We start from the raw sequence: 72,089 nt of genomic DNA, 5'->3' as shown, positions 1-72,089 counted from the left end.
TGCGTATGAAGTCTCAATTTAAGAGTATGCCTATCACCTCAGAATTGCATTAGAAGGTGTACAAGGATATAGTACTTGAATCACAAGACAAATCACTTGTTTTATTTGCCACCAAGATTGAGCTTCCTCTGCTTCAAATTGACTTGAACTGACATGCCACCTCCCCAATACATGATGAAAGGGTGGAGGTGTATGTCCCCAATTCTTCTAGTCAACCACCAAATGAAGCAGAGATGAATGATAGAGCCATGGTAATTCAAGAGTAAGAGGTTTGTGTTGATGTTGATGCTGCTAAAGTTGAGCTGATGATATTGCCCATGTTGATGCTTACGCGGAAGCTGAAGAGATTCATTATAATCCCATTGGCAACTTGGATGTCATTATGTACCAGCAAGACATGGATCGTACTAGCAAGACATTCACAGTATCCTGAATACTATGGCCCACATATCGTGCGAGATCCTCAACTCATGGTACCTACAAAAGGGAAGAACAAGAAATAAGAGGTTTAGGGGTGACATGGATGATGTAGCTGGATATACCGTAATGAAACAATTTGCCACTGGTCATTTCATGGAGCCTCCTCACACTAACAATTGTGGTCAATGTGACATCCTAGGACACAATAAGAGGACATGCAATACTAGGATGAGAACGATTGATGCCAACACTAGCACGAGACAGTCAGGTGGCCATAGAGGCGGTTCTGGTGGTCAACACGGAGGTAGGAGTAGTGATCGTGGAGGACGGACTAGTGTTAGAGGTGGTGCACGAGGAGGTCCTCCAAGTGTTAGAGTTGCCGGCGTTGGTGGTCTTTCTTCCAGTGGTAGTAAGAGATGAAGGATTGATAGAGGACGGCTCATTTATGTTTTGCTTAACCGAGATGGTTGATACAATATAAACAGTAAATTTGAGGCTTTATTTTCTAAAAACTTGCATTTGTTGTTATATCAACTTGTTGATATATTTCACTAACAATTTGTAATGTTTGTATGCATGGATTCATCCGGTACCATCCCGAGGCCGCCGTGCACTAACCGAGAGGACATACCGAACAAGTGGAAGGAGGCAACCTTGGACAAGACGAAGGAAAAAAGATTTGAAAACTCCACCATGTTGGTGTGGAGATGTTTGCATTTCCATCCCTTTGATGGAGCTGACCAAGAGAGCCATCTTCTCATCTATGGTTCTAAGTAATGGGGGTTGAGCCGGAGCATTCCTAGCAGCCTCTACAGCAGCTGCCTGTCCTGCCTATCTAGCAGAAGATGAGATGGGATGGGTGTCATCCATCAGAACTACATTATGCTCAAACTCTGGCGGGAGTGGAAAATGGGGGTGATCAAGCTGATATACATGGTTGCCAATCTTGGCATTGATGAGCATATGAATGTATGGAGCATATCGACATGATCTCTTCTGGTCTGCACCAGTTCTGCTGGCAGTCTCAACAATCAAATCCATCACTTTGAAGTGAGTGTGGGTGTCTAGATGACGCAACAAGTTGATGGAATAGCCTCTAATCATTTTTTCATCACCTGGTTTGGGTATTAGGGTGTGTATCAAGATATTGTTTATAGTGGTTGTTCCTGCTTGCAAGAAATAGACAAAGACAAGCTTGTGAGACGACAGAAAGTCATGGGGCACCCGCTTATACATGTTAGCCATGGAATTGTGATTCATCTTAGGATGTGAATACACATCCAAGTCTTCTTCTCATGATTTTTGAGCACCAATGATAGTAGCCCATTCTTCAACTGTGGCTTCATCTCTGTGACCATCAGTCATCCAAACAATTGTGCCATCTGCATAGAAGTGAACTGTTGAGTAGAATTGAATAATCATCTCATAATTCCATGCATAATCATCTCATAATTCCAATGTCAACAAGGTTGAAATTTTCTCTGACATGTGGAAAGAAATCTTCATTGGCTTTAATGTATTCCCAAACGACGTATCTCATGCCGGTGACCGCTGGACTCTTATCAAACAAAACAGTCTCATAAAAAGCTTGTTGTTCCCTTGTGTGAAAGCGGGGATCAACAACAGTTCTTGTCCTTACAGCATAAGGATCAATGTTTCTCCACTTCTTCAACCCTGCATCTATCCTCTTCTTCATGTCCTCAGCAACTGGATGAGTCTCATTGTGCAGTGGCAGATGAGTTCTTAGCTTCATAAGGATAGGTGTATCCTCTTCTTCTTCCTCTGCAACAAAGGCTCTAGAAGCAGTGCCTTTCTCTTTGACAGCTGCAGGTATGTCCTTTGTAGTCCCCTTGGGAGTTACATGATTCTTAGGAGCAGAAGGCTTCTATGGCATAGCATCAGCCATAAGCTTCTTCTTCTTTGGAGGAGGGACTTCAGCTAGTATTTCTTCCTCCTCACCATTAGCAGTATATGGATCCTCATACATGGAGGTTTGTCTACCAATGACATGAACAATCCTCTTCCTTGGTCTCTTCACGCCTAGCTTCTTAGTAAGCCTAGCCTCCCAAGGTTTGGCATACTCTTACCTTACTATCTTTGTGACAGCTGCCTTCTCCTTCTGCTTTTGGGGAGCAGATTCATCAGGAACAAAATCAACATCCTCTTCATCAGAATTAAGCTTCCTCCTGGACCTGGTAGCTGCCTTGGGCATGACATGGGAGCTGGGAGTACCTGGATCAGAATGGGTCCTCTCAGGACTAGTTCCTAAATAATATTAAGCATGGGGCTCAGTGAAGTTGTTCTAACTGTCATCTGAACCTGACATGTTGTAAGACCAACATACAAGCAAACTGTCATACTCGTAGATAAGCAAACCCTGTGAAAATATATAGAAGAGATTGAAACTATAATCATCACAAAATTGCAGAAGTTTTAACAAATTTAAACTCTAAAAAATTAGTTTTAACTTCCACCAAAATTGGATTTCGGTTCCACCGAGTCAGAAATTTCACATCCACCAAGACACATGTTCTGTTTTACAGAAACTTGGCACTCATTTTTGGTTTCACTGAAAAGGAGAACTCGGTTCCACCAAGAACATCCTCAGTAAACCTAAAACAAAAATTGGTACTATCGACTTTTGCAAGTCGGTGACACCGAGATTCAATCCGGCGGACTACTAAACCAGAACTCTTCATTGCTTGCTAATCAAAAGGAGTTTTTCTGTGGTATAGAATTTGTATAATGGTGGACATATATAGGCATGACCTCTTGTGCAAGAATCGGATGGGAGCGCAAAGGGGATTCGAATCCATACCCTAACTTGGCGTGGATGCGCTACGGCGGCGCCACCGGTGAAGATCCCGTCGGCGGCGAGGACTCCTAGCGAAGGTGCACTGGATAAAACGAGTTGATGTCCGGAGACTAGGGCGCGAAAGCAAAGGGGTATGACAAGGCGACGTTAGAAAAAATTTCCAAGCATCGGGTCCGCTAAAATATATATCCCTTCACTGTCGGTGACACCGAGATGGGATTTTCGGTGCCATCGAGTTTCATAACTATCAGCTGACACAGAAACTCGGTGAGGCCAAAAATCCAAACCCGGTTGCACCGAGATTAATAAAAATGATCAACCCTAGGCTTTGGTGGGACCGAGATTTTGAGATTGGTCACACTGAGATGCACTTTGGGAGGTTTTGAAATTCAGCACTTGTCGAGATGGATCTCCCAGTGCTCCTCACACAAAGTGTCGCTAAAGTGCTTGCTCAAATTTTGTGATGTAGCATGAATAGAATTTGAGACGAGAAAGCATAGATAGCTAGAGGAGGGTACTTAGGCATTCTTGTATATCCAATTTGCCAAAATAAATAGAAAGCGAAATAACAACAACTGGGTATCCTCGAATGAGAAAAATATGCATACCAACATGCTCACACAATAAGATGTCAAATAGAACATGGTGAACATGCACAAACATTATAGCATCTATCAAGCACTTTGGCGATTGCGAAGTCATCTATATATGAGTATATTGACTTAGGAGCCAAGTAAAAATACTTGATCATAGTTCATACTCATTAATTAAGCACAAGTGGGGTTACCACTTTTACATAATGCATTAATGTGTTCACATCATTTAGGAGACGCTTGGAGTAAAGCTCCCCCTAGATGTGAAATCCCCCCTAAGAGGGATAAACTAACATTGGCTTTTGTCGTAGAAGACTTCAAATAGGTGAAGTAGTGGTGGATGCTCATTGTTGATGAAGATCATCTTGAGTTGCGAGAAAACCTTGTTGTTTCTTACTCTTCTCACCTACATGGGTTAGTCTCAAAGCAAAAGGAACAAATGCAAGGATATCTATGGACATAGATTGAAATACATGGGAGATTATGTCCAAAGATGCATTAATTACCTTGTCCCTTGCTCACCTTTGAGGGAATGTGTGACTCCTTGAAGTAACGCATATGGTTGGAGTTGGTTGCATATAGTTCTTGCCAAAACGAATAAGAGTGAATTTCATTGGCGGAGTCACCCCTCAAGAACTTTGTACTTCTTCCTCTTGGGGACCAACATCACCTTGATGGGGATCCTTGGAGTTGTGGTAGCACTAGATGAGGTAGCACTAGAAGTTTCCTTGGGAACCCACTCAACCTTGGCATGGGGTTCTTCTTCAAATGAGTCAATCTCCTCTTGAAGCCTTCCCTTGCCCTTGTGGTCTTGTGGTAGAAGGTCATCTTGAGAGATTGTTCCCTTTGGAGGAGTAGGATCATACTTCTCCTCTTGAGGAACAAACTTGGGAATGGGATATGGACCTTCTTCCCAATCATCTCCATTGATGTTGAAGTAGCCAACACCTTGCTTCTTCCAATGTACTCCTTGCTAGCGCACAATTTCCTCGAAGTGCTTACTTCCAGAAAGACTCTTGAAGACACCTCTTTCTATAATCCCTTTCAATAAATCGTTTTCTTGCTCAAGTGTAACTTGGGCAAGAGAATCATTAGTGCAATCAAGAGAGTTACTAGCAACAACATCATTTGATCTAGCTTTAGAATTGTTGTTACTAGATGAAGAAACTTTCTTGCCTTTGTTACGAGTGTTCTTAGGTTTAACTTGTGGAACAAAACTAGACAAGAGTAATTGTTTGGCTAGATAAGAGGAACTCTTCTTTCAAAGATCATCAATGATTGCTTTTAGGAAATCATGCTCTTGTTCTAAATTTAGCTTCTCGAAGCATAGCTTCTCATGAGTTCTTGCAAGCTCTCGATGATCTTCTAGAGTAGTTTCATGAGCTAACTTAAGAGAGATTGACTCTTTAGTTAGTCGTTCAATCTCTTGTTTATCACCATCATTCGATTTCTCTTGACTAGCATGATTATTTTCAAGTTCATTTTGAATGTTAACACTAGTCTTATCAAAGAGCAAGTCATCTTCCCCTAACAAGTCATCCTCGTCGCTATCAAAGTCAAAGTATTGGGAGTGTGATACCTTGCGGCCTTTAGCCATGAATCAGTTTCCAAACCCTTCATTTGGTTAATCAAATAAGTTGTAGGAGTTGGAGGAATTGAGTGCAATGCCGACAACACCTTCATCTTGACTATAGTCATACTTGGAGTGGTAGCTTCTCTCGGATTGGTTGTCAGACTCGGAGCCGGAAACTCATTCACCAACATGAGCTTGATGTCTTCTTCTTGAACGTATCTTTGTGTACTTGTCCTTCTTCTCTGATTCTTTGCCTCTCCAGGAGTGTCTTCATTCATAATGATCTTATCTACTCCTTCTCTCTCTGCAAGGTGACTCATATCTTGAGCTTCATCTTCTAGGTGACTCTTCTCGTTGTTTGTGGGGAGCCCAACACTCATTGGAAAAGTGTCTAGGCTTTCCACAGTTGTAGCAGTTTTGGTCACGACTAGACGAACACTTCAAATCATATCTTGAGCTTGAGTTTCTCTCTTTTCCTCTACTCTTGTAGAACTTATTGAATTTTCTGACCATGAGGGTGATCTCTTCATTGGTAACAAGGTTTTCACTTGAAGTAGCGGGAGCATCGACTAAAGCTTTCTAAGCATTGCTTGACTTGTTGTGCAACTCATCTTTGTCTTTGAGAGAAATTTCATAAGGAAAAATTCTTCCAACGACTTCAATTGGCTTGAAATCTTTATAGTTTGGCATCATTTGGATTAATGTGCACACGGTGTCGGATCTTCCATCCAAGGCTCTAAGTATCTTTTTGATGATATATTTTCGGTCATCTATTCACTTCCTAAGTCGGCAATCTTATTTGTGATGGGAGCTAGCCTAGAATACATCTCAATGACACCTTCACCATCCTTCATCTTGAACTTGTCAAGCTGACTTTGAAGCACATCCAACTTAGATTTCCTCACGTAATCAGTTCCTTCGTGCATATCAATCAAAGTATACCAAATTTCCTTTGTATTCTCAAGGCGACTGATTTTGTTGAATTCTTTGGGACATAAGCAGTTGAAAAGGATATCGCAGGCTTGAGCATTGTATTGCAACATCTTCTCCTCATCCATTCAGGCATCTTGATGCGGTTCTTTTCATTCTCCGAAGAAATCACCTTGCACACTGATGTCAGCTGTGCTTCCCTGGCAATGGCTCCGGAAAAGGGTTGATCCTGCAATCTCTGGCGTTAGCTAGACCAATGCATATAACAACTAACCTTCTCCTGCAACGGCACCAGAAGAATGCTAATAGCACTCCCCGGCAAAGAAACTGGAAGAATGTTGTTGATGGCCCACCAACGCGTGGATTCGCAGCAGTTTTCGAGGGTAGAGTATTCGACCCAATTTGTTGGTTTGCACGACGGGAGGTGAGAGTATACTCTCAAGTATTAGCAGCTGAATTTGTCGGATTCAGTCACACCTGAAAGATTAGTATCTGCAAGCACAGTAGTAACAGCAAAGTAGTATGATAGCAACGGTGTTAGAAACGATCTGTTGACGACAGACTATTCCTAACAATTGTATCAATGGCGCTTCCGTTGCCGCGTTGACGAAAGTTGTCAATTCCCGTCAACGGTCAGGCGAATCAACAGTGTAGCAGGTAGTAGCAGTGTAACGAGCAATAGCAGTGGCAAGGAACAGTAGTAGTGACAGCAGTAGCAAGTAGCAACAGTAGCAAGCGACAGTAGTAGCAACAGTAGCAACACAGCAAAACAAGTAACAGCAGTAGCAACAGTAGTAGCAGCAGCAGCAGAGCAAGACAAGTAACAGCGGACAAACTCGTAGGCAATGGGTCGGTGATTTGTTTGGATGATATTCATCATGCAACAGCTATAACACGGAGAGATATGTGGCTAGCTCTCGTTCGTCAATGTGATGTAGGCATGCATTCCGTGTGTCGTCATACGTGCTTAGGGAAAAGAACTTGCATGACATCTATTGTCCATCCCTCCCATGGCAGCGGGGTCCAAAAGGAAACTACGGGATATTAAGGTTCTCATTTTAATAAAGAACCGGACCAACGCATTAGCACTTGGTGAACACATGAACTCCTCAAACTATGATCATCACCGGGAGTGGTTCCGGTTATTGTCACTCCGGGGTTGCCGGATCATAACACATAGTAGGTAACTACAACTTGCAAGATCGGATCTAAAACACACATATATTGGTGACAACATAATAATTTCAGATCTGAAATCATGGCACTCGGGCCCTAGTGACAAGCATTAAGCATGGCAAAGTAGTAGCAACATCAAATCTTAGAACATAGTGGATACTAGGGATCAATCCCCATCAAAACTAACTTGATTACATGATAGATCTCATCCTACCCATCACCGCCCAGCGAGCCTACGAATAGATTACTCACGAACGACGAAGAGCTTCATGGAATTGGAGAAGGAAGAAGGTTGATGATGACGATGGCGATGATTTCCCCTCTCCGGAGCCCAAGACGGACTCCAGATCTGCCCTCCAGATGAAGAACGGGAGGTGGCGGCGCCTCCGTATCGAAAACGCGACTAAAACTTCTCTTTTTTATTTTTTCTGGGACGAAAGGCAACTTATAGAGCTGGAGTTGGGGGAGGCAGGTGCCTGTGGGCCCCACAAGCCTACCCACCGCCACCAGGGGGTGGTGGCGGAGCAGGGGCTTGTGGCCCACTGGCCCACCCCCTGAGGTGGAACTTGGCGCAGATATTTTTGATATTTTCCAAAACTGCTCCCCGTAAATTTTCAGGACGATTGGAGAACTTTGATTTCTGCACAAAAATAACACCAAGGCAATTCTGCTGAAAACAGTGTCAGTCCAGGTTAGTTCCATTCAAATCATGCAAATTATAGTCCAAAACAAGGGCAAAAGAGTTTTGAAAAGTAGATACGTTGGAGACGTATCAACTCCCCCAAGCTTAAAACCTTGCTTGTCCTCAAGCAACTCAGTTGACAAACTGAGAGAGAAAGAAAAACTTTGACAAACTCTGTTTGATCTTGTTGTTGCAACTATGTCTAACTCATAACCAGAACTTCAGCAAGATCACAAGTTAACCACATAAGCATATGACACAAAGGTCTCACGATAAACTAATATAAATGGCATAATCAGCTAACGAGCAAATAATAATGAGTTTCAAATACCAACACTTCAATCAAAGCAAGCATGAAGCAATATGAATAGGTGTTATCTCGCTAGCTCTTTCTGAGACCGCAAAACATAAATGCAGAGCACTTTCAAAGATCAAGGGCTGACTAAACATTGTAATTCATAGCAACGAAGATCCAGTCATAGTCATACTCAATATCAATCAAAAGCAAAGCATAAAAATGACAGAGGTGCTCTCTAATTGGTGCTTATATAAGAGGAGGATGACTCAACAGGAAAATAAATAGACAGGCCCTTCGTAGAGGGAAGTATTGATTTGGAGAGGTGCCAGAGCTCAAGCTTTGAAAACAGAGATAATAATTTTGGGTGGCATGCTTTCATTGTCAACGCAATGACCAAGAGTTCTCAATATCTTCCATGCTACTCGTGCTGTAGGTGGTTCCCAAACAGAAAAGTAAAGTTTTAACTCCCCCACCATCAATCAATCACACTCCACGGCTAGCCGAATCCTCGGGTACCGTCCATACTAACATCAATCCGGGGGAAGTCTCGTTTTAGAGTTATGTTTTCAATTTAAGCATGGAACTGGGCATCCCAAATACCGGCCCCTTTCTCGTGAAGGACTGTGAATAAACACATGTCGAGGATAACACTCCTAGCATGGAAGATACTAGTAGCCCTCTGTCACCACATGAGCGGTTCGGGCATGCAAAATAGATTTATTTCTTGAAGGTTTAGAGAATGGCACTTGCAAATTTACTTGGAGCGGCAGGTAGATACGGCAAATAGGTAGGTATGGTGGACTCTCATGGAAAAACTTTTGGGTTTATGGAAGTGGATGCACAAGTAGTATTCCCGCTTAGTACAAGTGAAGGCTAGCAAAATACTGGGAAGCGACCAACTAGAGAGCGACAACAGTCATCAAGATGAAATGAGTTTGACTAACATTGAATGCAAGCATGAACAGGATATCAATCACCATGAACACGAACATCATAGAGGCTATGTTGATTTTGTTTCAACTACATGCATGAACATGCGCCAAGTCAAGCCACTTGAAACATTCAAAGGAGAATACCATCCTATCATACTACATCATAGTCATCTCAAAATCTATGTTGGCAATCAAGACAAACCATTATAAGCTCTTAGCTAAATAAGCATGGCATCAGAAACTATGATCTCTAAGGTGTCATTGCAAACATGGTTCTCTCACAACAAACCTAAATCTGGGTCAACAAGCTAGTCATATTTACTAAAACAAAATAGATAGAGTTCATACCAGCTTTTCAGTCTCAGTCACTTCATCATATATCATCATTGATGCCTTTCATTTGCACGATCGAACGATGAAAACAATAATAAGCGCATTGGACTAAGCTGAATCTGCAGGCAAACACAAAGTAGAAGACAAAATAATATGGCTCTTTGAAAGCTAAAGAGGTAAGCATGTAAGAACCACTAAGCATTGTAACCAATATCTTCTACCTTGACACAAAGAAAAAGAAAACTATTTACACGGGAAAGCTCCCAACAAGCAAAAGAAGAAAGAAAAATATTTTTTGGTTTTCTCAAAAGGACACAAAACAAGAAAACAAGAAAACGAAAAGAAACTAGCATGGATAATACAGTGGCAAAGTGTAAACACCGGCTAACAAAGTGAAAGAATAAGCATGAATGTAAAGTCGGTGAGAACACGTACTCCCCCAAGCTTAGGCTTTTGGCCTAGCTTGGTCTACTCCCAAGGTGGGAAATAACCAGCTCGAGGATACTCCGGAGCAGACTGTGGATGCCACTACTGTGTGAGCTCCTCTGGCTCCCACTGATAAATTGGCGTCTGGTACTCGACTGGCGGCTCGAGCACGGGCGCCTGTGGTTGGGCCAAGCCCCAATATGCGTAGATGTCTGCGGGCATAATAGTGTACCTGCCTGCATGAAGATGAAACAAAGAAGGAGCAGGCAAAGTAATAGTCTGTCGAGTACCCTGACGAAACACCAGATTATAAATCATCCGTCTACTAGCATCTCTATCCAGAAAATCATGGCGAACCATGCTGTCATAATCCAGATATCTCTCAGGGAGAAGCATTTATCCTTCCTCTCCGAGTCTAATGGGTATCTCAAAGTGTCTGGCAAGACGGGTAGCATAGATACCTCCATCGATGACACCTTTAGAACGGTTCAGGTTCAACCGTTCAGCTACTATAGCACCCAAGCTATAAGTCTTATCGTTATAAAGGCCTTCGCGCAAAACAGCAAGGTCTGGAGAACTAAGTGATCCAACCTCCCCACGGCCAATCAAACAGTTTCCCACAAATAGTGAGAAGTACTAAAGCACAGGAAAATGTATGCTAGCGATTCTAGCGCGAGACACTCCTCTCTCCTCTCCAACAGCAATAGAACCAATGAAATCTTCCAAGTCCCGTGGACGAGGGTCACGGATATCCCCAACATAAGGTAATTTGCATACATTGCAAAAGTCCTGCAGCGTCATGCACTGGGGGACATCGTATATCATGAACTCAACCATGGGAGGATTCTTCCTCGGATAAAAGTTGAAGCTTTGAACGAAAATATTGGTGAGGAGGAGATATTGTGGTCACTTATCTTCAACGAACGCAGTAGGACCTGCGTTCTCCACCAAGTAATAACAGTCTTCATAAAGTCCGGCGGCACGCAAAAATTCATCACTTGGCCACTCGCACAATCGGACCTCTCTGACTCGAGGGACTACGTACTTGGGGTGGTTCTTCTTGTCCTCCTTGTGGTTACGGCTTGAAGAACCTCTCAAGGACCTCCTCATGTTGCTCTGAAAAATTCTGAAATTTTTAGAGACTTCGAAAGAAAAGTGAACAAGGATTAACCCAACTTGTAGAAACTACTCCTACTAGTGCCTAGAGACCGTATCACGCGCTATAACTACTTGGGACCAGCTAAAATCAACATTTCAAGCTCAAGAACAGGGTCACCAAGGTAGCAAGAATTCTCGAAGGATAAAGCACTAGAGCAAAAACTAATTGAACCAATGGAGGAGTCACTTACCAAGGAGTAATTTCCCCAAAACGGTTCGGAGAATGGTGCTTTGAGCAAGCAGATCGAAAATCACAGCCAAATGAGCAAGAACATGGGTTTGAGATGCGAAACAATTTTTTTTGGAGGTGGAAGAAGAGGTTGGGAGCTAGAATGAGTGGAGAGGATGACTGTGGGCGCCACAAGCTTGCACCCCGCCACCAGGGGGTAGGTGGCGATGGGGGGGCTTGTGGCCCACTCGTCACGCCCCCAGGCCAGCTCTCAGGCCTAGAATTTTTCAAAAATTCCAGAAAAAATCATACTAAATTTTTAGGACCATCGGAGAACTTTTATTTTTGAGGTATTTTTCTCCGGGACGCTAGAACAGAAAACAGGAAAAGCTAAACTAATTCTATCATTTTTCTTCTAAGCAACAGAAATTGAAGACTCAAAATAGAGGTATGTGAGTCTCTGATTCATCCGTTTCATGGTCATCGGAAGAAATCCGTCAATGGGATTGATCAAGTCCTTATGACAAAACCTTCTCGAATTGCAAGAGAGAATGAAGAATTTTCTGATAGCCACTAAGTCACCTCAATGGGGATATGAATCTCCCCAACAAGCAAATCATACTTCATCTTGACACGAGGAATAGGGCATTCAAAGCTCCCAATGAGAATCAATGAAGTCTTTTCGATAGCATTGATGCAATGTACTGGATATCGTTTCATCGGAAAGTGCACTGTGTGCTCATTACCGTTGACATGGAAAGTGACATTGCCTTTGTTGCAATCTATAACAGCCCCTGCGGTGTTTAAAAAGGGTCTTCTGAGGATGATAGCCATGGCATCGTCCTCGGGAATATCCAAGATAACAAAGTCTGTTAAGATAGTGGTGTTAGCAACAACAACACGCACATCCTCGCAAATGCCGATAGGGAAAGCAGTTGATTTGTCGGCCATTTGCAGAGAAATTTTAGTGGGTGTCAACTTATCCAACTCAAGTCTATGATAAAGAGAGAGTGGCATAACACTAACACCGGCTCCAAGGTCACATAAGGCAGTTCTTACGTAGTTTCCTTTAATGGAGCAAGGTATAGTGGGCACTCCGGGATCACCAAGTTTCTTAGGAGTTCCACCTTTGAAAGTGTAATTGGCAAGCATGGTGGAGATCTCAAGATCTGGTATCTTCCGTTTATTAGTCACGATATCTTTCATGTACTTGGCATACGGAGACATCTTGAGCACATCAGTTAACCGCATCTGCAGAAAGACGGGTCTTATCATCTCAACGAAGCGCTCAAAATCCTCATCATCCTTTTTCTTGGATGGCTTAGGAGGAAAGGGCATAGGTCTTTGAACCCATGGCTGTCTTTCTTTACCATGCTTCCTAGCAGTAAAGTCATTCTTGTCGTATCTCTTAGGTTGTGGATTATCAGGATTAACCGTAGGTTCAATCTCCACATCCTCATCATGGCTAGGTTGAGCATTATTATGAACATCACTGTCCACATTGTCACCAGGTTCATGCTCATCACCTGATTGTGTTTCTGCATCATACGCAGAAATATTAGTAGGTTCTTCAGGTATGACAGTATTTGGTGAACTGGCGTGCAAGTTTCTATCATCCTTCTTCTTCTCCTTAGGATGACTGGGTGTATCAGCATTGATTCCTTGAGAATCTTGATCAATTCTCTTAGGATGACCTTCAGGATACAAAGGTTCCTGAGTCATTTTGCCTCCTCTAGTAATGACTCTGACAGAGTTGTCATTTAATTCATTGAGCAGGTCATTCTGAGCTTTAAGTACTTGTTCTACCTGAGTAGTAATCATAGAGGCATGTTTACTCAGAAGCTTCAGAGCATTGACATTTCTGTCTACACAAGCACTTAAATGGCTAAGCATACGAGTACTTTGTTCCAAATGTCTGCTAACAAAATCATTGAAACTCTGTTGTTTGGCAACAAAGTTGTCAAATTCATCAAAGCATAGGCTAGCATGTTTATCAAAAGGAATATCACTCTCGTCAAACCTACGCAGAGAATTCACTTCTACTACCTGTATCGGGTTATCGAGACCGTGGATCTCTTCGATAGGTGGTAGATTTTTGACATCTTCAGATCTAATGCCTTTCTCTTGCATAGATTTCTTGTCTTCTTGCATATCTTCGGGACTGAGGAATAGAATACCTCTTTTCTTAGGAGTTGGCTTAGGAGGTGGTTCGGAAATAGTCCAAGCATTATCGTTGATCAAGAGGTTATTCAGTAGAGTCTCAGCTTGTTCTACAGTTCGTTCCCTAAAAACACAACCGGCACAACTATCTAGGTGGTCTCTAGAGGCATCGATAAGTCCGTTATAGAGGATATCAAGTATCTTGTTCTTCTTGAGAGGGTGATCAGGCAAAGCATTCTGTAGCTGGACGAGCCTCCCCCAAGCTTGTGGAAGACTCTCTTCTTGGAGTTGAGCAAAGTTGTATATTTCCTGCAAGGCAGCTTGCTTCTTATGGGCAGGGAAATATTTCTCACAGAAGTAATAGACCATCTCCTGGGGACTACACACACATCCAGGAGCAAGAGAGGTGAACCAGGCTTTAGCATCATCCTTTAGAGAGAAAGGAAACAGCTTAAGGATATAGTAGTGGCGGATCTTCTCCTCATTAGTGAAAAGGTTGGCTATTTCGGATAGTTTGGCAAGATGGGCTATGACCGTCTCAGACTCATAACCGTGAAAAGGATCAGATTCGACTAGGGAGATTATCTCAGGGTCGACAGAGAATTCATAATCCTTATCGGTGACAAAGATAGGCGAAGTGGCAAACTTCGGGTCATTTTTCATCCTAACTTCCCGAGATTTTTCCTTCCACTTGAGAATTAATTTCTCAGCGTCATAGGCATCCTTACACGCAAGAAAATCCTCAGCTATCTCTCCCTCCATAACGTAACCCTCAGGTATATCGGGCAATTCATATCTAGGAGAGCTAGATCTAGCAGGAGAAAAATCACGTTCTATCTCAATAGCATTGGCAATTTCAGAAGCATCACGAGCATTGGCAGTAACTCTAGCAATATGAGCATCAAGGAACACTCCTAGTGGAACATTAGGCAAAGGAGTATCTATAGCAGTATCAAGCATAGCATCATCAGGCAAAATAGCATCTCTAGCATCATCAGGCAAAGCAGTATCAATCATAGCATCTCTAGCAGTATCAGGCATAGCATCTCTAGCAGTAGTATCAAGCATAGCATCTCTAGCAGTAGTATCAAGCATAGCATCTCTAGCAGTATCAGGCATAGTATCAAGCATAGCATCTCTAGCAGTAGTATCACAAGCATCATCAAGCACAGGCGACATATCAAGATTTCTAGCAGGAGGTGAAGTCGCAAACTTACTCATAACTGAAGGTGAGTCAAGTGCAGAGCTAGATGGCAATTCCTTACCTCCCCTCGTAGTTGAGAGCAAGACTTTGGTCTTCAGATCCTTTAGATTCTTCATAGAGATCAGCAGATATAAATCCCAAGTGACTCAGAGAATATAGCAATACCTCCCCGGCAACGGCGCCAGAAAAATGCTCACGTCAGCTATGCTTCCCTGGCAATGGCTCCAGAAAAGGGCTGATCCTGCAATCTCTCACGTTAGCTAGACGAATGCTTATAACCACTAACCTTCTCCTGCAACGGCACCAGAAGAATGCTGATAGCACTCCCCGGCAATGAAACAGGAAGAATGTTGTTGATGGCCCACCGGCGCGTGGGTTCGTAGCAGTTTTCGAGGGTAGAGTATTCGACCCAATTTGTTGGTTTGCACGATGGGAGGTGAGAGTATACTCTCAAGTATTAGCAGCTGAATTTGTCAGATTCAACCACACCTGAAAGATGAGTATACTCTCAAACTATCTGTTGACGATAGACTATTCCTAACGATTGTATCAATGGCGCTTCCGTTGCCGCGTTGACGAAATTTGTCAATTCCCTTCAACTGTCAGGCGAATCAACAGTGTAGCAGGTAGTAGAAGTGTAACGAGCAATAGCAGTGGCAAGGAACAGCAGTAGTGACAGCAGTAGCAAGTAGCAACAGTAGCAAGCGATAGTAGTAGCAACACTAGCAGCAGAGCAAAACAAGTAACAACAGTAGCAATAGTAGTAGCAGCAGCAGCAGAGCAAGACAAGTAACAGCAGTAGGACAAACTCGTAGGCAATGGGTCGGTGATTTGTTTGGATGATATTCATCATGCAACAGCTATAACACGGAGAGATATGTGGCTAGCTCCCTTTCGTCAATGTGATATAGGCATGCATTCCGTGTGTCGTCATACATGCTTGGGGAAAAGAACTTGCATGACATCTATTGTCCATCCCTCCCGTGGCAACGGGGTCCAAAAGGAAACTACGAGATATTAAGGTTCTCCTTTTAATAAAGAACCGGACCAACGCATTAGCACTTGGTGAACACATGAACTCCTCAAACTATGATCATCATCGGGAGTGGTTCTGGTTATTGTCACTCCGGGGTTGCCGGATCATAACATATAGTAGGTAACTACAACTTACAAGATCGGATCTAAAACACACATATATTGGTGACAACATAATAATTTCAGATCTGAAATCATGGCACTCGGGCCCTAGTGACAAGCATTAAGCATGGAAAAGTAGTAGCAACATCAAACCTTAGAACATAGTGGATACTAGGGATCAATCCCCATCAAAACTAACTCGATTACATGATAGATCTCATCCTACTCATCACCTCCCAGCGAGCCTACGAATAGATTACTCACGAACGACAAAGAGCTTCATGGAATTGGAGAGGGAAGAAGGTTGATGATGACGATGGCGATGATTTCCCCTCTCCGGAGCCCAAGACGGACTCCAGATCTGCCCTCCAGATGAAGAACAGGAGGTGGCGGCGCCTCCGTATCGAAAACGCGACGAAAACTTCTCTTTTTTATTTTTTCTGGGACGAAAGGCAACTTATTGAGATGGAGTTGGGGGCGGCAGGTGCCTATGGGCCCCACAAGCCTGCCCACCGCCACCAAGAGGGTGGTGGCGGAGCAGGGGCTTGTGACCCACTAGCCCACCCCCTGAGGTGGAACTTGGCGCAGATATTTTTGATATTTTCCAAAACTACTCCCCGTAAATTTTCACGACGTTTGGAGAACTTTGATTTCTGCACAAAAATAACACCAAGGCAATTCTGCTGAAAACAGCGTCAGTCCAGGTTAGTTCCATTCAAATCATGCAAATTATAGTCCGAAACAAGGGCAAAAGAGTTTGGAAAAGTAGATACGTTGGAGACGTATCACACACCAACACGAACAACACCCCAAATAGCAAGATTATGACCAAGAATATGCATTTTCATCTTATGCTTCCAACTAGCGAAGTTAGTGCCATCGAAATATGGACCTCTATGGTGAAAATTTCCCTCACTAGACGCCACACTCCCCTAGGTTGTGAAACGAATGCAATGGAGACCAAATCTCTGATACCACTTGTAGGATCGAAAGTATGTCTAGAGGGGGGTGATAAGACTACTTCACAAGATAAAAAACTTAGCCTTTTCCCAATTTTAAGTGTGGGCCATTTTTAGCAATTATGACTAGTCAAGTACACCCTACACATGCACATCTAAGAGTATAGAAGTGGAAAGTAAAACATGCAAGTGTAAAGTAGAGGGTAAGGTAGGGAGATCAAAGGAAAAGGTTGACACGGCAATTTTTGGTATGGATCCGATAGGTGGCGCTATCGTACGTCCATGTTAGTGGAGACTTCAACCCACGAAGGATAACGACTGCGAGAGTCCATGGAGGGCTCCACCCACAAGGAGTCCACAAAGAAACGGCCTTGTCTATTCCACCATGGCTTTCGTCCGCACACGACTAGCCTCACTCACGGCAGATCTTCACGAAGTAGGCAATATCCTTGCCCTTACAAACATCTTGGTTCAACTCCACAACACGAAGTAGGAAGCTCCCAAGCGACACCTAACCAATCTAGAAGGCACCACCCTCCAATAGGTAATAGATGTGGTAGAACGATGAACTCCTTGGTCTTGGGCTTCAAAATATAGTCTCCTCAACACTCAATCACTTTCTCACAAGTTTGGTAGGGGTAGGAGAGATTGATCTCGTGGAAAGCAACTCGGGGACGCTAGAAATCAAGGTTCAAATGGTTGGAATGAAATGTCTTGATCTCAACACATGAGTAGGTGGCTCTCTCTCAGAAAAATGGATCTGGCAAGTGTAAGTGTGTTCTGAGTGCTTCCTCTATGAATGAGAGGTAGGTCGAGGGGTATATATAGGCGTCTCCCAAAATCTAACCGTTACAACATTATTGCCCAACTCGGTGACACCAAAATGAATCTCGATGGTATCGAGTTGCACTAAATGTGGCAACTTTTGAATTCTCGATGAGACCGATATATGAATCTCGGTGGTACCAAGAATATGACCTATACTAGTTTCCAAATCTCGGTGAGACTGATTTCAAACTCGAAAATTCAAAAAACTTGAAATCTTCTCAACGGAAAGTTGGTCACACAATCTTGATGCCACCGATAGGAATGTTGGTTGTACCGAGATGGTGGGTTTGGCATAGAATTTGTCAAGTATAAAATTGGTAGGGCCGAGTTGGAAATGTTGGTGGCATCGATTTTTTCTTATGTGGCTTGGGACATATATATTTTGTAGGAGAATTGCTGAGTATTTTGGGTGGCTATCTCTAAGCACTTGAGCAACCAATTCATCATAGTACCTCATCCCCTTTTAATAGTATTTGCTTTCCTATGGAGTCAAAGTGATTTCTCACAAATATAAAATGTAGAGTCTTCTTGCTTGAAGCTTGATCCAATCATATTCCTTCCTTGCATCAAAGGGGCATCTCCTCACAATCCTATAGCCAAAGCATCTTCAAACTTTTCTAAAATATACTTGAATAAACTCATTAGTCCAATGATACATATGTTGTGATTAATTACCAAAACCACCTTAGGGAGCAATTGTGCTTTCACTTGGCAAGTTCCCACACATTGTTCAGCTTGAATTGATGAAGTTCTTGCATTGCTTGAATCCACTCAGGTTCCATGAAGGCTTCATCAACTTTTGAGCGTTCTGTGATAGACACAAACAAAGAGTGCCCACAAAAGTTAATTAAATGTGAAGCTTTTGTGCGAGTGAGGGGACCTGGCGCATTGATGTCATTGAGGATTTTGTCTATTTGCACTTCATTTGCAATCCTTGGATGCGCTGGTGGAAGACTTTGATCGGGTTGAGGAATTTGATCAGGAGCAATTTTCTCAGGTGCACCAACCCAAATTTCTTCGTTGTTTGGGATAACTTGTTCAACAGACAATGGTTCTTTAGTTGGAATGATATCTTGAGTAGCCTTGAACCTAATTGATTCCTCAGGAGGAATTTCATCTAGCACAGGAGGCAGGTGCTCTCTTTGCGAGCCGTTAGTTTCATCAAACCGTACATCTATAGTTTCAACAACTTTGTTGTGATAGTTATTGAAGACTTTGTAGGTATGCGAGTCCTTTCTGTAACCAAGCATAAATCCTCATGTCCTTTTGGTGCAAATTTTGATCTATGGTGAGGATCTCTAATCCAGCATCTTGCGCCAAAGACTTTGAAATAACTTACTTTGGGTTTCTTATTAGTGAGGAGTTCATATGAGGTCTTCTTTTGGAATTTGTGAAGATATACCGTGTTGATGATGTGGCAGATAGTGTTGATTGCCTCAGGCCAGAAACGACGAGGAGTTTGATATTCTTCAATCATAGTGCAAGCCATCTCAACAAGAGTCGTGTTCTTGCGCTCCACGACGCCATTCTATTGAGGAGTATAAGGGGCAGACAACTCATGAGTGATACCAAGTTCATCAAGATAGTCACCAAGACCAGTGTTCTTGAATTTTGTCCCATTATAACTCCTGATGTGCTTGATATTGACGTCGAAGTTTGTCGAGGCCATTGAGGAAAATCATTTGAAGACTTCCTGCACTTTAGTTTTGTAACAGATAATATGCACCCAAGTGTAACGTGAATAATCATCAACAATGACAAAGCCATATAAAGATGTTGCATTAATTAGAATAGCATAATGAGTAGGTCCAAAGAGGTCCATGTGAAGCAATTCAAAAGAACGAGTGGTGGTCATGATAGTCTTTGAGGGGTGCTTGGATCTGGTCACCTTTCGAGACTCACAAGCCCCACAGAGATGATCCTTGAGGAATTTGACATTTTCAATGCCAATGACGTGCTTCTTCTTTGCCAGTGTGTGCAAATTACTCATGCCTGCATGACCAAGTCGTCGATGCGATAGCCAACCCTCTCAGACTTTTGCTAGTAGACACGTGGCCGGCTGTGGACCTAGAAATCAACAATGTAGAAGTCTCCTCTCCTAAAGCCTTCGAAAACTTTGGATTTGTCAGATTCCATGATGACTACGCATCGATATTTGCCAAAGATGACAATCATATCAAGATCACAAAGCATTGAGACACACATGAGGTTAAACCCAAAGGATTCGACAAGCATGACTTTGTCCATGTGTGGGTCCTTGGATATAGCCCCCTTACCGAGGCCCAATACCTTTTTTTCCTTTGTCTGTGTAGGTGATATGCTTCAGTGGTGATGGAGTCAGTGGGATGTTCATCAATAGACTCTTGTCACGAGTCATGTGATTTGTACATCCACTTTCAATAGCCCACTCAGTGGCTTTAGGGTTGTCATACTGCAGATGAATTAGTACTTCTTACCATCTCATGTGCTTTAGAGTGAAGAATATGAAATCAAATTTATCAGACTTGAATTTCATCACATAGAATAGAGTTAACACAATATGAGGACGTGTGAAATGATAATCATTTCATCGTGTTTAGCTTGCGTCCTTTCAAGCTTTGTCTCTAGTCTTGAGCAAATTCTTCAGATGATCATGTTCATCTCGAGACCCGACCACCAGAAGTGATTAGTTCAATTTCTTCACCACCCACATCTGAAGGGGTGGCAAAGAGTTCATCATTCCGCGATCACCATAAGAGAATTTCGGCATTAAAGCTAATGCACTTCGTTTCACGGGAAGGGGGTTAGTGTACTAAAATGAATATGCAGAGAAATTCTTCAAGGACTTATGAACATAGTGATTAGAGGAATAGTGCACATATTCATGTCCCTTGCAGTTTCCCTGCATATCAGAAGCATTAGCACGAGTACGAGCAGATTTTTGACCATATGAGGAATTTGATCCTCGTGAAGACTTTGGTCTAGTTGAATAATTTTATGTGGGGTTCCTGTTCTTCATGGGTGGTGTCATTAGGACTTTCACATGAAGACTTTCCAAGCTGCTTTTGGGAACCTACATTTTCCTCAAGGGTGGTCCATTCCTGCTTTTAGTTTCAACATATCTAGAAAATACTTCACCATTCTGATTTTTGAACAGTTTATAATTGGAGTCAAATGACTCATCAGAGGAATATGAAGTTTTGCATGCAAAGCCTGATAATGTAGATGGATCAATAGGAGGTTCTTTTGCACCAACCCATGAGGTTTTGGGATACTGCTCAGGTTTCCAGTATGATCTATCAGCATTCAATTTCATCTCAAATGCAATGCCCTCTTTCCTACGGTTTCTCTTCAGAATCTGCTTTTTGAGCACATCGTAGAGGGTTTGATGCCCTTTGAGGCTTTTGTATATGCCTATCACATACAATTCCTTCAACCCAACATTTTCGTGAATGACATTTGTGGTTTCCTCAGGTGAGGAATTTGTAACTGTCGTGGGTATAAGTCTGACAGTAGAAGTATGGGGTACGAAAGTACAGAGCCTTAGCTACAGCGAGGATGTATGAGTTCAGGCCCCTCTGCGGTGGAGGTAAAAGCCCTACGTCTCAGTGCTCTTGGGAGCTTTGTGTCGAGTGTATTGTGGATTACAGCAAGTGCCAACCCGTGCACCAGTGGGGAAAGGCGGCTTATATAGAGTGTGCTGCCCTTCATAATGGCCCCGTGGTCAGGGATGGAATAGTAGCGAGTAAATGCTTACGTTACAAGTAACGTAAGCTTTAAATGCTAATAATGGTGTATGAAAACGTATGACCGTTGTCCTCCTGGGAGGTTACGATGTACAGAGTGGATTCCAGTCGGTACGTTAGATATGCTCCGAGTGGATCGTCGCCGACTGGATGATGGGGGCGCCCTCAGTTCAGTCGAAACTGTCTAAGGGCCTTGTCTTCTATGAAGGGTAGTCCTTGGGTAGGACCTATAGCGCAGACCTATGACCCTACCCTGGGACTATAACCCCATCATTAGTCCCCGAATGGATAGGGGTTGGAACGATGAAGTGATGTCTGGAGTTTGGAACCGATTGGTATTGAGGTGACTTTAGTGTTGTTTGCCTCGATCCATTTTATCCTTTCAGCTAGTGATCCGAGTGAATATGCGAGTGAAACGAACCGTGAGGGACCGAATGCTTCCGCGGAATCTTTCGACGTGACTGGTCATACTGACAGCGCCGGATTTTCCGGGATCCTCAAATTTCGGTTGCCGCGTGCTCAGCGGGGATGACGACATCGCCATCGATTAGGTTTCGCCTCCTCGATTACCGCGCCGTTATCTTCTCCACTAATCTTGCAGCAGCCGGTTGGGGGGATAAGATCCTGGGCCCACCTGTAGGTGACTCAGTCGGATGCCTATTGAAGCTTCGTCGGCGGACCTTCCTGTTGCGCTGCTCAGCCTTCTCCCGTTAATCTCGCCCTCTCCCGCAACTCCTTGCGCACCTCTAGCCACCTCCTTCCTCTCCTCCTCTGCGGATCCATCGCCCTCGCCATGACGAAGGGACAGACCAGCAAGCTCGAGGCGAAGAAGAAGAAGAAGGGGGCGGCCTCCACTCAACGGCGGCAGCGGGCGTTGCCGGCGGGCTGGATCCAGGGGGACTTCCTCCCCTCCTCGGTGACGGAGAATGACGTGCTGGAGCTGGTGGAGCATGGCATGGTCGTCAACAAGACCTGGAGGCTGTCGGAAGGCGAGACGGAGCCAGCGCCGAAGGAGGGGGAGCGCGTTGTGCTGCTCAGCCACGTGGCCAGAGGTTTCTGCTTGCCTCCCCATCCTTTCTTCTGAGGTATCATGAATTACTTCGTGGCGCAGCTCCATCACTTCCCTCCGAATGCGATAGCTCATCTTTCCGCATTCATCACCCTCTGTGAGTGCTTCATAGGATGTCCCCCCCACTGGGGGCTCTTCAAATACGTTTTCTCCGCTAGATCTCAGACTGTTAAGAAGCTTAGCCAGTCTGATGATAAGACGCACATCCTCCAGCTCTGCGGGGGTTTAGGATTTCAAAAGAAAACGAAGAGTAGCTACCCCTCCCTTCAGCTATCCGAGTCAGTTAGGAACTGGCAATCGTCCTGGTTCTATTGCCAGGACATTGCTTGCCTGAATGCTTCGAGCGGGTTGCCACCTTTCAGTTCAGACCGTCCGGGCCCTCCCAGGAAGCTAGCGCTCTCTAAGGGAGAAAGAACCCAGATCCAGCCTTTGGTCGACGTGCTGATAGACATCGTCCTGGAGGGGAGTCACCGGCATGGACCTGCTGGAGACTTTTCTGGGTCGGCGCATCCAGCCGCTGCAGGCCCGAGACCATGCTATGTGGCATTACATGGGGCCTTCGGATACCACTCGGTCTCATCTAGAGGACGTGAGCGGGGAGTCTGTGAGTTCGTGGGTCCCCAGCATCACAAGCACATGTGATAACCCCGTGGGAGCTCGGCGGGTGAAGGCCTTCTGCGCCGAAAATCCTCCTCCGAATGAGGTGAGTAAATGTTGTCGAGTGCCTTTAACCTTCTCAGTTTTATTGCTTTCCTTGTCTCGCTAACTGACGTTGCCGACTGTGTTTTGTGCAGGAGTGGACGAACTGGCATTCTGCAGTCTCGAATGGGAATCCAGTCGAGGAAGAGGAAGGCAGCATGGAGGGCAGCGCGGATAGCGCCGAGTACGTCTCTGACAGTGGGGAGACGGAGAAGGAGACGGAAGAGGAGGAGGAGGAGAGTGGAGAGCAGAGCTCCTCACCCTCACCACCAGAACACCGAACCAAGCGTCGTCATGACCCCGCTGCTCCGTCGGCTTCTCCCGTGGCCCCGAGTGCTCGGAGTGTGAAGAGAACCAGGGGCGCTTCTGCCGAGCCCGTGAATCAGCCGTCCAAGGTGGCTAAACTCAGCGGGTTTAAGCCTTGGAAAGCTTTCCCTCGGATGAGGATCGTTGTTCCGGTCGCCTCAGCGTAAGTGTCTTTGCTCTTCCATCTTCCTTCAGTATCCGATTGGACTCTTCTTTTTGGGAATTCATGTTTACCCGTTGAGTGGAATTCACTCAACAGAGCTGCTACCTCCGCCACCTCTCTGTCGCGTCAGGATGATGATCCCATGGACACTGATAACGCCGCCACGTCCGAGCAAGGTACGTTGTCACGACTCCGAGAGCTGTACTACCATTTCGCGAGTGCTATCTTTGATCTTGACCTTTTTCTGTATTTTTATTTTTGTTAAGTCGGGCTTCCTTCGGAGGTGATCCATCTGGACGATGACGACCAAAGGAGGTCGGAACCAGCTTTGGCGCCTGCTTCTGGGGTTATCCAACCTGCTGCCAATCCCGCCATGAGCGTTCCGCTGACTGAAACGGTGGCCTTCACGGCGGAACCGACTGGAGGAGAGCTCGGGATGCCCAGGGAGCCTTCTGCCACGCCGGGTCCGTCGGCTGTTCAATATGATGCCCGACGCCTCCCGGAGGATCAGGTAGGAGCCGCAAAGGACGCCATGGTGCAAGTGGAGCTGATGGTGGGCGACGCCAAGGGAGCATATGACTCCATCACGTCTCTGTACCAGAAGAGCTTGGAGCTTCGGGATGATATCCAAGTAAGTGCGCCAGTAAGTGTTTACATTCCTCTTGGTACCCACTGGGGGTTTCAGCGAGATACTCGGATACAGTAGGTTGATTTTTCAGTGGGTTCACTCCGAGTGAACCCAGTTGGTGTAGTCCCCGAGACTTCTGTCGAGTGCTTGCACCGGTAGTTGTCTTTATATGTATTTTCCATAATCTCTACAGATCAGAGTTGATCTGCCCGAATGGTACCAGTGGGGGCATGCCGAGTGCACCCGCTGGGTGTAGTCTCCGAGAGTAGTGTTACTCATAGTGTTGTTGGTTTGCTATGGAGCTCAATGGGACCGACCTGTTCGAGCTTCATACTAGTGGGGTCACTCTCAGTGAACCCACTGGGTGGTCCCTGAGACCGCTGTCAATTGCTTGCATCGGCAGGGGTCTGAAGAATTTTGAGTTTTGATTGTTTTGTCATATCTGTCGAGACTTTTTCCTTGTTGAATGTGGCTAATCCTCCCTTTGTGTCTCTTTGGCAGAAGACTTGTGAAATGGGATCGGCCTATAATGCTCTGAAGGCCGAGAAGACTCAACTTGCTGCGGACTTGGAGGTGGTTGTGAATGATCTGACTGGCATGAAGAAGGCTCTCGCTGAACGAGAGAAATCTTTGGAGGAATCTCGGGAGGCTAACAAGGCATTGGTGGCCGAGGTAGAAAAAATGAAGAAGGAGAGATCTGACTGGATGGCCCAGCTAAAGTTAATGAACACTCGGCGCAGAGCGCAGGAGAACTACGTAGGCGACTGGGCGAAGAAGATGGTCGCACTGCTTGGTGGTAAGTTGCTTGCCGAGTGCTCTTTGACTTTGCAGTTCACTCCGCGCTTATTTTCTCCCTGTCTTTTCTTTGTAGATTTCTATCGGGACGTTGAAGCTGAAACTGCCGAAATTGAACGGTCGCTTGGGCAACCAAATGTTCCACTCGGTGATGAAGCTAACCGGGACATGTTCCGAGTGAATTCCCGCCTTAACAAGGTGGGTCCTTTCATTGGTCGCCTGAGAGGAGTTGTCGGCCGAATTGACAAGGAGTTGTGGCCTGAAGATGACTCCCGGAACGAGATAGAGGGGTTGATGACCCGACTAGAGGATGTCCTAAGCAGAGTGCAAGCATGGAAGAAGTCTGCCGCTCGGTGTGGCGCGGACGCGGCGCTGTCTCTGGTCTGAGTGCACTGCAAGGAAGCCCGTGAAGACAAGCTGAAGACGTTGCAGGTCGCCAACACCAAGAAGCTTCGATTTGAAGATTTCATGGAGACCTTCCTCGACACGGCCACTCGGATTGCAGATGGAATCGACCTCGACACCTTTGTGGAGCCTGCCAGCCCTGGCGACGCTTGATAAACTTTATGCTGAACGCGTATTTACCTCGGTATGCCGAGTGTAGTCTGTATTAAACTTTGGCCACTCCTGTTGGCTGGCACATTCGTGGCTCGGTGTGGATAAACTTGATTCACACCGAGCAGACTGATCGTCGAACCAATTCGAATTCGAACTGGATCTTTTGCTCTTCTTTCGCTGAGTTTTTTTTGACACAATTTTGACTCGTGGTTTTTGTTTGGGCGTCTCCTGGTGAAGCCAATGGCAAACATGCGGAGCATGTAGTTGTCAGTTGTCTTCACATCCACATGAGCCTCAATGAGGGTCTGCTAAGCCTCCGAGTGTATCTCGAGTGCCCACTCGGAGGAAGCTTTTTACTTAGGCGACTCTAGTTCACAGCTAAGTCTCCGATTGTGACTTGAAATGCACACTCGGAGCGAGTCGTTTACTTAGGCGACTCTGAGTCGCAGCTAAGTCTCCGAGTGTGGCTTTTCATGCACACTCGGAGCGATTTTTTACTTAGGCGACTCTGGGTCGCAGCTAAGTCTCCGTGCGTGACTTTTAGTGCACACTCGGAGCGAGTTGTTACTTAGGCGACTCTGGGTCGCGGCTAAGTCTCCGAGTGTGACTTTTCGTGCACCCTCGGAGCGAGTTGTTACTTAGGCGACTCTGGGTCACAGCTAAGTCCCCGAGTGTGACTTTTTAGTGCACACTCGGAGCGAGTTTTTACTTAGGCGACTCTGGGTCGCAGCTAAGTCTCCGAGTGTGACTTTTAGTGCACACTCGGAGCGAGTTTTTACTTAGGCGACTCTGGGTCGCAGCTAAGTCTCGGAGTGTGACTTTTCGTGCACCCTCAGAGCGAGTTGTTACTTAGGCGACTCTGGGTCGCAGCTAAGTCCCCGAGTGTGACTTTTTAGTGCACACTCGGAGCGAGTTTTTACTTAGGCGACTCTGGGTCGCAGCTAAGTCTCCGAGTGTGACTTTTAGTGCACACTCGGAGCAAGTTTTTACTTAGACGACTCTGGGTCGCAGCTAAGTCCCCGAGTGTGACTTTTCGTGCACATTCGGAGCGAGTTGTCACTTAGGTGACTCTGGGTCGCAGCTAAGTCCCCGAGTGTGACTTTTTAGTGCACACTCGGAGCGAGTTTTTACTTAGGCGACTCTGGTCGCAGCTAAGTCTCCGAGTGTGACTTTTAGTGCACACTCAAGGCGAGTTTTTACTTAGGCGACTCTGGGTCGCAGCTAAGTCCCCAAGTGTGACTTTTGGCACACACTCGGAGTTAGTTTTTTAGACCGGAGTCTGCGAACGCGGAAGAATTTTGAACCGGCAAGAAATTAATCTGCTTTGTATTACTTCGATGATACTTGTTCTTTACATTGTCCCTGTCGGTGGTTATGTGTAGAAGCGCTTTAGTAGATCTCCATTCCATGCTCGCGGCTCGTCCGTTTCCCTGTCGAGGTTGTAGAGTCGATATGCTCCATTGTTTAGCACCTTAGAAATGATGAACGGTCCTTCCCAGGCGGGAGCCAACTTGTGTGGTCTTTGTTGATCCACTCGGAGCACAAGGTCGCCTGCTTGGAATGTGCAACTCCTGACGTGCCGCGCATGAAATCGCCGCAGATCATGTTGATAAATTGTTGAACGGATCAGTGCCATCTCGTGCTCCTCTTCTAAAAGGTCCACTCCGTCTTGCCTGGCTTGCTCTGCTTCGGCTTCAGAGAAGAGTTCGACTCGTGGAGAGTTGTGAAGCAAGTCACTCGGAAGGACTGCCTCTGCTCCATAAACGAGGAAAAAGGGGGATCGCCCTGTCGATCTGTTCGGAGTTCTTCGGAGGCCCCACAGCACCGAAGGCAGCTCGGTGACCCATGTGCCGGCTGCATGTCCAACTTCGCGCATGAGTCGAGGTTTCAACCCTTGTAGAATGAGTCCATTCGCCCGCTTCGCTTGTCCATTTGTTTGGGGGTGCGCGACGAATGCAAAATCCACTCGGATACCTTAGCCCGCGCAAAAACCTTTGAACCTGTCCGAGTCAAAGTTTGTGCCATTGTCGGTGATTATGTTGTGCGGAACCCCGTATCTTGCGATGATGTCTCTGATAAATTTGATGGTCGTAAGGGCATCAAGCTTCTTGATAGGCTTGGCTTCAATCCACTTGGTAAAGTTGTCGACTGCTACCAGCAGATGGGTGAATCCTCCTTGGCCTGTTCTGAATGGTCCGACTGTATCTAATCCCCACACGGCGAATGACCAAGCAAGAGGAATTGTCTTCAGCGCAGACGTTGGCTTGTGGGACTTGTTTGAATAGAACTGACAACCTTCGCAACGGTCGACTATATCTTTTGCCATTTCATTCGCCTGCAACCAGAAGAAACCAGCTCGGAATGCTTTGGTGACGATTGCCCTTTAGGAGGCATGATGGCCGCAAGTTCCCAAGTGAATTTCTTCCAAGATTAACTGCCCCTCTTCAAGAGAGATACACCGCTGAAGGACGCCTGAAACACTTTCCCTGTATAACTGGTCATCAATGACGGTGAAGGACTTCGACCTCCGAACGATCTGCCTAGCTTGGACTTCGTCCTCTGGTAACTCTTGCCTCATGATGTACGCAATGAACGACACAGTCCATTCGGGAATGACAGCTAGAATCTCCATGATCAAATCAACCACAGTGGGAACCTCGACTTCAGTCTGATCAGTTGAGCTCTTCGGTTGTACAGGTTCCTCTGTAAAAGGATCTTCTTTTACCGAGGGGAGGTGTAGGTGCTCGAGGCAGACATCACTCGGGACCGGTCTCCGTGTGGATCCAAGTTTTGCCAATTCATCTGCTGCTTGGTTTTTCAGTCGGGGAACATGGTGAAGTTCCAGACCTTCGAACTTCTTCTCGAGATTCCTTATTGTGTTGCAATATGAAGTCATGGTGGGGTTCCTTACATCCCGTTCCTTCATTACTTGATTAACCACTAGATCTGAGTCGCCATAGACCATCAGGCGACGGACGCCGAGTGTGATGGCCATGCGCAACCCGTAAAGGAGAGCTTCGTACTCTGCTTCGTTGTTGGAAGAATCAAAATGGATCTGCAACACATACTTGAGTTTATCACCTTTTGGGGATATGAGCACTACGCCGGCGCCGGAGCCATTCAACATCTTGGACCCATCGAAGAACATGGTCCAATGAGCCGAGTAGATGTGAGTCGGTTGCTGTTGTTCTACCCATTCTGCTATGAAGTCAGCAAGAGCTTGAGACTTTATAGCTTTCTTGGCTTCGAACTTGATGTCGCAGTATAGCATCTCCATTGCCCACTTTGCCACTCGGTCTGATGCGTCCCGATTGTGGAGAATTTCCGACAACGGAGCATCATATATGACAGATACCGAGTGGTCTTGGAAATAATGAGCCACCTTCTTTGCAGTCATGTAGATCCCATAAATAAGCTTCTGATAATGGGGATACCTCTGCTTGGAAGGAGTCGGGACTTCGGAAATATAATATACTGGCCGCTGAACCTTGTACGATTTTCCTTCTTCTTCGCGTTCGATTGTCAGAACGGTGCTGACGACTTGATTTGTAGCCGCGATGTACGGAAGAAGGGGTTCTTTACTGAGTGGGGCAGTAAGAACCGGCTGGGTGGAAAGCAGGGCTTTGAGGTCGTCGAATGCGATTTGGCCTTCGTATGTCCACTCGAAGGTATCTTACTTCTTCATGAGTCGGTACAGAGGTAACGCCTTCTCGCCGAGTCGAGCGATAAACCTGCTCAAAGCCGCTAGGCAACCTGTGAGCTTTTGAACATCATGTACTCTTACCGGCCGCTGCATTCGAACAATGGTCCCGATCTTTTCGGGGTTGACATCGATCCCTCGTTCGGAAACAAAGAAACCGAGTAACTTCCCGTTGGGCACGCCGAATGAACACTTGGCTGGGTTGAGCTTGATATCGTACCTACGTAGGTTGGCGAATGTTTATGCCAAGTCAGTCAGCAGGTCGGAACCTTTGCGTGACTTGACTACGATATCGTCCATATATGCCTCCACATTTCGACCGATCTGGTCTAGGAGACATTTTTGGATCATTCGCATAAAAGTTGCTCCTGCATTCTTCAAACCGAATGGCATAGTGATGTAACAGAAACACCCGAATGGGGTGATGAAGGCTGTTTTTAATTCATCTGGACCATACAGACGGATCTGATGATAGCCCGAATAGGCATCAAGGAAGGATAAGCGCTCGCAACCCGCATTCGAATCAACGATTTGATCAATGCGGGGGAGCGGGAAGTGGTCTTTCGGACAAACCTTATTAAGATGCTTGAAATTGATGCACATACGGAGAGACTTGTCCTTCTTGGGCACCATGACAACATTAGCGAGCCACTCGGAGTGGTGTACCTCGCGAATGAAGTTGGCTGCCAAAAGTTTAGCCACCTCCTCTCCGATTGCTTTCCTCTTGTGCGCGGTGGACCGACGCAGGCGTTCTCGGACGGGCCGAGCGGCAGGATCCACATGCAGTCGGTGCTCAGCCAACTCCCTGGGTACACCTGGCATGTCAGCAGGCTTCCATGCAAAAATGTCCCAGTTCTCACGGAGGAATTGGATGAGCTCGGCTTCCTATTTTGGATCAAGGGTGGTGGAGATGTTTGTCGGGGCGGCGGTGTCGTCCGTCGGGTGGATGCTGACTTTCTTCGTGTCTCCCGCCGACTGGAATGCGGACTCAGAAGCTGGCTTCTTTGAACGCATCAGGCCAGCGGGGTCGGCGGTCTTCTTGTACTCATCCAACTCGAGTATAGCCATCTGATGATCAGCAATTCTCGACCCCTGCTGCAGACACTCCTCGGCCCGCTGCCGATTGCCTGTGACAGTAGTCACACCTTTGGGACCGGGCATCTTCAGCTTCAAATAGATGTAACATGGACGGGCCATGAAACACGCATATGCCGGACGGCCCAGAATCGCATGGTATGCACTCTGGAAGTCTACCACCTCAAATGTTAACTTCTCTTTGCGGAAGTTCTTGTGAGAGCCGAAAACAACATCCAACGCAATCTGGCCGAGTGATTTGGCCTTTCTTCCGAGGACGACTCCGTGGAACTGCATACTGCTCTCGCTAAGTCTGGACATCGGAATGCCCATTCCCTTGAGAGTATCGGCGTACATGATATTCAAGCCGCTGCCGCCGTCCATGAGGACTTTGCGCAGCCTAACTCCTTCCACCACCGGGTCGACGACCAGAGCTTGCCTCCCTGGGGTAGGTACGTGTGCTGGGTGGTCTGACTGATCAAAGGTGATTGCAGCCTGTGACCACTTGAGGAACGTGGGAGTGGATGGGGTTGCCATGTTTACCTCCCTGTTGACCAGCTTCAGTCGACTTTTGCTTTCCACATCAGCAAAAATCATCAAAGTTGCATGGACTTGGGGGAACGGATCCTCCTTGTCCTCATCATCTTGCTTGGTATCCTTCTCACTCGGTTCTCCTTCACCGAATCCTTGGATCAGGAGGCGACACTGCCGAGTGGTATGCTTCGGCAATATGACATTGCCTTCTTCATCCGTCTTCGTGTGGATTGGACACGGTTGATCTAGGATGGAATTTCCTGACTGCCTCTTCTTGGGGGTGTACTGTGCTTTCCCCTTGCCTTTGAACTTAGCATTTCTAACGACTGTTGCCTCTGCCTGCGGAGTGGATTGAGCTTTCTGTTTCTGCTTCCTATTGCTGTTCCCATCTCCATCGGCAACTGACTTATGCTTGCCGCTACGTATGCGGTCCTCCTCTTCGCCATTTGCATAGCACGTGGCTATCTCCATCATCTTGCTCATGGAGATGTCGCCGGTCCGACCAAACTTCAGGTACAGATCTCTGTACCGAACGCCTGCCTTTTAGGCGCAGACTGCTTGGTGCTCTGTGACGTTCTCTACCGTTTGGTAGAGGGTCGTCCAGCGCTGGATGAAATCGCGCAAGGGCTCGTTTTGCTTCTGGACACAGTGCTGAAGCTCTACGAGACCAGCAGGGCATTTGCACGTACCCTCGAAGGTCCTGATGAAGACTCGGGACAGATCTACCCAGCTGTAAATGCTTGAATGGGCTAACTGGTTTAGCCAAGCTCGAGCCGAACCGTCGAGCATCAGTGAGCGATGTTTCATGGCGACATGGTCATCTCCGCCACCGATCTGGACCGCCACTCTGTAGTCGTCCAACCAAGTTTCTGGTTTGGACTCTCGTGTGAATTTGCTGATTCCCGTCGCCAATCGGAAGTTGGGAGGGATGTCAGCCGAGCAGATGGCCCGACTGAAGCACTCGGGACCAGAAACAACGGTCCTGCTTCCACTCGGACGGTCTCTATCGTGACCATCACGGCGGGCTCGACTTTTGTCGACCTTCTTCTGGGCGATGTACCCTCTTGCATCAGGCCTCGGATCATGCGCGCCACCGCCCGAACGACGATCATCGTAATGCCGGGGCCCGTGAGGCCCACTCCGCGGAGGAGTACGCGAACGGCGACGATCTTCGGGATGAGGCCGAATGGGAAGCGAATTCCGACTCGGATCCCTGGAACGGCTGCCCCCTCTGCGTCGCGGGTGAAAGTCGGGACTGAAAACCGACCGATGCGTGTTCGCTTGAACAGAACTGTTGTGGATCCTGTTGTGCGACTGGAAGACCGCCGAATTTTGCTGCTGCGCCGTATGCAATAAGGCGTGGATCTGCTCGATTCCTCTACCAGCCTCTGAGTCAGTCGGCTGGAGAGAATCGGCTATCGTGGCGGCTGTAGCCAAGTTAAGGATGGGTGTGCGGAACACCTCGACGTTGCTCTGGCGAGTGCGCCGACTGGAAGAACGATGGTGCTGACGACGAGCGTCGGATGATTCTCCGAATCACGCTCGTTCCGACCAGTCCCGAGGGGACTTTCGTGGGAATCCTCCATGAGTACTTCGGCTGCAGGCCCGTGACCCGGATACTCGGAAGGTAGTTCAGTCGGAACTGACTCCAAGCACTGGGATGACGGCGGGACCACCACCGATTCGAGCACCGCCACTTGAGAGGACGCGTTTTGTCGCGCTAGGGCGTGTCGCACCCAACGCTGGAGCCGCGGACGACGGGATCGCTTGTTGCGGCGCGTGACGGGGGCGAAGATCGACACCTGGATCGATGGCTGGAGAAAAAGAACGCCGCAGGAACTGGCACGGAAGTGCGTATCCCCGCGACTCGGAAGCGCCTCGACGTCGAGGGGCGCATCCCGAAGCCATGCCGAATCGTCGGCGATGAAGGAGGGCGCACCGAAGAGGATCTCATGAGCCATGCACAGATCTCCGCGGGCGACATGACGAAAAGATGAAATCGCAAACTCGCCGGAAGTCGCTTAGACGCCAGCCCCACAGTGGGCGCCAACTATCGTGGGTATAAGTCTGACAGTAGAAGTATGGGGTATGAAAGTATATGGGCAGAGCCTTAGCTACGGCGAGGATGTATGAGTTCAGGCCCCTCTGCGGTGGAGGTAAAAGCCCTCCGTCTCAGTGCTCTTGGGAGCTTTGTGTCTAGTGTATTGTGGATTACAGCAAGTGCCAACCCGTGCACCAGTGGGGAAAGGCGGCTTATATAGAGTGCGCTGCCCTTCATAATGGCCCGGTGGACAGGGGTGGAATAGTGGCGAGTAAATGCTTACGTTACAAGTAACGTAAGCTTTAAATGCTAATAATGGTGTATGAAAACGTATGACCATTGTCCTCCTGAGAGGTTACGATGTACAGAGTGGATTCCAGTCGGTACGTTAGATATGCTCCAAGTGGATTGTCGCCGACTGGATGATGGGGGCGCCCTCAGTTCAGTCGGAACTGTCTAAGGACCTTGTCTTCAATGAAGGGTAGTCCTTGGGTAGGACCTATAGGGAAGACCTATGACCCTACCCTGGGACTATAACGCCATCATTAACCATAGATACAATTGAAGAATTTGTAGTAATAGAAGAATTTGAGCTTTAAGGTGAAGAATTAGCAGATTCACGTTCGATGCATTTCTAGCATGGTGGAATGAATTATTCCTGAGCGGTATTGATCTTTTGAGCAAGCAAAGAATCATTTTCACTTTGAAGATCATCATGAGACGCCCTTAGTTTCTCAAGATCTTTCTTTCTTTGAAGGAATTCAAAAGAAAGCTTCTCATGATCAGACAAGAGAGTGCCATGATGTTCCTAAATGCTATCAAACTTAGTCTGAAGACTTTGAACATCATCAGTCGGGGTTTGAGTCCGGTCCATTTCCTCATTCAACAACTCATCGCTTTTGTCTAGCAGTTTCTGAAGCTTTTCAAGAGCATTTTGTTGCTTAGTGGCAATATTAGCAAGCGTGTAGTAGCTGGGTTTTTGGTAGTCATCAGGTTCACAGTCACTTGAGTCAGAAGAGGAAGTGTGTTTTGGTACCTTGAAAACTTTTTCCATGAAGCAATAGGTGGGAGCAAAGTCATCATCGCACTCATCAGTGTTGTTGACATTGTCATTTTCTTCGAGGTCGAAGATGGATTTGCTGACGAATGTGGTAGCAAGGTCTAGGCTTGCCACACCTTACTTTGACTCCTCCTAAGATCCTTCCTCTTCATCACATTCTTCACATTCTTCCTCGGAATCCATTTCTTTGCAAATAAAAGCCCGAGCCTGTCTGAAACTGTACTTCTTGTGCGATGAGGACTTTGATGATGAGGATTTTGAAGATTTTTTATTCTTCTTCAAGTCATCAGAACTATCATCCTTGTATTTCTTCTTCTTTGATTCCTCACCCAGCAAGGACAATTAGCAATGTAGTGACCGGACTTCTTGCATTTATGGCATGTTCTTTTCTTGTAGTCCTTAGATGAAGATTCTAATTTCCTCATATCTCTTCTTGAAGATTTTCCGAACATGCCTCGTTTGGAGAACTTCTAGAATTTTCTCACGAGCATAGCAAGTTCCTCACCAAGTTCTTCAGGATCACCAAGACTGCAATCAGATTCTTCTTCTTCAGATGAGAAAATAGCCTTTGCCTTCAGCGCACGAGGTCTTCCATAGTTTAGTCCATATAGGTATCTCTTCTGAGCTTGTTCGAATTCGTGAGTATTGAGTCTCTCAATAATATCAGCAGGATCTAGTAACTTGCAGTCTCTTCGTTCTTGAATCATCAGAACGAGTGTATCGAATGAAGAATCAAGAGATCTCAGCAGTTTCTTCACCACCTCATGGTCGGTGATGTCTCTGGCTCCAAGACCTTTTAGCTCAATGGAGATATCAGTGAGGCGATCGAAGGTTTGATGATAGCTCTTATTATCGAGTCTCTTGAAGCAGTTGACGAGATTGCAAAGAACATCAACTCGAGAGTCACATTGAGTAGACACTCCTTCGTTGACCTTGGACAGTCTGTCCCAGATGAACTTTGCAGATCCCAAAGCACTCACTCTGATATACTGACCTTTGCTCAGATGGCCACAGATGTTATTCTTCGCTTGAGAGTCGAGTTTCTTGAATCTCTTCACATCAGCAGTGTTGATAATTGGGGTGTCAGAGGCAACACCATTTTCCAAAACGTACTAGAGATCGTTGTCAATTGCTTCAAGGTGCATGCGCATCTTGTTCTTCAAGTAGGGGTAGTCCGTCCCTTCAAAGGTAGGACAACCTGCAGTGACCTTGATTATATCTGCGGTCGACATAACTAAAACTCCAGGTGATCAAACCAAAATCACACAAAACAAGGGATTACCTTGCACTGATATTAATTAAAAGTGCGTTATATCGACTAGAGGGGATGAATAGGCGATTTTTATGAATTCATCACTAAGTAATTTCCTTGTGAGGAAATTGCTCGGTCATGAATATCGTGCAACGGATTAAAGACTTAGGAAAACGTGTAACATAGCAACAACATAGACTCCATGATGAAATGGAACATACAATTCGCACAAGCAGCGTGTTCAGGATATGTAGGTGAAGAACAAGTGAAGTGAAGAATTTGTGGCGAGGAAATAGTGAAAGTCTTCACTCAAATTCTTTAAACAGTAACGATTAATTTCATCAACATATGAATGAGGAAATGAAAAGGTTGAGGAAATAGAACCAGATACTTGGTGAAGAAAATGATTTGATGACCCAGTTTCAACTGTTGTGACAGTTGTACGTCTGGTTTAGAACGATTTGGTATTTAAACCAAATGACACACATTCCTTACCGTATTCTCCTTCACCTAAGGACACACAGTCCTCGCCTAACATTCGTGGTAAGTCTTGAAGCAGACTTCCAAGCCTTTACGAACTCACAGAAAAGAAAATTTAAAACCCACCGAAATCCTTTTGTAACTCCTCTATGAACATTTAAATCTGGATTGATTCAAAGTTTTAAGAGAAAGAAAAGGAGAGCGGTTGGTGTGTGTATTTCCACTTTGAACAGTAGAGATGGATCATGACTGATTGGCGGATCATTCCACAGCACTGCCTCGATAAGCACAAAAAAAAAATCGTTGTGCTCGATGCACTCGATCAGTCTAAACAGAAGACACGATCAACGGAGCCGAGTCGACGTAACACGAGGGAGGGTCAGGCATCACCTCCGCCTCACCCACCGCGCTCTCCAGCATGTGCACCACATGGTGCATCGTCGGCCGGAGCGACGGGTTGGGCTCGATGCACCAGAAGGCCACGCGCGCGAACCTCTCCACTCTCTCCAGGTCCGCCGCCGCATCGTCGTCGTCAGGCAGTATGAGCTCAGTCCTCTGGCTGCTGACCAGCTGGATCGCCCACCCGAACAGCGTGACCGTCTCGTCCCCGCCCTGGTCGACCAGCGGGTCATGGCACTTCCGGCAGCAGATCATCTCCAGCAGCACGACGCCGAAGCTGTACACGTCCACCTTGGTGTCCACCCGCGCGTCGCTGCGGAACCACTCCGGGGCGATGTACCCCCTGGTGCCCCTCACGTTGGTCACCGTGGTGTGCACCTGCTGGTTCCCCAGCAGCCTGGAGATCCCAAAGTCGGTGATCTTGGGGGCGCGCGCGCCGTCGAGGAGGATGTTGTCCGGCTTGATGTCGCAGTGCATGATCGGGGAGGCGCACCCGTCGTGGAGGTACTCGATCCCCCTGGCGATGCCCAGCGCCGCCTGGGCGCGCCAGCTCCATGGCGGCCGCTCCGGCTTGAAGAGGTACCCCCGGAGCGACCCTCCCGGCATGAACTCCAGCACCAGCATCCGGTGCTTGCCTTCCTTGCAGTACCCGATCATGCGGACCAGGTTCCGGTGGTGGATCTGCCCGATGGACTGCACCTCGTTGCTGAACTCCCTCTCGCTGTACTCGTTCGAGTTGACGAGCCTCTTCACCGCGATGAGGCGCCGCCGGGGGGACTTGAGCTCGCCTTCGTACACCTCGCCGAAGCTCCCTTTCCCCAGGAGCTTCTCGAAGCCGTTGGTGGCCCTGTGGAGCTCCTTCCAGCTGAAAGCTCTCACGCTCAGCAACCCCTCGCTCTCTCTCTTCTTCTTGGTCAGGCAGTGCCTTGCCAGGAAGCCGCCGGGGATGGCCAGCAGCACCAAGGCCACGCAGGCTGTCACGGCTGCTATGGTTCTTGTCCTCGCCGGCATCCTCGCCGGAGGATTATTGCTTCGCCGAACTTTGATCAGTGCCTTCGTGGTGACGTCGCTCGCCTGACGCCCGTTTGTCAGCGCCGCCATCTCGGCGCAGTCGGTCCCGCCGATCATCAGCGCGGCGGTGCAGTAGCAGTCGTTGAGGCAGTAGTCCCGGCACTGGTCCTCCGTCACTGACGTGAACTTCTTGTAGTAGATGGATGTCTCCCAGGTGGTGTTGGGCAGGTCGACGAGCGTGTACTCCTCGGCGTTGTTCTCCCCGTCGCAGCTCTGCAGCGCGAACTCCGGCGTGCAGCCGCTGTCCGTGTGCTGCGCGTCTGTGTACGTGTACCCGGTCGGGCACACGCAGCGGAGCCGGTCCTTCTGCTCCGTGCAGTACGACCCCGGGCCGCACACGCCCTGCAGTCCGGACGTCCTCTTGTTGCAGGCGTCGCTGGGGAAGGCTCCCGAGACACTCCACGACGTGTTGCCACCGCCGCCCAGGACGTTCTTGGCGCGCGCGTAGGCACGGACGACGCCGTCGGGGTCCATCCTGGCGAACCTGTAGAACTTGCCGGTCGCCACCGGCGGTGGCGATATGAGGTTCTGGACGACGCCGTTGTGGAGAGTGGAGCTGAGGCCGCCCTGGTCGTCGAAGGTCACCGTCGTGTTGCCGCTGGAGCTGTCGGTGTGGGCCTGCCAGTAGGCGTTGTCGGGGCTGTTGCCGGTGAGCAGGTCCACGTAGAGCACGACGTTGCCGTCCGTCTGGACGCCCATGGTGAACCGGCCGGTGGTGAACTCCGCGTCCGCGCGCCTGGAGATGAGCTTCCCCTGGGACCGGGCGTCCATGGTCAAGGACTGGCCCGGCAGCAGCGTGTCCGTCGGGTACCAGAAGCTCGCCCACAGCACGTTCTCCGGGCTGCTGCCGTCGCCGAGGAACTGGAGGTTGCCAGAGTCGAGGAGCGCGAGCACGGACCCGCGCTTGAGGCCGGGGATCGGCGCCCTCCAAAGAACCCGGTTGCCGCCGTCGGCGGTGTCCGCGAGCGCCAGCTGGCCGTCGGCCGTGACGCTGAGAGCGGACTGCGCCGTGGCGAGGGCGGCCGACGAGTAGGTCGACGACTGCCTGGCGAACCACACCACGGACTGCAGCTGGGAGGAGCTGCCGTCGTCGCCGGAGCCGGAGCGGAACCATGTGGCGAGGAGGAACTTGCCCGGGCTGGAGTCGTCGAGGGAGCGGAAGCCGAAGGCGAAGACGCCGGACGGGCTGGTGATGTAGTTGGGCGGCGTCATGGGGACCCCGGCCGTGAGGTTGGTCCGTGCAGCGGCTACGTGGCCACTTATTAGCACTGCAAGGAGCGCGGCAACGCCGGCGAGGAACAGAGCGGGGGAAGGCGGTGCCATTGTACGTTGGACGTGGGAGCGAGCGGAAGGAGCTCGATGTAATAAATGCTACTGACTCTCCCCTCAAAAAAAAAAAATGCTACTGACTCGGGCCCCATTCGGTGACTCCGATTCCTCGTCAAGATGTGCGTGTGGAACCGCCACCGTGTGATGCATCAGTTTATATCTGATTTTTCGAGGAAATGACGTGCGGCTCCACACGTACGCCCCCAAGTCGTGTCGCGTCTTGGCCTTGCGTAGCAGGCTAACCTCAGCCGCGGAAAGTTCACAGCCGGCTGAAAGAAAGCGAACTTGATTTAGTGCACGGGCATGGCGGTCACAAGATCACACGTGATTCTTAACCTATGCTGTCTTGGACGAGGTCGTCTCGATGATGCACGGGCACGTACAAAGATCACATCTAAGTTTCTTAGAGCATTTTTAACGGCCGTATAAAACTTCCGCTCGCAATAAAAGTTTTAGCATTGTTATTGTAGCATATTATTATATACTCCCTCCGTTCCTAAATATAAGTCTTTTTAGAGATTTCACTAAATTACTACATACGAAATGAAATGAATGAATGTACATTCTAAAATATGTCTATGTACATCCGTATGTAGACTTATAGTGAAACCTCTTCAAAGACTTATATTTAGGAACGGAGGGAGTAAGAACTAACATTGTTTTTTTCAAATGTCAAAAACGCATGTTTAAAGGAACACGCACTGCAAATTGTGAAACGAGCATGATAACGTTTTTCTCAGATGTCAAAAACGCGCGTTTAAAAGAACACGCACTGCAAATTGTGAAACGAGCATGATAACGTTTTTTAATGTGTGTTTAAAACATTTTAGCCTATGCAGTATTTTAAGCCTTTGTTGAAGTTATTCGATGTCAAAAAATAGATTTTAAACACGCAAAACTGTTTTCGAACGCCTATTAAAGGCGTTCTTAACGGTCCGGAGTTGTCATGATTTTTATTTTAACACATTATAATCATAGATGCTCACAGACATGTGCAAGCATTCATATCTCTAAACACACACACGCACACACACGTTATATCTTTATAAAGCTGCTGGAATTTCATCTATTTTAGGTCAGCTCAATAATAATTTTAAAAATTCATAATAAATTCTAGAGGCCCACACAGCCGATTCGTGTAAGGAAAGCGGTGAAAAAGTTTAGTCCCATATTGCTAGTTTAGTGGAAGTTAGACCTCCTTATAAGGGAGGATGTTTTCACACATGTATGAGTTTGAGAATAAGAGAGACATACACGCTCGCTCCTCCTCCGTCGCCCGCCTCACCTCGTCACGATGCGCCGCACCCTCGTTCTCTTCGGCTCCCGTCACTCGCCTCTCGCCTCCTTCTCTTGCGTCTATAAAAGGGAGGCCGCTCCCGGCTTGCGTCGTGCACCGTAGGTCGGGACAGTAGGCCTCCGAAACTCCATTTCTTTGAGTCCTGTACGGGAGAAGGGTGATAAGGTTTTTGGGGAGCGCTCAGCGCGACTACTGGCTTTCATCACGGACACCAACGACCACTTCCCGGACGACGACTTCTTCCCCGACGTCGACCACCTCTTCGGTAACATGGCCAACGACAACGCCAACACCAACCCTACTGCTGCTGCAACTCAGTACGTGCCCGTGCTCTTTTTCTTTGAGTTCCCGCCGCAACTTCTTGCTCTAGTTTCACTTCTAGATATGTTCTGTTTCTGCTCATCCTTTCATATCATGCCTTGTGTTTATAGAACGGCTCTATATGTGTTATCTTCTAGATCATATTTGCACATGTCTTTTGCCGTCTTATCTCTATATTGCCTGCCTTGTTTCATCTCTATTATGATAGTCATGCTTTTTCTACCTTTTTTTAAATAAAATTCTATGATAAATTGCTCATATTTCCAACAATCCAAAAACCTTATTATAGGCAATTTACCCCAAGTGGTTTTGTTGCTTCCATGAGACCTCCTACGTTTGAGGGTATCCACTATAAGAGGTGGCGCGTGAGAACCGTTCTATGGTTTCAAACCATGAGCTGCTATGACGCCACTCTTGGCAAACCTGAAGGAGATTATGATGCTCAACAGGAACAAGCTTTTCAAAAAATGGATACTCTGTTTAAAGCTGTTCTCTTGAATGTTCTTGGTGAGAACATAGTTGATGCTTATGCGTCAATTGATAATGGAAAAGATATATGGGATGCACTTGAGGCCAAGTTTGGGGTCTGAGATGTTGGCACTGAGCTGTAATTCTATGACTACAGGATGACTGAAGAGCGCTCCGTGGTTGAGCAAGCTCATGAGATATAGTCATTTGCTAGAGAACTTGAGCACTTCAATTGTATGCTACCGGAAAAGTTTGTTGCCGGAGGCATCATCACTAAGCTTCCTCTGTCGTGGAGGAACTTTGCTACCTTACTGAAGCATAAGAGGCAGGAGTTTTCCATTCCGGATCTCATTGGTACTCTTGATGTGGAAGAAAAGGCGAGAGCAAAAGACACACGTGCTCGAGGTATTGAGGGAGGATCTAGTGCCAATCTGGTAGAGAAGAAAAACTTCCAGCCCCACAATTTCAAGAACAAGGGCAAGTTTGATGGTAAGGGAAAGTTTGACGGGAAGAATAAGGCTTCGTAGCACACCAACTTCAAGAAGAAGACTGACAAGAAGAAAGGTGTTTGTCATGTCTGCTGAGATCCTGATCACTGGGCACCCAGCTGCCCTAACTGTTATGACAAGCGCCAACATGGGAAAGGCGGCAAGACCGCTAATGTTGTCATTGGTGACACTGACATGAAGGATGTTGGGTATGGTATATTTCCCACTCTCCTTTCAGTATGTCATTTCCCCGATTGGTTGATTGATACGTGTGCTAATGTGCATGTATGCGGTGATATTTCCATGTTTTCGTCTTATCAGACCGCGGGGACTTCCACCGTGCTGATGGGCAACGGTTCAAGTGCTTCTATTCGTGGTGTTGGCACGGTCGATCTGAAGTATACTCCGGGGAAGATCATGCGGCTGAAGAACGTGCATTATGTCCCCTCCATCAATAAAAATCTTGTTAGTGGATCTCTTCTGCATAGAGATGGCTACAAGCTTGCCTTTGAGTCGAATAAATTTGTAATATCCAACTATGGAACTTTTGTAGGTAAAGGCTATGAGTCAGGAGGCCTGTTCCATTTATCCTTGGCAGATGTTTGCAATAAAGTTGTCAATCATGTTTGCAACAATAGTAAATCAAATGTGTGGCATTCACGTCTCTGTCATGTTAGTTTTGGTTGCATGTCGCGACTAGCCAAATTGAACTTAATCCCTAGTTTCACCACCATCAAGGGATCTAAGTGTCAAGTTTGTGTGCAAGCCAAGTAGCCTCGTAAGTCTCACACGACCGCCGAAACGAGTAACCTTGCACCACTAGAGCTCATACATTCAGATCTATGTGAAATGAATGGCATTTTCACAAAGGGTGGAAAGAAATATTCCATGACGTTGATTGATGACTCCATTAGATACTGCCAAGTGTATCTTCTCAAGTCTAAGGATGAGGCTTTGAACTATTTCAAGATCTATAAAGCTGAAGCTGAAAACCAACTTGATCGACATCAAGAGGCTTAGGTCCGATCATGGTGGAGAGTATTTCTCAAATGAATTTGATTCTTTCTGTGCAAAACATGGTATAATCCATGAGAGGACGCCTCTCTATTCACCTCAGTCAAATGGGGTAGCCGAAAGAAAGAACCGTACTCTAACTGATTTGGTTCACGCCATGTTAGACACACCGGGTCTCTCCAAGGCATGGTGGGGGAGGTGATATTGACTGCATGTCATTTCCTAAACAGAGTTCCCACAAAGAACAATGAGATAACTCCATTCGAGGAAATTTGGGTTGTTTGGCGAAAGTCAATGTGTCAATTCCGAAGAAGCGCAAGCTAGGACCAAAAACTGTGGATTGTGTTTTCCTGGGATATGCTTTTCATAGCATTGGATATAGATTCTTGGTTGTAAAATCTGAGGTATCTGACATGCATGTCGGTACAGTCATGGAGTCGAATGATGTGACTTTCTTCGAAAATAACTTTCCCATGAAGGAAATGGCTACCTCATCTAATCAGGAGATGCCTAATTCATTAAATCATGAATTAGTTACAATTAGTGAACCTACCATTTTAATGGAACACTTTGAAAATTCCATGGAGGTGAACAATGAAGTTCCTACCAGGAGCAAGAGACAGAGGACTGCAAAGTTCTTTGGTGATGATTTTCTTGTGTATCTCGTAGATGACACTCCGAGTTCTATTTCAGAGGCATATGCATCTAAAGATGCTGACTACTGGAAGGAAGCGGTCCGTAGTGAGATGGATTCCATCTTGGCAAATGAAACTTGGGAGATCACTGATCGTCCTTGCAAACCTATAGGATACAAATGGGTATTCAAGAAGAAGCTTAGGCCTGATGGTACTATCGAGAAGTACAAGGCACAGCTCGTAGCCAAGGGTTATACCCAAAAGGAAGGTGATGACTTCTTTAATACTTACTCACTTGTGGCTCGACTAACCACTATTTGAGTACTACTTTCACTAGCCGCCTCACATGGTCTTCTCGTTCATCAAATGGATGTTAAGACTACTTTCCTAAATGGAGAGTTGGATGAGGAAATTTACGTGGAACAACCAGATGGGTTCGTAGTAGATGATCACGAAGGAAAAGTGTGGAAGTTGCTAAAGTATTTATATGGACTTAAGCAAGCACCCAAGTAGTGGCATGAGAAGTTTGAAAGAACTTTAACAGCTATAGGCTTTATTGTAAACAAAGCTGATAAATGTGTGTACTATCGCCATGGTGGGGGCGAGGGAGTTATCCTTTGCTTGTATGTTGATGACATACTGATTTTCAGAACAAATCTAAATGTTATTCAGGAGATCAAGGATTACCTATCTCGCTGTTTTGAGATGAAGGATTTTGGAGTGGCTGATGTCATTCTGAACATCAAGTTGTTGAGAGACTATGATGGTGGGATTACATTGCTTCAATCTCACTATCTGGAAAAGATCTTGGGTCGCTTTGGATATAGTGATTGCAAGCCGTGTCCAACACCATATGATGCCAGCATGCTGCTTCGAAAGAATCGAAGAATTGCTAGAGATCAATTGAAATATTCTCAGATTATTGGCTCGCTTATGTACTTAGCCAGTGCTACAAGACCTCACATTTCTTTTGTTGTTAGCAAACTGAGTCGGTTTGTCTCAAAACCAGGAGATTTGCATTGGAAAGCTCTAGAGAGAGTTTTGCGTTATTTGAAAGGCACTGCAAATTATGGAATTCACTATACTGGACACCCAAAGGTGCTTGAAGGGTATAGTGATTCAAACTGGATCTCCGATGGTGATGAGATAAAGGCTACGGGCGGATATGTATTCACTCATGAAGGTGGAGCTGTTTCTCAGAAGTCTTGCAAGAAAAAAATCTCAACAAGGTCAACAATGGAAGCAGAACTCACAACACTAGATACAACTACGGTCGAAGCAGATCGGCTTCGCCGACTCTTGAATGACTTGTCGGTTGTTGAGAAACTTGTACCGGGTATCATTATGAACTGGGACAATCAAACTGTGATCTCAAAAGTGAGCAGCTCAAAGGATAACATGAAGTCATCAAGACACATTCAGAGAAGGTTAAAATCTGTCACGAAAATGAGAAACTCCGGAGTTATTGCATTGGATTATATCCAAACATCTAAAAATCTGGAAAATCCTTTTACTAAGGGTCCATCACATAATGTTATAGATAATGCATCGAAGGAGATGGGTATGAGACCCACAATATGACTTGTTCACAATGGTAACCTATTCTTTGTGATCGGAGATCCCGTGAATTAGATGTGGAAGACAAGTTGTTGGTCAACTGAGAGGAAAGTATCCTTATCATTAATAATACCACTCCATGAAGATGCAATACTTTCCTAAACTACATGGTAGGTTGATATACATCTTAATATGTTCTAAGTGGCTTATTGAAGCAGAGATGTTGTCCTCCAAAACATCTTTTGAAGAACACGTCTATATGAGTCTGATTGTTAACGTCGCAACCTATGAGAGTAGGGTGCTCTCTAGTAAACTCATGAAAGGTCTCGGAGTATGACGCATAAGCTCCACCCGCGGTAAAGTCCCACGATAGCCTAGTATCGGTCAAGGCTCTGTGGGAAGCTAGATTCGCAGAAAACTTGCAGTTCAAGGCCTAGTCTACCGTTCAAATTGCTTACTAGTGTAGCATAGAGTTTTAGATGGAAGTTCAACTAAACAGTCTCCACTGCAGTATCGGTATATAAAACAGTGTTTTGGAACCAAATGCAAATTTTTGTGTGCCTCTCGGATCTGGTGGGGGGTTGCTGAAATTTTATCTATTTTGGGCCAGCCGAATAATAATTTCAGAAATTCATAATAAATCCTAGAGGCCCACACAGCCCATTCGTGCAAGGCAAGAGGTGGAAAAGTTTAGTCCCACATTGCTAGTTTAGTGGGAGTTGGACCTACTTATAAGGGAGGATGTTTCCACACATGTATGAGCTTGAGAACAAGAGAGACATACACACGCGCTCCTCCTCCTCTGCCGTCCGCCTCGTCGCGGGTTGCAGAATGAGCAAACTAAAATTTTGCCACGAACGACTGGTATACGAAAGGTCACTCGGAAGCCGAACGTTTTTGCTGTAGTGGAAATTGAACACGAACGCTGCCACCTTTCAACTGCTGTCTTTTCATTTCCTCTCCCTCGTTCTCTTCGGCTCCCGTCACTGGCCTCTCACCTACTTCTCTTGTGCCCATAAAAGGGAGGTCGCTCCTCTCGAGAGATACGCATCAGAACTTCCTCTCGCCACCGGTTCCATTCTCTGTGATGCTGCTACGTTCTTCCCCATCCCGGCTTGCGACATGCATCATAGGTCGGGACAGTAGGCCTCCGAAACTCCATTTCTTTGAGTCCTGTACGGGAGAAGGGTGATAAGGTTTTTGGGGAGCGCTCAACACGACTACTGGCTTTCATCACGGACACCGACGACCACTTCCCGAACGACGACTTCTTCCCCGACATCGACCACCTCTTCGGTAACATGGCCAATGACAACGCCAACACCAACCCTACTGTTGCTGCAACTTAGTATGTGTTCGTGTTGTTTTTCTTTGAGTTTCTGCCGCAACTTCTTGCTCTAGTTTCACTTCTAGATATGTTCCTTTTCTGCTCATCCTTTCATATCATGCCTTATGTTTATAGAATGGCTCTATATATGTTATCTTTTAGATCATATTTGCACATGCCTTTTGTCGTCTCATCTCTATATTTCCTGCCTTGTTTCATCTCTATTATGATAGTCATGTTTTTCCTACATTTTCTGTTAATGAAATCCTATGGTAAATTGCTCATATTTCCAACAAAAGCAACTTCGAAATACTGAGCCAGGCCATAGTTTAACATTGACGAAGCCATGAACGTACATCTCAAAAACATTGAAATAAACCTAGAAAATGCACGTAACAATTCCAAGTCTAGTACTTATACTCTCATAAACTGACCTCATCACACAGAACTTAACCATCTGAGCTACGACTTGGTCCGTCGTGGTCACAATAGTTGAGTTCAGGATTCCACTAATGATCTCCGTTCACATGTGATGGGTTTTCTTTCCTTCTTAACCCATGAGTCAGTCAACAAGCTACAGGAGATGAAAAACACGGCCAACAATGCATGTATATGTTGACATCTAATTTTGGCACGGTGCAAAATACAATTAAGATGGTATCAAATGGATAGTTGTTTAAAAAGAAGAAGATTTACAATGTCAAATGAAACAATTTTGATGTCTAGGACATCATTGTCCAATCTCACCTTAAGGGCCGAAATTGCATTCGAAATGCTGAAATTTTACTTCCTGGGTAATGTTCGGCCGATTAAGCCCCCCAAGACGACCTCATATGAGAAAACGTTCTACACGGATTCTCTTCGCCTTGTTGAAATGATCGATTTTGATATAAAAATCATTCCACTTCGAAATCGTATGCAAAACTTAGAGCCATCAAAATGTGACCCTACCACGAGGCAAAAAAGTGGCGTGAGGGATCACACAACCACCTAGATGATGTCTCATGGGTCGCACGAGCTATTCGGCCTTCAATACAGCCTCGAATTGAAAAACTTACAACACAAAAAAGTTTTGTCTTGTCGAGTCGATCAGTTTTGGTATCAATCCGAGCTCTTATGCAAACTGGATAGGCAAAACTAGATCAGGCTGAAGTTTCAGTCGGGAATCTGAGTGAAAAAGTTGCCGGCCTAGTGAAAAGATGTCGGGCGAATAAAAAGTTTTTTGTCCAGGTAAAAGACTATTATCATAATGAATAAATATGATCGTGCAATCCGAGTGAACGATCCTAATATCCAATTGAAGAGGTTCGAATTCGAGTAACATTGGCCAATCCAACTAGAAGCTGAAGATGGGCCCAAAAGGTTATCTAAATTTCTTCAAACGGAAAAGTGTTCAACAAAAAAGTTGTGTGTATCATCAAAGAGGTTAACTTTGCTTTTGGAGTCATCATCATCTATACAGAAACAATACAGGATTCGGACATTCCAGTCAGCCGTGTGGCCGAATCCGACTCAGAGTTCAAGATGACCTCGTAAAGTATTCAAGATTACCTTATTTGAAAAATTGATCAACAGAAGAATTATTCATCTCGCTGAGCCGGTCGATTTTTCTATAAATCCTGTCTCAAACGGAGCTCATATACAAATTCTGCGGCCCGCACAAAGAGCAAGACAGGAGTTTGGGCTAGATTCGGGCTGAAGCTGAGTTGTACTTTAATTAGGACTCTAGGACGTGATTTGGTGTAATTTTTTTGTAAGGAAAGCCTAGATGAATCCTTTGCTTGTATGAGAAGTCCAGCCACCACTTATATATATTAGATGTGATGGCCTATTGAAACAACACACAATTGACAAACCAATCTATACTACTTTTCATCTACGTTTTATCTCTCCATCATTTTTAACTCTCATTCTTTGATGTTCCTCGAGTTTGAGAGATGCGAATACCTAGGATCTAGGGGAGAGCGAATCGACCTAGAGCAGCCATAGCTGCCACACTCCCTGACGGGGTCCCTCCCGGGCATGTGGGGTTTTCGGGTCTACAAAAGCATCTGTCGACTGTCTTGCGTATCACGATGTTGGTCGGATCTCCTTCGATGTGAGATGTCGTGCATCACCCCCGAAGTTTAGGGTACACATGACGTGTTCTTGTGTCAACACACTTTTTGGTGACTCCGCGGGGGAATAAAGATCAATCATCATCATCAACCATCATGTCTAATCTTCCCAACCCATCTGAGATAGACACCGATAACATCATTAAGCCTAAGCTTGATGAACTATCGGTCGATCATTCACAAGCTTACGAGGAGTACAAGGAGGAACGTGAAGAGAAGGAGTTGCAGGAGTTCCTTGGAAACTTCAAGAAGGATCGCCAAGGCAATATCACTCTGATTGGAGAAATCAAGGCCCTTCCTCTTCAAGCCGAGCAGGTTAAATCCCATGTGAGTACTACCTTTTCTCGTGAGCAATGGGTTGAGACTGAGAGTTGTATTGCTGATGGTAACAATTTGGTCTATCAATCTTTTTTAGAAAATACTAATGCTCGCAAAAATATGCCTCAATCATCTACTTGTAATATTGGTGTGTCGACTCGTGTAGAAACATTAATCCATATTTAGCTATTTTATCGGCATCTCCCATGCCGATGAACTATTGTTCTTCTCAAACAAATCAGATTGTGCCTGCACCCATTAGTCATATCATGAGCATACCAAGTTCGGTGGCAACGTCTAACCAGGCATTACCTATAGGTGCAAACGCTGCTAGACCATTGTCGAATTAGGATTCGGCACATATGCCAGAGTTCCTACCTACAACTAGTAATCTTACTCATGTTATGCCACTGCAGCAAACTTCATTGTCCACTACGGACGATGCTCTAGCTAATTTCAGAGAGGAGATTGCTAAGATGCTTCGGGAAAACTTTGGTGTTGAATTACCTAGGAATCAGATTTATCAAAAACCGTATCTCGAGTACTTTGATGCAATCCAGTGCCCTCGAGGATATAAATTCCAGATTTTGTTAACTTTAATGGAGAGGGCACAAAAACACACGGGAGCATGTTAATCAATACTTAGCTTAGTTAAGTGAAGCAGGTTCACTAAATGAATTGAAAGTTTCTTTATTTCCTTTGTCCTTAACTCGTATTGCAATTTCATGGTTTTCTTCTTTACCACATGGTTCTTTCTGTGTGTGGTTGCAGCCAAACCATAAATTTCATGATCACTTTTATAGCGGCGAAAATGAGCTTAAGTAATCACATCTTACATCTGTTAAGTAGAAGCATGATGAATCGGTCTCCGATTACGTCAAGAGATTTAGAGATACAAAAAAACATTGTTATAGTTTGGTGATAACAGAGAGAGACTTGGCAGATCTCATGCTTAATGGTTGGAGAACTCACATAAGAGAAAAGCTAGAAGGCTATGAGTTTTGAAGTATCAACCAAGTCTTGCAAAGGGCTTTTGGCTCAGGAAAGCCAAAGCAAAGATCTTAAAGAAGTGCATAGGTATAAAACTGATCGCCCAAAGACGAATATGGTTGAATATGATAGTGATCACTCGAACAATGAGGGTGATATTTATGCTAATTTGTTTGGCCCTCAAAGGCCAAACCTTTTGGAAATATGCCCTAGAGGCAATAACAAAATGGTTATTATCATATTTCCTTGTTCATGATAATCGTCTATTGTTCATGCTATAATTGTATTAACAGGAAACGGTAATACATGTGTGAATAAATAAATCACAATGTGTCCCTAACAAGCCTCTAGTTGGCTAGCTCGTTGATCAATAGATGATCATGGTTTCCTGATCATGGACATTAGATGTCATTGATAACGGGATCACATCACTGGAAGAATGATGTGATGGACAAGACCCAATCCTAAGTATAGCACTAGATCGTGTTGTTCGTATGCTAAAGCTTTTCTAATGTCAAGTGTATTTTCCTTTGACCGTGAGATTGTGCAACTCCCGGATACCGTAGGAGTGCTTTGGGTGTATCAAACGTCACAACATAACTGGGTGACTATAAAGGTGCACTACGGGTATCTCTGAAAGTGTCTGTTGGGTTGGTATGAATCGAGATCGGGATTTGTCACTCCGTGTGACGGAGAGGTATCTCTGGGCCCACTCGGTAGAACATCATCATGAGCTCAATGTGACTAAGGAGTTAGTCACAGGATGACGTGCTATGGAACGAGTAAAGATACTTACCGGTAACGAGATTGAACAAGGTATGGGTATACCGATGATCGAATCTCGGGCAAGTTCTATACCGACAGACAAAGGGAATTGTATACGGGATTGATTGAATCCTTGACATCGTGGTTCATCCGATGAGATCATCATGGAACATGTGGGAGTCACCATGGGTATCCAGATCCTGCTGATGGATATTGGCCGGAGAGTGTCTCGGTCATGTCTGCATGCCTCCCGAACCCGTAGGGTCTACACACTTAAGGTTCGATGACGCTAGCGTTATAGGGAATTGCTATACGAGGTTACCGAAGGTTGTTCGGAGTCCCGGATGAGATCTCGGACATTACGAGGAGCTCCGGAATGGTCCGGAGGTAAATATTGATATATAGGATGGATGGGTTTGGACGCCGTAAATGTTTCGGGCACTAGCGGCAAAGTGCGTGGACCACTGAAAGGGTTCCGGAGGCCCACCGGGAGGGTCCACCAGCCCCAGGAGGCTACATGGGCCAAGTGTGAGAGGGAACCAGCCCCTAGGTGGGCTGGTGCGCCCCCCACACCCAGCCCAAGGCGCCTAGAGAGGGGAAGAGGGGGGGGGGACCCTAAGTCTGGTGGGCCTAAGGCCCACTAGGGGTGCACCACCCCCCTCTCCGCCTCGTGGTCGCCACCCCCTCCCCCATCTAGGGCCGCCGCCCCCCTTTAGGGTGGGAAACCCTAAAGGGGGCGCCACCCTCCCTTCCCCCTATATATAGCGGGGGGTTTTGGCCTTTGAGAACACGGTTTTCCATCTCTCTCGGTGCAGCCCTGTCTCTCTTCTTCCTCCTCTCCCATGGTGCTTGGCGAAGCCCTGCCGGGAGACCTCGTCTCTCCATCGACACCACACCGTCATGCTGCCGGAGATCTTCCCCAACCTCTCCCTCCTCCTTGCTGGATCAAGTTGCGGGAGACATCACTGGCTGCACATGTGTTAAACGCGGAGGTGCCGTGATTCGGAACTAGATCGGAATCACACCGCAATCTGAATCGCCTCGAGTATGACTCCATCAACCGCGTTCTAGCAACGCTTCCGCTTAGCGATCTTCAAAGGTATGAAGATCCACTCACCCCTCTCCCGTTGCTGATCTCTCCATAGTAAGATCTGAATATGGCATAGGAAAATTTTGAATTTATGCTACGTTACCCAACAGTGGCATCCGAGCCAGGTTTTCTATGTGTAGATTCTATGCACGAGTAGAACACAAAAGGTTGTGGGCGTTGATTTGTTAATTTCTTGCCACTACTAGTCTTATTCTTTTCCGCGGTATTGTGGGATGAAGCCGCCCGGACCGACATTACACGTACACTTACGTGAGACAGGTTCCACCGGCCGACATGCACACCGTGCATAAGAGGTGGCTAGCGGGTGTCTGTCTCTCCCACTCTAGTCGGATTGGATTTGATGAAAAGGGTCCTTATGAAGGGTAAATAGCTTTGGCATATCATCGTTGTGGCTGCCACATAGGTAAGAAGGCGTTCTTGCTAGAAACCCAAATCAGCCACGTAAAACTTGCAACTACAATTAGAGGACGTCTAACTTGTTTTTGCAGGGTTTGACATGTGATGTGATATGGCCAAAGTTGTGATGTTACATGTGTGATGTATGAGATGATCATGTTATTGTAATAGGATTCACGACTTGCATGTCGATGAGTATGAAAACCGGCAGGAGCCATAGGAGTTGTCTTAATTTATTGTATGAGATGTAACGCCATGTGTTTACTACTTTTACTTCATTGCTAACGGTTAGCTATAGTAGTAGTGGTAGTAGTAGTTGGCGTGACGACTTCACGGAGACACGATGATGGAGATCATGGTGTCACGCCGGTGACAATGGTGATCACACGATGCCTGAAGATGGAGATCGAAAGAGCGAAGATGATAATGGCCATATCATGTCACTATATGATTGCATGTGATGTTTATCATGTTTTTCATCTTATTGCTTAGAACGACAGTAGCATAATAAGATGACCCCTCATAAAATTTCGAGAACGCATTCCCCTAAGCGTGCACCGTTCAGAAGGATCGTTGTCTCGAAGAACCACGTGATGAGCGGGTGTGATAGATTCTAACGTTCGCATACAACGGGTGCACTTAGGTTGACTCGACGAGCTTAGCATGTACAGACAGGACCTCGAATACAAGAGACCGAAAGGCCGAACATGAGTCGTGTGGTTGAATACGATCAGCATGAAGTTGGTCACCATGACGACTAGTCCGTCTTACGTGATGATCGGACACGGGTTAGTCGGCATGGATCATGTATGACTTAGATGACTAGAGGGATGTCGATTTAAGTGGGAGTTCATGCTTAATTTGATTAAATGAACTTAATTGTCATGAACTTAGTCTAAAAAGTTTTCTTTATAAATATTGTAGATGGCCAATGTCAACCTCAATTTCAACGCATTCCTAGAGAAAAACAAGCTGAAAGATGATGGTAGCAACTATGTGGACTGGGTCCGCAACTTGAAGCTCATCCTCGAAGCAGCTAAAAAGGCTTATGTCCTTGATGCGCCGCTAGGTGACCCTCCTGCTCCCATAGCAGCCCAGGACATTCTGAACGTATGGCAAACACGGAGTGATGACTACTCTCTGGTTAGGTGTGACATGTTATACAGTTTGGAAACGGGGCTCCAAAGGCGTTTTGAGCAACACGGTGCATATGAGATGTTCCAAGAGCTGAAACTAGTTTTTCAAGCTCATTCCTGTGTCGAGAGATATGAAGTCTCCGACTAGTTCTTTAGCTGTAAGATGGAGGAGAACAGTTCTGTCAGTGAGCATATACTCAGAATGTCTGGGTTACACGGTCGTCTGACTTCACTTGGAGTCGAACTTCCGGATGACGCTATGGTTGACAGAATCCTCAAGTCTCTCCCACCAAGCTACAAGGGTTGTGCTGAAATACAACATGCAAGGGATGGAAAAGACCATTCCCAAGTTGTACTCGATGTTGAAATCTGCAGAAGTAGAAATCAAGAAAGAGCATCAAGTGTTGATGGTCACTAAGACCACCAGTTTTAAGAAGGGCAAGGGTAAGAAGAACTTCAAGAAAGACGGCAAAGCCGTTGCCGCGCCTGGTAAGCCAGATACCGGGAAGAAGAAAAAGAATGGACCCAAGCGTGAGACTGAGTGCTTCTATTGTAAGGGAAAAGGTCACTGGAAGCGGAACTGCCCCAACTACTTAGCGGACAAGAAGGCCGGCAACGTTAAAGGTATATATGATATATATGTTATTGATGTGTACCTTACCGACGCTCGTAGTAGCTCCTGGGTATTTGATACCGGTGTTGTTGCTCACATTTGCAACTCAAAGCAAGAAGTGCAGAATAAGCGGAGACTGGCCAAGGACGAGGTGACGATGCGCGTCGGGAATGGCTCCAAGGTCGATGTGATCACCGTCGGCACGCTGCCTCTACATCTACCTTCGGATTAGTTTTAAACCTTAAGAATTGTTATTTAGTACCATATTTGAGCATGAATATTGTATCAGGTTCTTGCTTAATGCGAGACGGCTACTAATAACCCACAAGTATAGGGGATCGCAACAGTTTTCGAGGGGAGAGTATTCAACCCAAATTTGTTAATTCGACACAAGGGGAAGCCAAAGAATATTCTTGAGTATTAGCAGTTGAGTTGTCAATTCAACCACACCTGAAAGACTTAGTATCTGCAGCAAAATTTCAGTAGCAGAGTAGTGACAGTAGTAGCGGCAACAGTAGCAGTAGTGACAACAGTAGCGGTAACAGTAGCAGTAGTGACAGCAGTAGCGGTAAAGTAACGTAGCAAGGACCAGTAGGAAAAGACTCGTAGGCATTAGATCGGTGATGGATAATTATGTCGGATGACATTCATCATGTAACCGTTATAACATGGGGTGATTTGTAACTAGCTCCAGTTCGTCAATGTCATGTAGGCATGTATTCTGTATATAGTCATACGTGCTTATGGAAAAGAACTTGCATGACATCTATTGTCCATCCCTCCCGTGGCAGCGGGGTCCTAATGGAAACTAAGGGATATTAAGTCTCCTTTTAATAGAGAACCGGAACAAAGCATTAGCACAAAGTGTATACATGAACTCCTCATACTATGGTCATCTCCGGGAGTGGTACCGACTATTGTCACTCCGGGGTTGCTCGGTGATGCGTCTCAAACGTATCTATAATTTTTGATGGTTTCACGCTGTTATCTTGCCTTCTTTGTATGTTTTATGTAACTTTTTATATCTTTTTGGGACTAACTTATTAATTCAGTGCCAAGTGCTAGTTCCTGTTTTTTCCGTGTTTTTGACTCTTTTCGGATCTGATTTTGGAACGGAGTCCAAACGGAAGAAAAACCCCGAAATGATTTTTTCCCGAATGAAAGAAATCCAGGGGGCTTTTGGGCCAAGCCAGGTGGGCTCCAGGGAGGAGGCGGCGGTGGGCAGGCTTGTGGCCTCCCTGGCCGCCCCCTGACCTAGATCTTTGGCCCATAAATTCCCAAATATTCCGCAAAAAATCGGGGGAGCCTCTAAAATACTTTTCCGCCGCCGCAAGCTTCCGTTTCCGTGAGATCTCATCTGGAGACCCTTCTTGGCGCCCTGCCGGAGGGGACTTTGGAGTTGGAGGGCTTCTTCATCATCATCATCGCCCCTCCAATGACTCGTGAGTAGTTCACTTCAGACCTACTGGTCCGTAGTTAGTATCTAGATGGCTTCTTCTCTCTCTTGGATCTTCAATACAAAGTTCTCCATGATCTTCATGGAGATCTATCCGATGTAATCTTCTTTGGCGGTGTGTTTGTCGAGATCCGATGAATTGTGGACTTGTGATCAGATTATCTATGATATATATTTGAGTCTTTGCTGATTTCTTATATGCATGATTTGATATCCTTGTAAGTCTCTCCGAGTCTTGGGTTTTGTTTGGCCAACTAGATCTATGATTCTTGCAATGGGAGAAGTGCTTGGTTTTGGATTCTGCCATGTGGTGACCTTTCCCAGTGACAGTAGGGGTAGCAAGGCACACATCAAGCAGTTGCCATCAAGGGTAAAAATATGGGGTTTTTATCATTGGTTTGAGATTATCCCTCTACATCATGTCATCTTTCTTAAGGCGTTACTCTGTTCTTATGGACTTAATACACTAGATGCATGCTGGATAGCGGTCGACGTGTGGAGTAATAGTAGTAGATGCAGACAGTATCGGTCTACTTGTTTTGGACGTGATGCCTATAGAAATAATCATTGCATAGATATCGTCACGACTGTGCACAGTTCTATCAATTGCTCGACAGTAATTTGTTCATCCACCGTCTACTTGCTTTCATGAGAGAATCCACTAGTAAACACTACGGCCCCCGGGTCTATTCGCACCCTTCGTTTACATCTCCGCTTTTACTTTGCTTCGGTACTTTGTTGGTTTCAGTTCTCACTTGGCAAACGATCTATAAGGGATTGACAACCCCTTCATAGCGTTGGGTGCAAGCTTTTGTGTTTGTCCACAATCTTGAGATACTCTTCCGCCGGATTGATACCTTGGTTCTCAAACTGAGGGAAATACTTACCGTCGCTGTGCTACATCACCCTTTCCGCTTTGAGGGAACACCAACGCAAGGCTCCAAGGCCACGGGGGAAATCCTTTGCATACTTGCCTAGGAAGTCCCTTAAGGCATAGGCGTAGCTGAAGGATTCCTGGTGTTGTCGACACAACTATTTCTGGCGCTGTTGCAAGGGATACACAGCAAACATCAGACGCACTGGGTCATAACACATAGTAGGTGACTACAACTTTCAAGAAAGGATCAAGAACACACATATATTGATGAAAACATAATAGGTTCAGATCTGAAATCATGGTACTCAGGCCCTAGTGACAAGCATTAAGCATAGCAAAGTAGTAGCAACATCAATCTTAGAACATTGTTGATACTAGGGATCAAAACCCATCAAAACTAACTCAATTACGTGATAGATCTCATCCAACCTATCACCGTCCAGCAAGCCTACGATGAGATTACTCACGAACGATGAAGAGCATCATGCAATTGGCGATGAAGGATGGTTGGTGATGACGACGGCGTCGATTTACCCTCTCCGGAGCCCAGAACGGACTCCAGATCTGCCCTCCAGAGAAAGAACAGGTGGTGGCAACGGCTCAGTGTCGTAAAACGCAAAGAACTCTTCTCTCTTAATTTTTTCTGGGCGAGAGAGAATATATAGAGCTGGAGTTGGAGGCGGCGGAGCCACGAGGGCCTCACAAGCCTGCCAGGCGTGGCCAGGGGGCCCCGCGCCTCGTGGGCTTGTGGGCTCTTGGCTTCGTCCCTCCAGGTAATTCTTGCGCCAGTATTTTTTATATAATCCACAAAAAATCCTCGTAAATTTCCAGGTCATTCCGAGAACTTTTATGTCTGCACAAAAATAACACCATGGCAATTGTGCTGAAAACAACGTCAGTCCGGGTTAGTTCCATTCAAGTCATGCAAATTAGAGTCCAAAACAAGGGCAAAAGAGTTTGGAAAAGTAGATACGATGGAGACGTATCAACTCCCCCAAGCTTAAAGCCTTGCTTGTCCTCAAGCAATTCAGTTGACAAACCGAAAGAGACAAAATAAAAACTTTTACGAACTCTGTTTGATCTTGTTGTTGTAATTATGTCTAACTCATATTCAGATTTTCAGCAAGATCATAAGCTAACCACATAGGCAATGACATTTAGGTCTCAGGTTGTACTCATATCAATGGCATAATGAACTAGCGAGCAATAATAATAAGTTTCAAACGTCAACACTTCAATCAAAACAATCATGAAACAATATGAACAGATGGTATCTCGCAAGCTCTCTCTGAGACCGCAAAACATAAATGCAGAGCACCTTCAAAGACAAAGGGGTGACTGAACATTGTAATTTATGGCAAAGAAGATCCAGTCACAGTCATACTCAATTCAATTAATAGCAAAGCATAAAAATGACGGAGGTGCTCTCTAACTAGTGCTTTTATAAGAAGAGCATGACTCAATGAAAACGTAAATAGATAGGCCCTTCGCAGAGGGAAGCATTGATTTGCAGAGGTGCCAGAGCTCAAGCTTTTAAAACAAAGACAAATAATTTTGAGTGGTATGCTCTCATTGTCAACGCGATGACCAAGAGTTTTCACCATCTTCCATGCTACACATATTATAGTCGGTTCCCAAAGAGAAAAGTAAAGTTTTGACTCCCCCACCACCGATCAATCACACTCCATGACTAGCCCAACATTCGGGTGCCATCCATACCAACAACAATGTAGGGGGAGTTTTGTTTGCAATTCTATTTTCGATTTGAGCATGGAATTGGGCATTCCGATTATCGGCCCCTTTCTGGTGAGTGATAGTGAATAAAGATGTATCGAGGATAACACGCCTAGCATGGAAGATACTGACCGCCCCTTGTTACCACATGAGCGGTTTGGGCATACAAAGCAGATTATTACTTGAAGATTTAGAGAGTGGCACATGCAAATTTACTTGGAACGGCATGTAGATACCGCATATAGGTAGGTATGGTGGACTCATATGGAACAACTTTGGGTTTATGGAAGTGGATGCACAAACAGTATTCCCGCTTAGTACAAGTGAAGGCTATCAAAAGACTGAGAAGTGACCAACTAGAGAGCGACAACAATCATCAATATGCATTGAAATTAACCAACATTGAGTGCAAGCATGAGTAGGACATAAAACACCATAAACATGAATATCATAGAGGCTATGTTGATTTTGTTTCAACTACATGCGTGAACATGTGCCAAGTCAAGCCACTTGAATCATTCAATGGAGGATACCATCCTATCATACTACATCATAATCATCTTGAAATTCATGTTGGCATCCAAGACAAACCATTATAAGCTCCTAGCTAATTAAGCATGGCATCAGAAACTATGATCTCTAAGTTGTCATTGCAAACATGTTTCTCTCATAACAATGCTGAATTAGGAATGATGAGCTAGTCATATTTACAAAAACAAAATAGGTCGAGTTCATACCAGCTTTTCCAGGCTCAGTCACTTGATCATATATCGTCATTATGGCCTTTCACTTGCACGACCGAATGATGTGAATAATAATGAGAGTGTTCGTGCATTGGACTAAGCTGGAATCTGCAAGCAAACACACAGGAGAAGACAAAGTAATATGGCTCTTGGACGGATAAACAAATATGCATGTGAGAGCCACTAAATATTTTAACCATGGTCTTCTACCTTGACCCAAAGAAAAAGAAAACTATTTACACGGGAAAGCTCCCAACAAGCAAAAGAAGAACGGGAAATCTTGTAGGTTTTTTTAAAACCACTAAGCAAACTCGACAGCAAACTTACAAATATTTTTTTTTTGTTTTTCTCAAACTAGACAAACACACGAGAAGAAAGCGAGAAAAAGAAATAAACTAGCATGGATGATACAGTGGCAAAGTGTGAACACCGACTACCAAAGTGAAAGTGTGAGCTTGAATGTAAAGTCGGTGAGAAACACGTACTCCCCCAAGCTTAGGCTTTTGGCCTAAGTTGGTTTACTCCCAAGGAGGGAAGTAACCGTCTCCGGGGTACTCCGGAGTGTACTGAGGGTGCCACTGCTGGGTGAGCTCCTCTGGCTCCCACTGATAAACTAGCGTCTGGTACTCGACTGGTAGCTCGGGCACGGGAGCCTGTGGTGGCGCTATGCCCCAATATGCGTAGATGTCCGAGGGCATAATAATGTACCTGCCTAGATGAAGATTGAACAAAGAAGGAGCAGGCAAAGTAATAGTCTCACGAGTACCCTGACTAAATACCAAGTTATAAATCATCCTCTTATTTATATCTTTATCAAGAAAGTCATGGCAAACCATGCTATCATAATATAAATATCTCTCAGGAAGAAGCATCTCTTCTTTCTCGTACAGTCTAATAGGTATCTCAAAATGTTTAGTAAGACGGGTAGCATAGATACCTCCATAAACATCGCCATTAGTACGGTTCGTGTTCAACCGTTGAGCCACTATAGCGCCCAAGCTATAAGTTTTATCATTATAAAGAGCTTCATGCAAAACCGCAAGATCTGGGGAGCTAAGAGCCCCAGCTTTCCCACGACCAATCAAACATTTTCCCACAAATAATGAGAGATACTGAAGCACGGGAAAATGTACACTAGCAACTCTAGCGCAAGATACCCCTCTCTCCTCTCCTGCAGCAGTAGTATCAATGAAAGCCTCCAAGTCCCGTGGACGAGGTTCATGAATATCCCCAACATAAGGTAATTTGCAAACATTGCAAAAATCCTGAAGTGACATGCGCTGGGGGATATCATATAACTTGAACTCAACCATAGGAGGACTCTTCCTTGGATAGAAATTAAAGCTTTGCACGAAAATATTAGTGAGGAGGAGGTATTGTCGACACTTATCTTCAACAAATGCGGCAACGCCTGCATTCTCCACCAAGTAATAAAAATCCTCATAAAGACCGGCGGCACGTAAGAACACACTGCTTGGCCACTCACATGCTCGAACTTCTGCAACTCGGGGGACCGGATACTTGGGTTTCTTCTTCTCATTTTCATCTTCCTTGGGGTCACGGCTTGAAGAGCCTCTTAGGAACCTCCTCATATTTTCCTTTTTCTTTCTCTGAAATTTTCTGAAATTTTTAGTGACTCAAAAGAAAAGTGAACAAGGCTCAACAAAACTCATAGCAACTACTCCTACAAGTTACTAGAGGCCATATCATGCAACAAAACTACTTGGGACCAACTAAAATTAACATGCAAAGCTCAAGAATAGGGTCACCAAGACAGCAAAAATATGCAACGAATAAAGCACTAGAGCAAAGAGCAAAAACTAATTGGACCAATGGAGGAGTCATATACCAAGGAACAATTCCCCAAAACAGTTTGGTGAATGGGGCTTTGCACAAGGAGATCAAAAAATGCAGCAAGAAGAGCAAGAACACGGGTTTGAGCTCTGGAATGATTTTTTCTGGAGGTAGAAGAAGGAGATGGGAGCTGGAATAAGTGGAGGGGGCCACGTGGGGCCCACAAGCCTGCCAGGCTTGGCCATGGGGGTGGCCGCGCCTCCTGGGCTTGTGGCCCACTGGTGCATCCCCGTGACTTGCTCTCTATCTGAGAATTTTTCAAAAATTCCAGAAAAAATCATACTTGAATTTCAGGGCATTTGAAGAACTTGTATTTTCGGGACACTTTTCTAAGGGACGGAAAAAGCAGAAAACAGGAAAAATATAGCTAAATTTATCATTTTTCTTCTAAACAACAGAAAGTAAAAGTTGGGAGGAGAAGGTTTTGACTTCTAGATTCATCCATCTCATGGTCATCAAAAGAAATCTGTCAATGAGGTTGATCAAGTCTCCTTGACAAACTTTTTTCGAATGACATAAAACCGGAGAATTTTTGAATAATCACTAGGTTACCTCAACGGGGATGTGCATATCCCCAACAAGTAAATCATACTTCATCTTGACAGTAGGTATAGGGCATTCAAAGCTTCCAATAAGAATTGATGATGTTTTTTCAATAGCATTGATGCAATGTACTCGATATTGTTTCTTCGGAAATTGCAACGTGTGCTCATTACCATTAACATGGAAAGTGACATTGCCTTTGTTGCAATCAATAACATCCCCTACAGTGTTTAAAAAGGGTCTTCCAAGGATGACCGCCATGGCATCATCCTCGGGAATATCCAAAATAACAAAGTTCATTAAGATAGTAACGTTAGCAACCACAACACGCACATCCTCGCAAATGCCGATAGGAAAAGCAGTTGATTTGTCGGCCATTTGCAAAGACATTTCAGTGGGTGTCAACTTATCCAATTCAAGTCTACGATAAAGAGAGAGAGGCATAACAGTAACACCAGCTCCAAGATCACATAAAGCGGTTCTAACATAATTTCCTTTAATGGAGCAAGGTATAGTGGGCACTCCGGGATCACCTAGTTTCTTAGGAGTCCCACCCTTGAAGGTGTAATTAGGAAGCATGGTGGAAATCTCAACCTCAAGTATCTTCCTTCTATTAGTCACAATATCTTTCATGTACTTAGCATAAGGAGACATTTTGAGCATATCTGTCAAACGCATTTGCAGAAAGACAGGTCTAATCATTTCAACAAAGCGCTCAAAATCCTCATCATCCTTTTTCTTGGATGGTTTGGGAGGAAAGGGCATGGGTTTCTGAACCCATGGTTCTCTTTCTTTACCATGCTTCATAGCAATAAAGTCATTCTTATCATATCTCCCGTTCTTAGGTTGTGGGTTATCAAGATCAACACTGGGTTCAATCTCCACATCCTTATCATTACTAGGTTGAGCATCATCATGAACACCACTATCAATATTATCACTAGGCTCATGTTCATCACCAGATTGTGTTTCGGCATCAGAAATAGAGACATCATTTGGATTCTCGGGTGTAACAGCAATAGGTTTGCTAGCATGCAAGTTCCTATCATCTTTATTTTTCTTCCTATTACCAGGATGACTAGGTGCATCAGTGCTAACTCCTTGAGGATCTTGTTCAATTCCCTTAGGATGGGCATCAGGGTACAAAGGTTCCTGAGTCATTCTACCACCTCTAGTGACGACTCTAACATAATTGTCATTCAACTCATTAAGCAAGTCATTTTGAGCCTTAAGTACTTGTTCTACTTGAGTAGTGACCATAGAGGCGTGTCTACTCAAAAGCTTAAGATCATTGACATTTCGCTCCACACAAGCACTTATATGATTAATCATGCGAGCATTTTGTTCCAATTGTCTGCTAACATAATCATTGAAACTTTGTTGTTTGGCAACGAAGTTATCAAATTCATCTAAGCATAAGCTAGCAGGTTTATCATAAGGAATATCACTCTCATTGAATCTATGAAGAAAATTTACCTCTACTACCTGTGTCGGGTTATCAAGACCATGTATTTCTTCGATAGGTGGTAGATTCTTAACATCTTCAGATTTAATACCTTTCTCTTGCATAGATTTGTTGGCTTCTTGCATATCTTCAGGACAGAGGAATAGAATACCTCTTTTCTTTGGAGTTGGCTTCGGAGGTGGTCCGGGAATAGTCCAAGCATTATCATTACTCAAGATATTATTCAATAGAATTTCAGCTTGTTCCATAGTTCGTTCCTTGAAAACATAACCAGCACAACTATCTAGGTGGTCCCTAGAAGCATCGGTTAGTCCATTATAAAAGATATCAAGTATTTCATTTTTCTCAAGAGGGTGATCAGGCAAAGCATTCAGTAGCTGGACAAGCCTCCCCAAGCTTGTGGGAGACTCTCTTCTTCAACTTGCACAAAGTTATATATATCCTGCAAGACAGCTTGTTTCTTATGGGCAGGAAAATATTTCTCAGAGAAGTAGTATATCATATCCTGGGGACTACACACACAACCAGGAGCAAGAGAAGTAAACCAAGTCTTAGCATCACCCTTTAGCGAGAATGGAAACAACTTAAGGATATAGTAATGGCGAATTTTTTCCTCACTCATGAATAGGGTGGCTATATCATTCAGCTTAGTAAGATGTGCTACAACCGTTTCAGACTCATAACCATGAAAAGGATCAGATTCAACCAAAGTGATCAACTCAGGATCAACAGAGAATTCATAATCCTTATCGGTAACAAAGATGGGTGAAGTAGCAAACTTAGGATCGTATTTCATTCTAGCATTCAGAGATTTTTCTTTCCACTTGCGCAATAAATTCTCAAGATCATAGCTATCCTTACAAGCAAGAAAGTCTTCAGCTACATTCCCTCCATAACATAACCCTCAGGTATATTAGGCAATTCATATCTAGGAGAGCTAGTTCTAACAGGTGGAACAACAGGTTCTACTTCAATAATTTCATCAGTTTCAGAAGTATCATCACATTCAGCAGCAACTCTAGCAATTTGTGCATCAAGAAATGCACCGAGTGGCAAAGCAGTATCAAGCAAAGCATCATCATAAGCATCATGGATAGCAGAAGTAGCATCATCAAGCAGAGGCGACATATCAGAATTTCTAGTAGGTGGTGGTGTCGCAAACTTACTCACAACTGAAGGTGAATCAAGTGCACAGCTAGATGGCAGTTCCTTACCTGTCCTCATAGTTGAGGGCAAGACTTTAGTTTTTGGATCTCCCGGATTCCTCATAGTGATCAACAGACGTAAATCTCAAGTGACTCAGAGAATAGAGCTATGGTTCCCCGACAACGGCGCCAGAAAATAGTCTTGATAACCCACAAGTATAGGGGATCGCAACAATTTTCGAGGGTAGAGTATTCAACCCAAATTTGTTGATTTGACACAAGGGGAAGCCAAAGAATATTATCGAGTATTAGGAGTTGAGTTGTCAATTCAACCACACCTGAAAGACTTAGTATCTGCAGCAAAGTTTCAGTAGCAGAGTAGTGACAACAGTATCAGTAACAGTAGCAGTAGTGACAGCAGTAGCGGTAACAGTAGCAGTAGTGACAGCAGTAGCGGTAAAGTAATGTAGCAAGGACCAGTAGGAAAAGACTTGTAGGCATTGGATCGGTGATGGATAATTATGTCGGATGACATTCATCATGTAACAGTTATAACATGGGGTGATTTGTAACTAGCTCCAGTTCGTCAATGTAATGTAGGCATGTATTCCGTATATAGTCATACGTGCTTATGGAAAAGAACTTGCATGACATCTATTGTCCATCCCTCCTGTGGCAGCGGGGTCCGAATGGAAACTAAGGGATATTAAGGTCTCCTTTTAATAGAGAACCGGAACAAAGCATTAGCACAAAGTGAATACATGAACTCCTCATACTATGGTCATCTCCGGGAGTGATACCGGCTATTGTCATAACACATAGTTGGTGACTACAACTTGCAAGAAAGGATCAAGAACACACATATATTGATGAAAACATAATAGGTTCAGATCTGAAATCATGGCACTCGGGCCCTAGTGACAAGCATTAAGCATAGCAAAGTAGTAGCAACATCAATCTTAGAACATAGTGGATACTAGGGATCAAACCCCATCAAAACTAACTCGATTACATGATAGATCTCATCCAACCCATCACCGTCCAGCAAGCCTACGATGAGATTACTCACGAACGGTGAAGAGCGTTATGGAATTGGCGATGAAGGATGGTTGGTGATGACGACGGCGTTGATTTCCCCTCTCCGGAGCCGAGAACGGACTCCAGATCTGCCCTCCAAAGGATGAACAGGTGGTGGCGGCGGCTCCGTGTCGTAAAACGCGATGAACTCTTCTCTCTTAATTTTTTCTAGGCGAGAGAGAATATATAGAGGTGGAGTTGGAGGCGGCGGAGCCACGAGGGCCTCACAAGCCTGCCAGGCGCGGCCAGGGGGCGCCTCTTGGGCTTGTGGGCTCCTGGCTCCGTCCCTCGAGGTAATTCTTGCGCTAGTATTTTTATATAATCCACAAAAAATCCTCGTAAATTTCCAGGTCATTCCGAGAACTTCTATTTCTGCGAAAAACAACACCATGGCAATTCTGCTGAAAACAGCGTCAGTCCGGGTTAGTTCCATTCAAATCATACAAATTAGAGTCCAAAACATGGGCAAAAGAGTTTGGAAAAGTAGATACGATGGAGACGTATCAGCTAATCATTTAAGTCAGAGAATAATGGTTGTTCTATTTATATGAGTGATATATTTTATGGTCATGCCCCGTTGGTGAATGGTTTACTCTTGATGAATCTCGACCGTGACATTACACATATTCATAGTGTGAGTACCAAAAGATGTAAAGTTGATAATGATAGTCCCATATACTTGTGGCACTGCCGCCTTGGTCATATCGGTGTTAAGCGCATGAAGAAGCTCCATACTGATGGACTATTAGAGTCTCTTGACTTTGAATCATTTGACACATGCGAGCCGTGCCTCATGGGCAAGATGACTAAGACTCCATTCTCAGGAATAATGGAGAGAGCGACAGACTTATTGGAAATAATACATACTGATATATGTGGTCCAATGAACGTTGAAGCTCGCGGTGGCTACCGTTATGTTCTCACTCTCACCGATGATTTGAGTAGGTTGTTGGGGAACGTCGCATGGGAAACAAAAAATTTCCTACGCGCACGAAGACCTATCATGGTGATGTCCATCTACGAGAGGGGATGAGTGATCTACGTACCCTTGTATACCGTACAGCAGAAGCGTTAGAGAACGCGGTTGATGTAGAGGAACGTCCTCACGTCCCTCGATCCACCCCGCGAACTATCCCGCGATCAGTCTCACGATCTAGTACCGAACGGACGGCACCTCCGCGTTCAGCACACGTACAACTCGACGATGATCTCGGCCTTCTTGATCCAGCAAGAGAGACGGAGAGGTAGAAGAGTTCGCCGGCGGTGTGACGGCGCTCCGGAGGTTGGTGATGACCTTGCCTCAGCAGGGCTCCGCCCGAGCTCCACAGAAACGCGATCTAGAGGAAAAACCGTGGAGGTATGTGGTCGGGTAGTCGTGGAAAAGTCGTCTCAAATCTGCCCTAAAAACCTCCGTATATATAGGTGGGAGGGAGGGGGCCTTGCCTTGGGGTCCAAGGACCCTCAAGGGGGTCGGCCGAGCCAAGGGGGAGGACTCTCCCCCCACCAAACCGAGTTGGACTAGGTTTGGTGGGAGGGAGTCCTCCTCCCTTCCCACCTCCTCCTTTTTTTTTTCCTCTTGATTTTTCTTCTCTTGGCGCATAGACCACTTGTGGGCTGTCCCACCAGCCCACTAAGGACTGGTGTGTCTCCCCAAAGCCTATGGGCTTCCCCTGGGTGGGTTGCCCCCCCCCCCCCCGGTGAACTCCCGGAACCCATTCGTCATTTCCGGTACATTCCCGGTAACTCCAAAAACCTTCCGGTAATCAAATGAGGTCATCCTATATATCAATCTTCGTTTCCGGACCATTCCGGAAACCCTCGTGACGTCCGTGATCTCATCCGGGACTCCGAACAACATTCGGTAACCAACCATATAACTCAAATACGCATAAAACAACGTCGAACCTTAAGTTTGCAGACCCTGCGGGTTCGAGAACTATGTAGACATGACCCGAGAGACTCCTCGGTCAATATCCAATAGCGGGACCTGGATGCCCATATTGGATCCTACATATTCTACAAAGATCTTATCGTTTGAACCTCAGTGCCAAGGATTCATATAATCCCGTATGTCATTCCCTTTGTCCTTCGGTATGTTACTTGCCCGAGATTCGATCGTCAGTATCCGCATACCTATTTCAATCTCGTTTACCGGCAAGTCTCTTTACTCGTTCCGTAATACAAGATCCCGCAACTTACACTAAGTTACATTGCTTGCAAGGCTTGTGTGTGATGTTGCATTACCGAGTGGGCCCCGAGATACCTCTCCGTCACACGGAGTGACAAATCCCAGTCTTGATCCATACTAACTCAACTAACACCTTCGGAGATACCTGTAGAGCACCTTTATAGTCACCCAGTTACGTTGCGACGTTTGATACACACAAAGCATTCCTTCGGTGTCAGTGAGTTATATGATCTCATGGTCATAGGAACAAATACTTGACACGCAGAAAACAGTAGCAACAAAATGACACGATCAACATGCTACGTCTATTAGTTTGGGTCTAGTCCATCACGTGATTCTCCCAATGACGTGATCCAGTTATAAAGAACAACACCTTGTTCATAATCAGAAGGCACTGACTATCATCGATCAACTGGCTAGCCAACTAGAGGCATGCTAGGGATGGTGTTTTGTCTATATATCCACACATGTAAATGAGTCTTCATTCAATACAATTATAGCATGGATAATAAACTATTATCTTGATACAGGAATTATAATAATAACTACATTTATTATTGCCTCTAGGGCATAATTCCAACAGTCTCCCACTTGCACTAGAGTCAATAATCTAGACCTCACATCACCATGCGAATTACATTGTAATAAATATAACACCCATACAGTTCTGGTGTCGATCATGTTTTGGCCGTGGAAGAGGTTTAGTCAGCGGGTCTGCTACATTCAGATCCGTGTGCACTTTGCATATATTTACGTCCTCTTCCTCGACGTAGTCGCGGATGAGGTTGAAGCGTCGTTTGATGTGTCTGGTCTTCTTGTGAAACCGTGGTTCCTTTGCTAAGGCAATGGCACCCGTGTTGTCACAGAACAAGGTTATTGGATCCAGTGCACTTGGCACCACTCCAAGATCCGTCATGAACTGCTTCATCCAGACACCCTCCTCAGCCGCCTCCGAGGCAGCCATGTACTCCGCTTCACATGTAGAATCTGCTACGACGCTTTGCTTGGAACTGCACCAGCTTACTGCACCCCCTTTAAGAATAAATACGTATCCGGTTTGCGACTTAGAGTCGTCCGGATCTGTGTCAAAGCTTGCATCGACGTAACCTTTTACGGCGAGCTCTTCGTCACCTCCATATACGAGAAACATCTCCTTAGTCCTTTTCAGGTACTTCAGGATATTCTTGACCGCTGTCCAGTGATCCACTCCTGGATTACTCTGGAACCTACCTGCCATACTTATGGCCAGGCTAACATCCGGTCTAGTGCACAGCATCGCATACATGATAGAACCCATGGCTGAAGCATAGGGGACAGAGCGCATATGCTCTCTATCTTCATCAGTTGCTGGGCACTGAGTCTTACTCAATCTCGTACCTTGTAAAACTGGCAAGAACCCTTTCTTGGACTGTTCCATTTTGAACCTCTTCAAAACTTTATCAAGGTATGTGCTTTGTGAAAGTCCTATCAGGCGTTTTGATCTATCCCTATATATCTTAATACCTAGAATGTAAGCAGCTTCTCCTAGGTCCTTCATAGAGAAACTTTTATTCAAGTAACCTTTTAAGCTCTCCAAAAGCTCCACGTCGTTTCCAATCAGTAATATGTCATCCACATATAATATTAGAAACGCCACAGAGCTCCCACTCACTTTCTTGTAAATACAAGATTCTCCAACCACTTGTATAAACCCAAATGCTTTGATCACCTCATCAAAGCGTTTGTTCCAACTCCGAGATGCTTGCACCAGTCCATAAATGGATCGCTGGAGCTTGCACACGTTGTTAGCATTCTTAGGATCGACAAAACCTTCGGGCTGCATCATATACAACTCTTCCTTAAGGAAACCATTAAGGAACGCCGTTTGACATCCATCTGCCAGATTTCATAATCGAAAAATGCAGCTATTGCTAACATGATTCTGACGGACTTAAGCATCGCCACGGGTGAGAAAGTCTCATCGTAGTCAATTCCTGGAACTTGTGAAAAACCCTTTGCCACAAGTCGAGCTTTATAAACGGTCACATTACCGTCAGCGTCCGTCTTCTTCTTAAAGATCCATTTGTTCTGAATAGCCTTGCGGCCCTCAGGTAGTATCTCCAAAGTCCACACTTTGTTCTCATACATGGATCCTATCTCGGATTTCATGGCTTCTAGCCATTTGTTGGAATCTGGGCCCACCATTGCTTCTTCATAACTTGCAGGTTCATTGTTGTCTAACAACATGATCGATAAGACGGGATTACCGTACCACTCTGGAGCAGCACGTGATCTCGTCGACCTGCGTGGTTCAACAGAAACTTGAACTGGAGTTTCATGATCATCATCATTAACTTCCTCCTCAACCGGCGTCGCAACGACAGAGGTTTCCCCTTGCCCTGCGCCACCATCCAGAGGGATGAGAGGTTCGACAACCTCGTCAAGTTCTATCTTCCTCCCACTCAATTCTCTCGAGAGAAACTCCTTCTCGAGAAAAGCTCCGTTCTTAGCAACAAACACTTTGCCCTCGGATTTGAGATAGAAGGTGTACCCAACTGTATCTTTTGGGTAACCTATGAAGACGCACTTTTCCGCTTTGGGTTCCAGCTTTTCAGGCTGAAGCTTTTTGACATAAGCATCACATCCCCAAACTTTAAGAAACGACAACTTTGGCCTTTTGCCATACCACAGTTCGTATGGTGTCGTCTCAACGGATTTTGATGGTGCCCTATTTAAAGTGAATGCAGCTGTTTCTAATGCATAACCCCAAAATGAGAGCGGCAAATCAGTAAGAGACATCATAGATCGCACCATCTCTAACAAAGTACGATTACGACGTTCGGACACACCATTACGCTGTGGTGTTCCAGGCGGTGTTAACTGTGAAACAATTCCACATTGTCTTAAGTGAGCACCAAACTCGAAACTCAGATATTCACCCCCACGATCAGACCGTAGGAACTTGATCTTCTTGTTACGATGATTTTCCACTTCACTCTGAAATTGCTTGAACTTTTCAAATGTTTCAGACTTGTGCTTCATCAAGTAGACATAACCATATCTACTTAAATCGTAAGTGAAGGTGAGAAAATAACGATATCCGCCGCGTGCCTCTACGCTCATTGGACCACACAAATCGGTATGTATGATTTCCAACAAGTCACTTGCACGCTCCATTGTTTCGGAGAATGGAGTCTTAGTCATCTTGCCCATGAGGCATGGTTCGCACGTGTCAAGTGAATCAAAGTCAAGTGACTCCAAAAGTCCATCAGCATGGAGTTTCTTCATGCGCTTTACACCAATATGACCCAAGCGGCAGTGCCACAAAAATATGGCGCTATCATTGTTTACTCTAACTCTTTTGGTCTCAATGTTATGTATATGCGTATCGCTATCAAGATTCAATATGAACAATCCTCTCACATTCGGTGCATGACCATAAAAGATGTTACTCATAGAAATAGAACAACCATTATTCTCAGACTTAAAAGAGTAACCGTCTCGCAATAAACAAGATCCAGATATAATGTTCATGCTCAACGCAGGCACTAAATAACAATGATTTAAGTTCATCACTAATCCCGATGGTAGCTGAAGTGACACTGTGCCGACGGCGATTGCATCAACCTTGGAACCATTTCCTACACGCATCGTTACTTCGTCTTTCGCCACCCTTCGTCTATTCCACAGTTCCTGCTTCGAGTTGCAAATGTGAGCAACAGAACCGGTATCGAATACCCAGGCACTACTACGAGAGCCGGTTAAGTACACATCAATAACATGTATATCAAATATACCTGATTTCTCTTTGCCCGCCTTCTTATGTGCCAGATACTTGGGGCAATTGCGCTTCCAGTGACCCATACCCTTGCAATAGAAGCACTCTGTTTCAGGCTTAGGTCCAGCCTTGGGTTTCTTCGGCGGATTGGCAACAGGCTTGCCGCTCTTCTTCGAATTGCCCTTCTTGCCTTTGCCGTTTCTCTTGAAACTAGTGGTCTTGCTCACCATCAACACTTGATGCTCTTTACGGAGTTCAGACTCTGCGACTTTCAGCATCGCAAACAACTCGCCGGGAGACTTGTTCATCCCTTGCATGTTGTAGTTCAACACAAAGCCTTTATAGCTTGGCAGCAGTGATTGAAGGATTCTGTCAGTGATAGCTTCTTGCGGGAGTTCAATCCCCAGCTCAGCTAGACGGTTTGAGTACCCAGACATTTTGAGCACATGTTCACTGACAGACGAGTTTTCCTCCATCTTGCAAGCATAGAATTTATCGGAGGTCTCATACCTCTCGATCCGGGCGTTCTTCTGAAAGATAAACTCCAACTCCTGGAACATCTCAAATGCTTCATGACGCTCAAAGCGACGTTGAAGTCCCGGTTCTAAGCCATACAAGACTGCACATTGAACTATTGAGTAGTCCTCCTTACGTGCTAGCCAAGCGTTCTTAACATCCTGATCAGCCGTAGCGGGTGGTTCATCTCCTAGCGCAGCATTAAGGACATAATCCTTCTTCCCAGCTTGTAAGATTAGCTTAAGATTACGAGCCCAGCCTACAAAGTTGCTTCCATCATCTTTCAACTTAGCTTTCTCTAGGAACGTATTAAAATTCAGGATGATTGTCGCGTGAGCCATGATCTACAACACAAATATATTCAAAGTGGACTTAGACTATGTTCAAGATAATTAGAGTTCAACTTAATAAAATTATATGCTAAACTCCCACTCAAAAAGTACATCTCTCTAGTCATTTGAGTGGTTCATGATCCATTTACACTATCCCAAGTCCGATCATCGCGTGAGTCGAGTATAGTTTCAGTGGTAAGCATCCCTATGCTAATCATATCAACTATATGATTCATGATCGACCTTTCGGTCTCATGTGTTCCGAGGCCATGTCTGCACATGCTAGGCTCGTCAAGCTTAACCCGAGTGTTCCGCGTGCGCAACTGTTTTGCACCCGTTGTATGTGAACGTTGAGTCTATCACACCCGATCATCACGTGGTGTCTCGAAACAACGAACTGTATCAACGGTGCACAGTCGGGGAGAACACAATTTCGTCTTGAAATTTTAGTGAGAGATCACCTCATAATGCTACCGTCGTTCTAAGCAAAATAAGGTGCATAAAAGGATTAACATCACATACAATTCATAAGTGACATGATATGGCCATCATCACGTGCTTCTTGATCTCCATCACCAAAGCACCAGCACGATCTTCTTGTCACCGGCGCCACACCATGATCATCCATCAATGTGTTTCCATCGGGGTTGTCGTGCTACTCATGCTATTACTACTAAAACTACATCCTAGCAAAATAGTAAACGCATCTGCAAGCACAAACGTTAGTATGAAGACAACCCTATGGCTCCTGCCGGTTGCCGTACCATCGACGTGCAAGTCGATATTTCTGTTACAACATGATCATCTCATACATCCAATATATCACATCACATCGTTGGCCATATCACATCACAATCATACCCTGCAAAAACAAGTTAGACGTCCTCTAATTTTGTTGTTGCATGTTTTACGTGGTGACCAAGGGTATCTAGTAGGATCGCATCTTACTTACGCAAACACCACAACGGAGATATATGAGTTGCTATTTAACCTCATCCAAGGACCTCCTCGGTCAAATCCGATTCAACTAAAGTTGGAGAAACCGTCACTTGCCAGTCATCTTTGAGCAAAGGGGGTTACTCGTAACGATGAAACCAGTCTCTTGTAAGCGTACGAGTAATGTCGGTCCAAGCCGCTTCAATCCAACAATACCGCGGAATCAAGAAAAGACTA

General features: G+C 45.5%; 1 protein-coding gene across 1 annotated transcript; it reads right to left on the bottom strand.

The window, feature by feature from the left end:
* Window positions 1-36,056: 36,056 nt before the first annotated feature.
* LOC123410527 (G-type lectin S-receptor-like serine/threonine-protein kinase LECRK4) lies at window positions 36,057-38,795 on the bottom strand. The gene has a single exon (XM_045103475.1). It carries the CDS (start codon window positions 38,668-38,670, stop codon window positions 36,205-36,207), a length of 2,466 nt encoding a protein of 821 aa, XP_044959410.1. The 5' UTR covers window positions 38,671-38,795; the 3' UTR covers window positions 36,057-36,204.
* Window positions 38,796-72,089: the final 33,294 nt, after the last annotated feature.

Source organism: Hordeum vulgare, chromosome 7H (assembly GCF_904849725.1).
Source record: "Hordeum vulgare subsp. vulgare chromosome 7H, MorexV3_pseudomolecules_assembly, whole genome shotgun sequence".
In the NCBI taxonomy this organism is placed as follows: Eukaryota; Viridiplantae; Streptophyta; class Magnoliopsida; order Poales; family Poaceae; genus Hordeum; species Hordeum vulgare.
The sequence above is the reverse complement of the archived record's forward strand: the minus strand, read 5'-3'. Positions and strand labels throughout refer to the sequence as shown.

What these genes read in the sequence shown, in the direction of transcription:
- LOC123410527 (XM_045103475.1), bottom strand. Translation starts at nt 38,670, where the DNA reads ATGGCACCGCCTTCCCCCGCTCTGTTCCTCGCCGGCGTTGCCGCGCTC.